Here is a 72,089-nt window from a genome sequence, read left to right as displayed (position 1 = left end):
AAGTCTACGGGATGACAACGCCGACCATCCAACCCGAGAGTACAATAAACAATGATGAGTAAGGGCTTTTGAATTTGTGATTAACCTTAATGCTCCATGATAAACTGAATCCAACGCCTGTAAACAATGCTTAGATGCCTGCATATATATGATATCACAGTAATCCAAGACTTGCTGCAAGAGAAAGATAATACTTGACTCTAAAAAAATGCCCAGTTTCAACTTAAATTTTCTCACAAGGTACTGAATATGAGGCCCAAAAGAAATAGAATCATCAATTAAAAAACCCAGGTATTTATACTTAGATACTACTTCAATCTCCAAACCCTGAAGAGTAGTAATTGAGCATGAGTTTGATTTCTCTGCATTTATAACAAGTTTTAAATCGCTCAGTGTATGCTGAACTGCATCAAAAGCAGATTGAAGATGACTCACAGCCTGATCCAACGCCGATGCAGAAGAGTAAATCACCATATCATCAGCGTATAAGTGAAAACTTGAATGTGCAAGGTTATTCCCAATATTATTAATATAAAAAATAAATAATAATGGCCCAAGGACCGATCCCTGTGGTACCTTTACATTCCGAGTACTAGAAGTGAGTCCCTCTATATTTATACATTGTGATCTATCCGATAAATAATTAACAAACCATCCAACAGTATTTACTGATAAACCTACTCTAAGTAGCCTCTGCTTCAAAATTTCATAATCTACAAAATCAAAAGCCTTAAATTCTTTTAAAGATAAATCGATAAAAAGAGCAGCACTATGGTTTTTATTATCCAATGAAACCATTAAATCATTTAATACTTTTATAATTGCTGTGGATGTACTGTGTTTTTTCCTAAAACCGGATTGGAAATCTGATAAGGCATTTTTAGAAGATAGAAACTCTTTTAATTGATCATTAACAATAATAATATATACAGTATTATTAATTCATGTTTTTATAAGATTAAATAATATTCATTTAAATAATCCCGAAATTAACATTAACCGAGATTAATAAAAAATAATGCAGGAATAGTTCATCCAAAAGTTTGTCAGAATTTACTCACCCTCGTGTCATTCCAAACATCTCTAAGTTTCTTTCTTATGTTGAACACAAAAGAAGATATTCTGATGAATTTTGAAGAACCAAACAGTTGTTGGTTCCCATTGACTTCCATAGGGGAAAAAATACTTTGGAAGTCAATAGGGACCATCAACTTTTTGATTACCAGAATTCTTCAAAATATCTTCTTTTATGTTCAGCATAAAATAGAAACTCATACAGGTTTGGAATGACATGAGGGTGAGTTAACGATGACAATATTTTCATTTTTGGGAGAACTATCCGTTTAACTAACGCCAACACACTTAACTGTAAAGTGTCACCTGGGATTCAAACAATCAGACATTTAGTCAGATCACAGACTCACATTTTGCCCCGGTTCCATGTGTTTAGTCTTTAACACCCCAGTGTGGTATGTGTTTATAAAAACAGATGGATTTTTACCACGCAACAAAATCTCTTCCAACTTGTAGGGAGTTTCACAAGTCACCACATGAATTATTAAACACCACCTGCAGCAAATTCTGTTCTTTTGTCCAACTGTCCGAGAGTCACAAGTACTGCTCTTCAAGCTTTATTTATGCCCATAATGAAGTTGTATGCAGCGCAGGGCTATTCTCTGAAGGCATCATATCCCACTGGACAAACACGACAACAGTTGTTATACCCAATTGAGTCCTTGGCCAGTGAAGCATATGCCTGACAGTTTGTGGGAGCTGTGAGCATGATCTTCAGGCCAGACGGATGATTTACTATTCAGTAGCCTGACTTGAGAACAGATTCTGTATGTGTTCACTCAAAAGTGTCATATTATCAACAAAGACATGATTCTTTCATTTAAAAATACTTAAAGTGTCGCTTACTCTATCTACTACCAAACTGGGGCTCTGTAATATTTCAGTTAGAGTATTAAAAATGGAAAGTTTTGAGTAAAAATGAGTAAAACGGTAAATGTTGTCTCAAATTGCCAGAAACCTTCCGGCTTGCCTGGTGGGTGTGCTTCGTTTTACATTAGAATTTCATTTCAGGAAATCAGAACAAAGTAACAGTGGTGTCTACAAAATTAAAGAAAAGAAAAGAGATGCTCTAGCATATGTCACACTCAGTCATTCACATTCGGGTTGGTAAAAAAGCAAAACAACAACATGCGATCCATCAGAAATGCATTCAGCACTTCATCATGCAGACAAACTGCTCAGGGACAAAACCAGTGAAATAGAGCTGCAGAAATCATCAGAATCATGACAGGCTGCCATTAGCCGAGACGACTCTGTCTGTTCTGTCATTATGAGTCAGGTTTGCCGCCAGCCACCTTTTGTTCCCAGGCTGCCCAGCTCTGCTGCATCAAAGGACGATGAATGACCTCATTACACACAGACTGCAATATCAGTATCACCAAACAAAGGTTGCCTCCAACATCCCGGCTTCTTACATCACCGGTAATTTATGGATGATACAGGTAAGTGGGGCTTCTGGTTTGTTTGATTTTTAAAAGCAAATGTAGGACAGGATTTGGAAATGTTGATCCAGAGGCCAAAATTTACATTTCAATGAAGACGTGTTGCTAGATATCGCTGTTTTCCTCTGGCCTAGATCCAACTGCCCCCCAAAGCAGCCCTCAGTAGATCTCTCAGTCTCTTGAAAAGCCTAGAAGTCTACATTAAAGACAGCTAAATGTGGCGGAACATTAATATTTTTAACCGCACATACACTGTGGATTTGAGAAACATGTCAGGGGAAAACAAGACTAGACTAACATAAAAGCAATGCGGGTTACCTTAGGCAAAACTTAGTCATTTTCTCCTGAACAGATTTTAAGCGCACTAATAGAATAAAATAAAGACATGTTGATATAACTAGAGATAAATGCCCATGGCAGAGCACAATGGAAACAGTTTTAAAGTTGGCCAATTGGTATGTTTAAGACTGAGATGGTTTGTAACTTTGTGTGAGACCCAAGGGGCATATGAAAACTAGAGCTCCGCTGTCACAGATGCTGTGTGTTTAGGGCACTATTAAACCTGCGGGGGAATAGATTTGCATAGATGGAAAGATAAATAATAAAATATAGCCTATTACCTGTCCTTTTTGGGGGAGATTGTAAATGTTAGTACATACAATAGTAGCATTTGGCTTTTGTAAATATTTATTACACAGCTCTCCAGAAAACTTGCATTTAGCATTCAGATATTTCCTAATATTCACTGTCAGTGCAACTCTGTATTAGACCACTCATTTTGGTAACGAAAACCGGCACTACTTTCATGTCTCTCTTATCACATCACAGACTTGCTCTATCATTTCAAATACTAGAGCATTCAAAGTGTCTATCTTGTATCTCAGCAGTGAAAATGACCTTGGAGGATTTCAGTTATAATATTACTCCAAGTGTTCATCTTGTTGCTAGGCCAGTTGTTTTCTACACTGTAGTGGTGTATTTTTTTCTGATAGGAAGATAATGAGGCAAAATTTTAAGATCAGTAATGCATTTCAACTTATTTGGTGAGCAGCCACGTAACAAGCAGGACAATGTACAGTTAGCAGGTCATTACTGCAAAATAAAACTGTTCAGGCTGATATCAGACCCTTAAACTCCACGCTGGGTTCCTGACCATGTTACAGTTTATTTTGGAAGAATACTTGACAGAGTGTACCGTACATACTCTATACTGCAGGAACATCTGCATTGTTGCTTTTCTAATGGTTTATGATTAAGGGTTAAGGTCAGATCCATTTCGTGTCACCTCATTTAGCTGTACAGAGTCACAATTTACAACTAATGACCTCTATGACACTTTAAGTACTGAATCAAATTCAGCTACTAAACTAAATTTCTTCCTTTTATTGACTGAGTTGCAACAGAATTAACCTCAATAGAAAGGACCCATGACAAGGTATATAGCCTTTTACTGACAAAGCAGTCATATTAACTGGCAACGTGCAACTTAGTGTGACCCACACAAGACCGCAAATATACAAAGGCCTCAATGTTCGTAGTCTCTCTTCACTGTGAGAGAACACAGCAAGCCATCAAAGCTCAATGCAAACCTCAGGAGGAAAGGACTAATATGTGTCAAGCAGCAGCAGCCACTCACCCATGCCCTCCTCCAGAAGTAAACAGCATGATGCCAAATAGCATGGCAAGCTGGAAGACAGCACTGAATGAGTCAAAACAAATGAGGTGTTTCACTCCATGAGACCATGGGAGGATGAAGATAAGCCTAGGCAATTCAAATATAGCCATCTGGAAAGCGTTTCTTGTCATTTGAGTATTTTGGCTGTAATAAATTACTCATTAGTGCTTTAATCCGTCACCTTGTTTCACTGAATGCAAATTGATGGTTTATTTCCAGGAGCCATCAAGCTCTGTATTGTGAAGAATCCAAATTGTTAAAATCTTCGCAACAGAAGGAAACCAAGCAAAGGTGAAACCGCAACTAATAACAGTTGTGCTTATTACATGCAATATCATGTAAGGTACTTCATCTTACTACTGCTAGCTCAGACAGCAGGGCCATTTGTAGCTTTTCATCATTACTGGGGTACAAGCCCTTGATCAAAAATGTATGCCTATATTTTCATACTCTTTATCTGATACTGTTATGGATATAAATTGTCATTGGCTGCAGTAGAGTCATTCACAAGCTGCATGTGCAATAAAGAGCTGCTTCATCTTTTACAACCAATTTTGTTTCCTGGATTGTGGTCCACCTCATTCTGCGCTGTTTTTGTATCCTGTTACCATTTTGGTGTGAGAAACCTCTGCAAATGATTCAGTGCATGAGTAAACTGCCTGAATGCATCAACTGGAAAAGTGAACCATTTTAGACCTTTTAGCAAACCTGTTTGACCAATTACATCAGTAATGTTGTCATAATACCAACATTTCTGGAGAAATGTATTAACTACTTACTTAAGCACAATTTTAAGTAAATAATTTGCACATTAGTATATAGCTTTCAAGTATTTTTCAATTAAGTAAGCATTGGTATAAAAGAGTCAGTAATAAAATGATAGAACAACAAGTTTTTATAGTATTATTACTGTAGAGGTTTTGCGGTTTCACTTCCATTTGAATGCATTTGTCAATCCCAACACTTTTCAGTGTGTATGTGGCCGTTGGTCATCTTAGCAACATACAAAACTATTACATATGGAATATATACATAATATATTATACTGTATACATAATATTAAAAATATTACATACGGAAAGTGATCAAAATAGTGCTCTCTTAAGGAAAATGACTCTCAGGTCAGTAAACAGTAATCTCTTCATCAAGTTTTTATCAGTAATTTTTTACTGGGGAACTTCACAGGGGATCTTGCCCCAGTAAAAGGGTCAAGTGGCATCCCTGTCAGACAGTAAGTACTTTCGAGAACGTCAACCTATAAATCAACAACTTCGAGAAATCATTAGTGTTTCTAAGGAATTTTCTCCATTCGCACTGTCAGTCCTGTCTCTGACATATCAGCACTGCACAACATGATTGTTCGCCAGGAGATTCAGCTTATTGAGGCATCTCAATGGATATGTCCATCCTCAGATCTGACTGCCTCAGCAAAGGCAGAGGAACAATAAAGGAAAACACAATCTCATTCAGAGCTGTCTGACAGCGCTGGGAACCATTATACATCACACTTAGAATGGGCACATTTACAGGAAGAGCCTGAAGAGGGGGAAATGGGGAGTCGGGCCTGATGCACAGGGCCATTTGTCAAATCCCTGTGATGCTGGCAGAAATCTGATTACCCGAGATAATAATGGAGGTATCATGCTTGGACCCAAGTGCACAGAACAGAGAAAGGTCTCGGACTGTAAGTTGCTAAATGTGTGTTGTGAATGACGCTTGCCCAGAGGCATCGCTGCTCTGCTGGACTTCTGTTCTCGCACCTTGCCGAGCCGTCGAACAGGTCTTGTATCTGTAGTCAGAGGTCTCCAGTCTGAAGAATTGACACAGCACAGGGGACCTGAGGGGAGTCTGATTTGCCAAGTGGACACGGAATGGAGACAAGCAGCGGAAAATCACCACAGGAACTCTCAGCTTGAAAGGAGAATGAGACACAGGATGTGTCATTGAAAGGTCCGAATAAATTGAAATCTCCTCTGAAATCGCCCACCTCTGATGGTTTTGCAACCGGGCGATTGAGAAACAGTTTTGAGGATACCTTTGCTGTTGTTTTTAATGAAAACCTGATTTTGATCTTAGAAGGGTCCTTCTTGTTAATTGCAGACTTTAACGATAACCTTTCCTTTTTCCACATGCCTCATTGATACAAGTGGTTGTCTCTCTTTTAAAGGATTATGCCCTTACGATAAAATCAGATTTTTCTTTGCGCAATTTACAGATCTCGAGAGATTGTTAATGGAGCTTCAAAAGACACGCTGACAGAGTCTGAAATGGAGATCAAGATGTGACAACCATATGTATGGGTCATCACCACAGCTGACCTCCACTACGTTAAATGGATATTAAGCAGAACGACTACTTGCATTTGCATTAATCTGTCGTTTCTGATCATCATGCAATTTCTGATGCCCCCACGGGCATATGTCACGCTGAGGGTAAAGTCGCAATGAGACAGAGAAACGTATGAGCTGCTGAAATCACATTACCATATGTAGAATATTGCCTACATATTGCAGCATTGCAAAAGCAATCCGAGTAAATGCTTTAGAAATACTTCAAAGCTGTTTTCTTCACATCGTGCTACAATATTTAGTCAATACATAAAAGGAAGTGGTCACAATGGCAAAAATTACAGAGAACCAGAGTTACTGGACTGTTGCAAAGCATCTGTTGTGTGGCCATACATAATTTATGCACCATTCAGTAAATCTACTCTGTCATCTTTATTTTCATGCAGTCTTTCATTTATGTATTCACTTTACGCCTGCAGCCTTTCAAATTGCCTTACTTTCACATAATGTTCACATGTAACACCTGCAACCTCTGCCTAAACGGTGTTAATGTGTGTTGCTGTTATATTTCACCTATTTTGATACAGTCACACAAGAGAGGATTTTCGAGGCTTATAATGCTTCATTTTTATGGAGTATCATGCCCAATTTAAGATCTATCACAAGGAGTCATCATGAAGGGCAATAAAGTAATTGACATGGGAGATTCATTGCTATAGATGTCTGTGGATTATGTTCATGTTTTAATGAATTTTGTCAAGAAAGAGGAAGTACAGACACAAATAACTGACAATATACAGAAAAAAACACAAATGCATAACAATAGAACACTATATGGCAAATCATGCACAATTTAAGATCTATCAAAGCATCAAAGCATTATGTTAAAACTGCACTAAATTGCACTGAAGGCACTGAAGTCTAGATGTATTTGTGTTATTAGATATGCTGCCTATACACTGACAACAATAAAAATAGCTTCCAATTTCTTTGGAACTTATATACTTCCCAGCTGAAGTATATAACCTGCCCACCCTTAGACCAAGCAGTTTGCATAGTGGCCAATCAGTTAAGAAATAATTGGAATATTTGACAGCACATGTCTTTTTTGTGTGCAATACTAATCAGACAACCCTTTAAAGAATATTCAAAACATTAGTTGCTTTTATTTAGAACCACCCTGTTATGGGAATCAGGTCAATATCGTTCCTGGACAAATAGTGAATTGCATCCAATAAGCATGATGCCATAACACTTTCAAGTCCACAACAGGGCCTTTGCCAGTTCATTCAAGTGTTCATTCAAGATGAGCCAGCATCCATCCCTCACACTGCTTGGCTTAACGTAATCAAGACATTTTGTTTCCCTCAACCAGAGAAAGCTGTGGAGCACCTCTGCTTTACATTTTTATGTGCAATATGTACCTCGCCATTGCATCTACTCAATATGGCCAACATCTATTCAACAAGAGGCAGAGGTCAGAGGCAGGCTGAAACAAACATTATATACATTCATAATAAAAAAAAACAATAACAAAAAACCCCACAACAATACATCTAAATTAGAAGGCTTTTTGCTTCCAGGAAGCAGTGAGTATTGTGGCTCACTAATTACCTCTGAATATACAAGGTCAATGGTCCCCTACAGACCACAGAATTACTTCATTACAAACTTCTAGAATAGTGGATTGGGACTTGTCCCAAATAAATCTGTGTCAGTCTCACCTAGAGCCTCAGTGAACTGACCTCTCAGAATCAACATCTCATTAGATAAACCATCTTTTGTCCCCTTAAAAGCAGAGCTGAAGTAATGTGTGAAAATAATTACAGCAGTTTTAATTTTTTCAAGAGTAAAAATCCACAATGACTGTGTGTAATCGCGCCACTGCTTCTAAATAACCCTGACTACAATCTGCTGAAGATAGTTTACCAAAAATCAAAATAGTGTTTTGGCAATTTACATTTGACACATTTGTTTAACATTTTGTGTATACATGGAATTTTGGGAGGCTGAGGTAATAACAAAATGCTAAAGGTTTGGAAGAAATATTTCTTCAAGGTGATGGAAAAAGGTCTATAGACTGACAGTTTCCTATATTTCCATATAAGTGAAGTGTCTAGAAGATCCTCTCAAAAGTGAGATGATAAGCCAGCGACTCTTCTTGGTTGAAAACATTGCTAGGGCAAGATCAAACCCAACTCAATGGAGTGTTCTACTGACATCCCATCTGATGCTTTCCCTAATGGCCATGATATCATTCCTCCATCTGCCAGTCTTCTAAATTTGCCTCAGTGATCGTTTTTTCATCTCTGTAAATAGAGTTAAAATTTTAAAACACAATAGTTAAATTCTCAATGTCTAAAAACATGTTTTAATAATAACAGCTTCTTGAGGGTGCAAATGTCACTTCTGGAGCAGAATGTTTCTTTCACAGTCAGCAACTGTTGTCTTTGGTGCTCTGGAACAGCACCAACACTCACATGCCAACAACTGTTTCTGCACCAGACTGGCCACTATAACTGGCTTCACTTGCTTGCCCTAGAAACTTCCACAATGCCATATTGCACTCACTGCTGAAACCACTCAGCTCACCACTAATTAAAAATGACAATGCATTTTGGTACCCCTGTTTTTTTGTTGTTGTGTTTTTTTTAGGATGAAGCATTTGTGATTTTAGACCCTCTTTAAACCAAACTGTAAAGATGACACAAGGAAGGGCCAAGACAACAAAATCAACAACAACAACAACAAAGGCAACACCAAGCAAAAGAACTAGAAATAATATGGTAACTAATAATGATAAATATAGCAGCAATTACCAATGTCATTGTAAGTATATTCGTTCATTTCGTTGGTCATAGCATAGACTTTATTACACTTCATTTACTAAAATGAAAAGGTGGCACTATTGCCACAGTGATATGATAAAGTAACGACACATTAGTGACACTTAAAGTCACTATGAAATAAAAATGGACCTTTATTTTTTTTGATGGAATATTGCAGTATCCATGCACAAGTATTTGTTTTAAATGTATGTTCCCTGTACGTTGATCAAAAACATTAACTTCCTAACCCCTCTCCCGAGTAAATGTCATCTTTACTCACGACAATATTCTCTTCCCTCCAACAACCTGTCAGTCACAGAAATTCAACAATTCAATCTATTCCAGATGGACAAAAAGTCCTGTCTTACATTTGTAGTCATTCATAAAAGATAGTCGCAATTTCCGCTTTGTGCCCATTTTAAGTTCTCTGTAAATAAGCCAAACTATTGCGAAAATACATACTCACATACATTCAGTTTGGCAAATTATTACCATAGACTCTAAGCCAGACAAGAAATAAAAAAAGAAATACACACCACATGCTGGTGCCTACACATGGTGCTTGGCCTCAAAATAATGTGACAGTGAGCCTACCATAAGTAAATAAAAATACAATAGTACATTCACATAACCCACTAGATCAGGGGTCACCAAGTTTGGTCCTGGATGGCCGGTGTCCTGCAGAGTTCAGCTCCAACCCTAATCAAACACATCTGAAGCAGCTAATCAAGGTCTTACTAGGTATACTTCAAACTTCCAGGCAGGTGTGTTGAGGCAAGTTGGAGCTAAACTCTGCAGGACACCGGCCCTCCAGGATCAAGTTTGATGACCCCTGCACTAGATACGCCACGCATAATATATGAGTGTCTGGTGCAATAATATAAATATTTCTTAAAAGGAAATTTGACTTATTCCAAAGTAGCATTTTTTTTTACAGAGCATTTATTATGTGTAATTAGTCAAATTAATGTAATTAATAAACACTGTTGACGTCTAATCTACTTTGCAGTTTATGCTGGACCAGATCCTCTTACTTAGAAAGAGACCCAAGCAACCATCCACAGATTGTTTTGTATTTTATGTAGTATTATATTTCATCAAAATGAAATTTTACCTTCACAAGGCTCACAAAGCCATCCACACACACTACACACTCTGAAATTATTATTTTTTTTCATAATAAAAAGTGTTAAAATATTGCTTAAAAATATTACTCATAAAAATGCAGCATGAGAGAAAAAAAAGACTGTATAAGAATGTGACATCTCAGTTATCCCGAATCAGCATTTTGTCTGTGCCACATTAGAGAATCTCATCTACACCACAGTAAATGTGACAGCACTGTATCTACAGCAGTGGCAGAATGTAGCCCCTCTAGGCCTTATAAACTTCAGCAAGACTCCAATGTAGCATTCTTCTGAACAACTTCTATTACTTGCAAAATTATTTCCTGCTCATTCAGATTTCTGTCATATATCTTGCAATCTTACACAGAGAAGGACATGGTCAACTAGCACAAATCTCATCAGAGACAAAATGTTCTCATTGCCTTTCCTACTGCTCACCCGCCTCCTCTCCCTTGAGCATATTTTCCATTGTTTGTGTAATTCCAAGTACTCACCTGTGACACGAGATCTTGAGGTTCTGACTGGTGTGTGAAAAATTGAGCTTTTCTGGCGTTCCCATGGTGAGAATTGTGATGGCGTGATGATTAATGCATGCTAGAGCTTTCTACAATAGTACATGGTGTAACATGCTGAATGTGTAATTATAATTGTAATACAAATTGAAAAAGCCTTGCAGTTTGACTTAATCAGGAATAGTGTTTATAGTTTTGAGAAATTAGTCCTGGTGTTAGAAAATGAAATTATGGTTTGCTTGGCTAACAGAATGACTTTAGAGTGTGTGAGCAATTGAGAAAAACTGCCAGAGCTGATTGTGAACAAGTATAAATTTGGACCTACTGCACCAGTTGAAAATGCCCCTTTGTGAAAATCATTGTTGTTGATTCAATAACATGGAAGGGAGCTCATTTTATTTACTATGTCCTTAAAGAGAGAGATTAACAACACAGAAATTACTTTGTCTCCCTCTGCTGTTGTGGGTCCCCCCAAACAGCACTGTTCATCACAACTTTATTCTGTCAAAATAAAACACAATGTAAAGATGTCTAGGATATAATAATTGGAGAAATCTATTTGTTGGCACTCATTAATCTCATTACATGCATATAGAGTGAAAACGTAATGAGTATGCAGACGTTGTCACCATTTTCACAACTTTTCAATGATTTCAATGAAATCGCAGAATAAAATCTGAAACGAGCCATCTTTGTTCATGACGGCTCATGGGCTCATAGCAGATGCCAGGTTGTTCTGAGTCAATCACCTTGAGCCATAAATGCCATGTGACTAATTACATTGGAGCCACATGAAGCCATGATGGGACCACAAAAATGTGCACAGTCCCAAAACCTTCACAAGTAACTATTCTGAGAATTGGAAACCATAGTAAAACATCTACTATAATATCATAATTTATTTAAAAAAAAAATTTCAGATGTTGCAGAACACTGGTAATTTTGAATAGCCATCGATGTTAAAAATGCTTCTGGGTCCAGATGGTGTAGTTGTGTCATCTTCGAACCTGAGCTGAGAGAATCATGCTAACCAGGCAAATCTTTGACCCCTTGGTTTAATTCAGCAAGTTGCATCCATTTTTCAGCAATAAAAATGTTTGTATTGGATTTTTATGGCCTAATTTATGTAAAAATGTCTTCACATTTAGCAGACAGATCAAATGATGAATCGAAGAATACATTTAAAATGACTTCTGGCTCATCCATCATGAAAAAGGAAAATCAAGTCAAGCGGATTGTATTGTTGTATACAGTGCTCCATGCATACAGACAAACTGCATAATGTTACTATTACTATTATATACTAAATATACTATTTACTGTAGCAATAGTAAGTATGGTAGTATGCTATTCCAAATAGAGCATTGTATTTCTCAATGTCTGCTGTATTGTTTACACTGATCAGTCATAACACTAAAACCACCTGCCTAATATCATGCAGGTCCCCCTCATGCTGCCAAAACAGCTCTGATGTATTGAGACATGGCCTTCACAAGACCTTTAAACATTTCCTGTGGTGTCACACCAAGACAGCAGATCGTTTGAGTCCTGCAGATGGGGCCTCAGTGGATTGGATTTGGAAGATGGGGCCTCAGTGGATTGGATTTGGAAGATGGGGCCTCAGTGGATTGGATTTGTTGGTCCAGCACATCCATAGTTGCTCAATTGGATTGGGATCTTGTGAATGTTTACAGGCCAAGTCAACAACTTGACTTGTTTGTCAAGTTCCTTAAACCATTTCTGAGCAATTTGCTGTGTGGCAGGGTGCATTATCTGGTTAAAGGAACCACTGCCATCCAGGAACAACATGAAGGGGTTTATATGGTCTGAAACAATCTTTACGTAGGTGGTACTGTACATGTCAAAGAATCATCCACATGAATGCCAGGACCAAATGTGTCCCAGCAGAACACTGTCTCCGCAGGCCTGATTTCTTCCCTTAGTGAATCCTACTGCCATCACTTCCCCAGGTAAACGCCGCACATGGACCCAGACATCCACCAGATTTAAAAGAAAATGTGATTCATCAGACTAGATAACCTCCTTCCATTGCTCTGTGGTCCAGTTCTGACACTCACATGCCTATTTAGATGCTTTTGGCAGTGGAAAGTTGTCTAAAAGGGCACTCTAATCAGTCTGCGGCTACACAGCCCAATACGCAGCAAACTGCAATGCACTGCATTGCTGTTCTAACACCTTTTTATCATGGCCAGCATTATGTTTTTTCAGCAATTTGAGCTACATTAGTTCTTCTGTGTGATTGAAAAAGGCTAGTCCAGGGGTGCAACTGCACATGTGCTATGGGGTATGCATGATCAGTCATTTTTTCAATTAAAACATGTACATATTGCTTTAATTTTAGTTAAGCAGTTTTGGAGGAATTTATGGTATTTTTAAATTTTGTTTGCCTTATGCATATTTTTGTAAAATTCACTACAAAGAAGATAATTCATGCAAAATTTGCCGAGTTTAAGAGGAAGATTTCTGCCACCTGGTGGAAAACAAACACTTATAACAATGACATGATACCACTCAATGTCACCTTTGGTTTCTGTTTAGTTCCTGTTTGTCCTTATTTGGTCAGTTTCCTGTCATTAGTTAATCATCTTTTATTCCTTTCATCTGTCTTGTATTAATCATCTTGTTTCCTCATTAGTTTGTGTTCTTTATAAGCCTCAAGTTCAGCAATCCTCTTCGTCGTGTCTCAAAGTAATGTTATGTTTATGCTGTTTATCCAGTTGTTAATACGTTTACTCAATTAAAGTACCTGATTATTCTGCATCCCTCGTCGTCCTGCCTCCTACTTCAGCAACGCGTAACACTCATTGGCTCATTTGCCATTTATATTATAATATTGTTTTGCTTTTGGATTTATATTTAGAGATTAGAAAATCACTTTTATAACATTTTAAAAAAATCACATTTTGTCAAAGTTTAGCACTGTTTTCAAAAACTCATTGCATCTACAAGAATCACACAAATTACCCATTTTGAATTCAAAATGGCGATGGTGAGATGTGACTAGTTTGCACCCTTTTATTTATTTTCAACGAATAATATTTTGTTTAGTTAAATTATAATGTTTTATTAAAAAAGATTTTCACAGAATGATTTTAGCGAAATGGCCCTGTGCGGCCCCCATATACACTGTACTGCATACCCCGTTTTTGCACCCTTCCCATGTACATCAGTGAGCCTTGGGCACCCATGACCCTGAGGTTGGTTCACTAATTGTCCTTCCTTGCATCATGTAAGGAAGCACAGTGCCTTTTGTTTTTGGTAAGTCCTAACCACTGCATACCTGGAACACCCCACAAGACTTACAGTTTTGGAGATTCTCTTACCCATCTAGCCATCACTATGTGGGCCTCATCAAAATCACTTGCACATTTTTCCTGCTCCCAACATGTTTTTTTTTTTTTAAATCTTTTAGAAACCATGGACCCCCAAATAGATTATCCTTGTGCGTAGATTCTTGTACAAAAAATACCCAATTTATACTGTGATAAATTGTTATATTAAATTATAAATTAATATCATAAATGTCTAAAATATTATGTGGAAAATACTTTAGAGTGTTTATTTAATGGTTTGATTAATCATTTTTAATTTATGTTTGTTTATTTATACATTTTTACACTTTTTCTCTAAATGTTTCTAAAGACTCCTAACACTACATTGCTTGAAAACCCCTGATTTATAAGAGCCTGAGATTGTTGACCATTTATAAAATAAAACTAAACCACTTCATTTTTGTTATGCGTTTCTGAAGCCCTAGTTCTACTACTAGCTAGGATTTCGCAATGAATTCCAATAAACTGATATTTTTAATTCACAGACGTCTTTCCCATTTGTTTGTCTGTTATGGAGGATTTCATTGACTGGACATAGTGAATGAATACGCCCACTTCACTGAACGAGTCTGAAAGAGACTCAGAGCAGAACAGAAGAGATGTGACATTCATTCTGATCGACATGTGAAAATTCTTGTTTACAAAAAGTCCAATAAACTGACGGGAATTTGTAAAAATGTGGTAAGGGCATTGTTTTAACTCTTAATTTAGCCATTTAAAATCATTATAACAGACAGTTGACAAAATGACCAAGGCTGATGACACACGGGGCAACTTTTTGAGCAATTTTGCCAGGCAACTTGAATAGGTAACAAATTTCTATCTGGATAATTTAGATCAGTCTTGGGCCCTGTCTCACCTGGTTGCCCGTTGACGGCAACATTTCCCAAAAAGTTGCCCAGTGTATCATCAGCCTAAAAGTCTCTAAGTGAATGATTCAATGACTCACTCTGAACACACAGAAGACTTCTTGTCGGAACTCCTGTCGGACAACTTCTCCAGGACACTACGCTCCATCTGACTAGTAAGCCAACTCTCAAATAACTGCTATGATGGCTTATGTCCTACCCACTTAAACGATAGAAGTACTTGCATTGTCCAACCTATACAGACTGTGTCTGTTCCCCGAATAGTGAGGTTAAAATATAAATGTAATGCAGGATCTAGAAAAAATCTGATCATGATTAAACCAAATAAATGAACAAAAACAATTTTTAAAGTTTGGGCTCCTAAACATTAGATCAGTGGTTCCCAACATTTTTTTCACGTACACATATAGCCACAATACCATGGTGCAGTTAATTTTACTACAGTAAATCCATGATAAACGATGGCGATTTGTAGATTGAAAAGCCTTCAGACTGTGTTGTTGCACGCAGTGTTTTTCTGCTGTTTGTCAGCACTGTTTTATCTGGGTTTAAACTAGTTTATATTAGTTGACCAATATCGACTGATACTAGTTTATACCAGTCATTTGTGTTCTTCGCTGAATTCAAGCACTTCTCACTGGATCTCACTGCGCTGTTTAGTGGTTTCGTGATCGGTGAGTAAACACATCTGCTCTAGTCAGCTCGCTTTGCGCTGTGCCGCTGTTTGAACCGAGCGGATATGGTCCTTGTAGCGCGGTTCAAACGAGTAGTGCTGTTTTGTTCTGCTTTTGCCGCATTAAAATTAAATTGAATATTTATAGAACTTATTTTATCGAGGAAATTATATCACTATAGTTATAATTATCATTTTATCGCCCAGCCCTACCTCAAAGTATATCTGCTCCCGTTGTGAACTCTGACGGGGGGCGCGCCCCCTAGGTTGGGAACCACTGCATTACACTCACACTCACTGTACACTCACACCCAAAGCAGTTATTGTAAATTAAATGATCACAGATAATAGTTTTGATGTACTTTGCTTGACTGAAACCTGGCTTTAACCAAATTAATATATTGGTCTAAATGAGTCTACTCCACCAACCCAGACAGCAAGCAGTGTCAGCCCAGATCCGGCCCACATTTGGCCCGCATGGATTTCACATGGGCCAGATGTGGGCCGGATCTGGGCCAACACTATGTTGCTGTCTGGGAAGCTACTGTTATAAACATGAGCCCCGTCAGACTGTTCGTGGCAGCGGTGTTACAACAATATATAGTGATATTCTCAATGTTACTCAGAAAACAGGATACAAGAGGTTTAACTCATTTGAAATACTTCTGCTTAATGTTACACTGTCAGATATGCAAAAGAAATCTCTCCTATCTCTTGCTCTGGCTACTGTGTAGACCGCCAGGACCGTATACAGATTTCCTAAAAGAATTAGCAGATTTCCTCTCAGACCTATTGGTTAATGTTGATAAAACACTAATTGTCTGAGATTTTAACATTTACGTTGATAATACAAATGATACATTAGGACTTGCGTTTACTGACCTAATAAACTCTTTTGGAGTCAAGCAAAACGTCACTGGGCATACTCATCGTTTTAATCATACGCTAGATTTAATTATACGGAGTGTCTATTTAGACTAAGTGCAAATAGCCCGTCTTGTTGGCAAAGGCTATTTACACTAACTCCGCCCACTAACGTGTGATTGAGTTTGTTAAGGACTTCATTCACCAACTGCCCCATCTGGGCTTTCAAGTAGTAGCATGGAGAATGTGGGTTCAGCTGCAACTGATATAGAGAGAGGGGGACAAGTGGTGTTTATTCAACAAACTGAGAAGGTATCAAAGTTTTCAGGGAATTTGGATAGGTCAGATTCTCTCACCATAGAAGAATGGATTGAACTGGTAGAGATCCATATTCAAACAAAACCAACTGAGAAAGAAAAAGGTTTGTTTGTATATAATCATTTGGAGGGTGCTGCCCAAATAGAGGTGATATATCTTCCTAGGGAAGAAAAAGAGTGTGTAAATGGTATAGTTATAGAGTGTTAAGATAAATTTATGGGTGTTCACATTCTTATATTCAGGTGTTTAGTGAGCCCAAAAGTGTTAATCAGTCAGAATATTCAGAACTTAGAGCTCTTATTGAAGCACAACAGAGTCAATTGGAATCTTTGGTGAAGGCTTTGAGCCCTTTGAATACTGGAGCTAATGTTCCTGCTTCACTTCCGACTTTTAGAAGTAAAAAAAAAAGGCAGAAAGTGATTTGAGATGTTTTCGTTGTGATCAGTTGGGACATATTGCATGCTATTGTTTAGCTCCTCCACGTCCCAGACCTGCACAGCCAGAAAAGGAGACTGTAATTCAGTTGGAAAACTAGAACCCGCCAGTGTGCAGAGCCACACACTGGTAGGGGTATCATCACCTAACTCTGTGCCCCCCTCCAGCTCTGCCTCCCTCCCAGACGAGCTCAACCACTTTTATGCTCGTTTTGATCAAAATAATAAGGAGATCTCACTCAAAGCTGAGCATCAACCCAGTGAACTGCCTCTCACACTCTCCACATCAGATGTCTACTCCACTCTGCGTAAGGTGAATGCACGGAAGGCAGCTGGCCCTGACGGAATACCTGGTCGTGTGCTTAAAGCCTGTGCGGAGCAGCTAGCTGAGGTCTTCACGGACATTTTCAATCTGTCCCTGGCCCAAACATCTGTCCCCACTATCTTCAAAACCTCCACCATCGTACCAGTACCGAAACACTCCACTGCCTCGGTCCCTAACGACTTCCGTCCTGTTGCACTCACCCCCATCATTGCCAAGTGTTTTGAAAAAAACTGGTTGCATCCCACTTAAAATCCTGTCTCCCTGCTACACTAGACCCATTCCAATTTGCCTATCGCCACAATAGGTCAACAGAGGACGCCATCTCAACAGCACTTCACTCTGCCCTCACCCACCTGGACAGTCAAAACACACATGTGAGAATGCTGTTCATAGATTTCAGTTCTGCATTTAATACTGTAATCCCCTCCAAGCTGATCTCCAAGCTCAGCCAGCTTGGAATCAGCACACCCATTTGCAATTGGATTCTAGATTTTCTGACTAACAGACCTCAGTCCGTTAAGTTAGATAACCTCTCCTCCTCCATCATCACCCTCAACACCGGCGTGCCACAGGGCTGCGTACTGAGCCCTCTCCTGTACTCCCTCTTCACCCATGACTGTGTTCCTGTTTATGGCTCCAACACCATAATCAAATTTGCAGATGACACCACGGTGGTAGGTCTGATCAAGGATGACGATGAATCAGCCTACAGGGATGAGGTGCAGCACCTGGCTGTGTGGTGTGCCACCAACAATCTAGAACTAAACACCCAGAAGACAAAGGAGATCATTGTGGACTTCAGGCGGACTAGGAGTCATGCACACACACCCATCTACATCAACGGAGCTGTAGTGGAGCGTGTGTCGAGTTTCAAGTTCCTTGGCATCCACATCTCTGATGACCTCACCTGGTCCCATAACACCTCCACTCTGGTCAAAAAGGCACAGCAGCGCCTTTACTTCTTAAGGAGCCTTAAGAAAGTTCACCTGAATCCCAGGATCCTTGTGGAATTCTACCGCTGTACCATTGAGAGCATACTCACGAACTGCATCTCAGTATGGTACAGCAATTGCTCCGCATCTGACCGCAAAGCACTCCAGCGGGTGGTGAAAACTGCTCAACGGATCACCGGCACCCAGTTAACTTCCATTGAGAACATTTATCATAAGCGCTGTCTGGGCAGGGCAAGAAACATCATCAAGGATGCCTCTCACCCTAACCATGGACTTTTCACCCTCCTTCCATCCGGCAGGCGTTACAGGTGCCTACGCTCTCGCACTAGTAGGCTCAGGAAGAGCTTCTTCCCCGAGGCTGTGACACTTCTGAACGCCACACCACTAATCTAACTCCTGCACCTGCTTATTATCACTGCTCTGGTCACAGTACTTTACACACATGCATTTGCTCTACTCATATTTTGCACAGACTGCACATTGTCAAAGTTATTACAATATAAACTGTCTAAAGTTGTTACTGTACAAAGCACAGTAAACTATTTCTATAAAATATTGCACTACTGTTATTTTGCATAGAATACATTGTTCTATCAATACATGCACACACTCATCCAGCTGTATTTATTTATTTATTTATTACCACTGTTCTCACGTCTCTGCTGTTCATAATGTGTATATATAATCCCACATTGCTCTGTTCATAATGTACATACGTCAAGTCAAGTCAAGTCAAGTCAAGTCAAGTCAGCTTTATTGTCAATTCTTCCACATGTACAGCACATACATACAGAGAATTGAAATTGCATTACTCTCAGACCCTTGGTGCATACAGTTAACATTAAACACGTTCAGATACAGATAAATACAGTTTAAACATATGTACATACAACTATACAAATATACAAATGAGGATATTGTAGAAAAAAATAAGAATTAGATCGATAAGTGGCATAAGGCGCATGGCAGATAGAGTGCAAAACCAGTTAAATAAAAACAACACAGTGTAGATATATTTGTAGTGCAAAAGAGCTTATCAGTCTGAGGACATTGTAGAAAATAAAAAAAGAGAGATAGATAAAGTGCATAAGGCACATGGCAGAATAGATGGAGTGCAAACCAGTTGAATGTACAAAAACAAAACTGTGCAGATTTGTTTTGTTTTGTTTTGTTATGAGTGTAGTGCAAGAAGAGCTTATCAGTCTGTTAAAGTGACAAGTTCGGATAGATTTTTGTCAGACTATCCGAAGAGGTAATTTGCAGTCAATGTTGGATAGGTAGTGATCAGCCAATGCTGCACAAGTGACAGGTACCGGTCACAGTTTGTTGGTCGGTGGGGGGTGTCACAGAGTCAGAGTTCCTAGTGTGTTGCTGTGTTAAATGGGGGTGAAAGAGGGGAGGGGGGGCAAGGACGGGAGGGAGTTCAGCTTCCTGACAGCCTGATGTATGAAGCTGTCCTTCAGTCTGCTGGTCCTCGCCTGGAGACTCCGCAGTCTCCTCCCTGATGGCAGCAGACTGAAGAAGCTGTGTGTCGGGTGGGTGGGATCGCCTGCAATGCGGAGGGCTTTGCGGGTGAGACGGGTGCTGTAGATGTCCTGGAGGGAGGGGAGAGAGACACCAACGATCTTCTCAGCTGCTCTCACTATGCATTGAAGTGACTTGCGGCAGGATGCGTTGCAAGCGCCATACCACACAGTGATGCAGCTAGTTAGGATGCTCTCGATGGTGCCTCTGTAGAAGGTGCACATGATGGGGGCCGGGGCTCTGGCTCTTCTGAGTTTGCGGAGGAAGTAGAGACGCTGCTGTGCTTTCTTGGCCAGTGCTACAGTGTTGTTAGTCCAGGAGAGGTCCTCAGTGATGTGCACACCCAGGAACTTGGTGCTGCTCACTCTCTCCACAGTCGCACCGTTGATGGTCAGAGGGGCATGCTGAGTGTGTACTCTCCTGAAGTCAACAACAATCTCCTTCGTCTTCTTCACATTCAGAGAGAGATTGTTGTCACTGCACCACCCGGCCAGGCGGCTCACCTCGCTCCTGTAGTTTGTCTCATCTCTGTTGCTGATGAGACCCACCACAGTCGTGTCATCCGCAAACTTAATGAAAATGTTGGAGTTGTGTGATGGTGTGCAGTCGTGGGTCAGCAGAGTGAAGAGGAGGGGGCTCAGCACACATCCTTGGGGGGCCCCAGTGTTCAGTGTGATGGTGCTGGATGTGTTACTGCCGACCCATACTGCTTGAGGTCTCCCAGTCAGGAAGTCCAACAGCCAGTTGCACAGAGAGGTATTGAGCCCCAGCTGGGCCAGTTTGTGAGTGAGCTGTTGAGGGATGATTGTGTTGAATGCTGAACTGAAGTCTATGAACAGCATCCTGACATATGAGTCTTTTTTCTCCAGATGTGTGAGGGCTGGGTGGAGGGCAGTGGTGATGGCATCATCGGTCGAGCGGTTGGACCTGTATGCAAACTGGAAGGGGTCCAGGGAGGGGGGGAGGACAGACTTGATGTGGTGCAAGACTAGCCGTTCAAAGCACTTCATGAGGATGGGAGTGAGTGCTATTGGACGGTAGTCATTGAAGCAGGATGGAGATGACTTCTTAGGGACTGGAATGATGGTGGTAGCTTTGAAGCATGTGGGGACAACAGCCTGATTTAGTGAGATGTTGAAGATGTCTGTGAAGACCTCAGTGAGTTCCACTGCACAGTCTCTCAGTACACGCCCAGGAATGTTGTCAGGACCCGGAGCTTTGCGTGCATTGATCCTGCTGAGGGATCTCCTCACACTGTCTGGGGACAGCGTCATCACCTGGTCACTGGGAGGAGGTGGAGTCTTCTGTGCAGTGGTGCTGTTTTGTGCCTCAAAGCGAGCAAAGAAGGCATTCAGCTCGTTCAGCAGGGGGATGGTGTTGTCACAGGTCTGTGGTGGGGGCTTGTAATCCGTAATGGTCTGTATCCCCTGCCACAGGCTCCGCGTGTCTCTGCTGTCGCTGAAACGATGGGCTATCCTCCTGGAGTACTGTCTCTTGGCCTCTTTGATGCCGCGGGATAGGTTGGCCCTAGCTGTCTTCAGGCCCTCCTCATCTCCAGCTCTAAAGGCAGCGTTCCGAGCCTTCAGAAGTCTGTAGACCTCCCCTGTCATCCACGGCTTCTGGTTGGCCCAGACAGTGATGGACTTTGTGACCGTTACATCATCAATGCACTTGGAGATGTAGGTAGTAACAGTCTCTGAGTACTCTTGGAGGTCTGTAGTATTGTTGTATGTGGCAGCCTGTTTAAACATATTCCAGTCAGTGGTGTCAAAGCAGTCTTGAAGTGCCTCTGACGATCCTTCCGACCACACTTGAATCTGTTTGTGAACTGGTTTGGTGACTTTAACGAGCGGTCTGTATACAGGCATTAGCATGACAGTGATGTGGTCTGAGGCTCCGAGGTGGGGGAGGGGGAGGGCCTTGTAAGCTCCTCTCTGGGTGGTGTAAACAAAGTCCAGAGTGTTTTTTCCCCTTGTTGGAAAGTCTATGTGTTGGTGAATTTTTGGGAACACACTCTTTAAGTCTGCGTGATTGAAATCCCCAGCCAAGATAAGAAAGGCATCTGGGTGGGCTGTCTGCTGCTCACTGGTGTGCTGGTACAGATCATTTAGTGCCTCACTCCTGTTGTTGTTCCTGGAGCTGGGGGGGATGTATACAGCAACGAGCAGTATGGCTGTATATTCCCTCGGTAGATAGAACGGCCGGCACTTAATAATCATAAACTCCACCAGGGGTGAGCAGTGTTTGCAGACCACAACAGCGTCGCGGCACCATGCATCATTGATGTAAACATAAAGCCCGCCGCCGCGGATCTTACCTCCCTCGACGAGAGCTCTGTCAGCTCGATAGCATGTTAGCTGGTCGAGCTGTATGGCGCAGTCCGGTACGCTGTTGTTAAGCCATGTTTCCGTAAACACAAAAACACAACAGTCTCTTACAGTCCTCTGAGTAGAGCGGAGTAGTCGGATGTAGTCCAGTTTATTGTCCAAAGAGCGTACGTTCGCCAGTACGATGGTGGGGATAGCTGGCTTGTGTGGGTTGGCCGCTAGCCTAGCTCGGATACCTCCGCGCTTACCCCTCTTCTGCTTCCTCTCACGCCGCTTGTAGCGCCTCCGCTGTGGGCGAGATGCAGTAGTGGGGGTCGGTGATGGAGAAGGCCTTCGGAGCAGACCGAGGTCCCGCAGCTCATCAGCGTGCGCGGAGTTTAACTCTAAAAATGTGGTTCTGCCGACATCGAGCAGAATCTCACGACTGTATGCACGCTTAAAGACAGGTAGACGAGACGAAGATGTGCAAAAACATTGCGACTTACAAGACAAAAAACATCTTGTCGGGAGAGAGAGAAGCTGCTGCGACTGCGCGCGCCGCCATCTAAAAAGGGCAATCCCTACATTGCAATCCCTACATTGCATTCCTATTTATATTCTGTATATACTCTGCTCAATACTGTATATAGCAATTCCACTGTACATTCTGTAAATCATATCTTCATTTACTCTGCACTTATATGTATATAAAACACTATATTCTTGCACTTCTGGTTAGATGCTAACTGCATTTCATTAGCTCTGTACTTGTACTCTGCATAAATGACAATAAAGTTGAATCTAATCTAATCTAATCTAATCTAATCTAATCTAATCAGGCTCCAATGCAGGTATGGCATCTACACTCGTGAGCAATTGTCCAGTGATAGAAGTAAAATTTGGAGATGTGGTAATTTCATCACTGTTGGATACTAGTTCAATGGTCACTACTATTACTGAGAGTTGTTATAATAAATATTTTGCTCATCTTGAAAATGTTCCACTGCAGGATTGCTCATGGTTAGATCTTAGAGCAGGAAATGGCCTAGAATTGCCCTATTTGTGCTATTTAGAGCTGGATATTACAGTTCTTGGTAATTGTATGCCATCTATGGGCATCCTGGTAGTGAAAGATCCCAGGGATCCTCAAATGCAGTTAAGAAAAATATAACCCCTGGTGTATTGGGTATGAATGTCATTAAAGGGTTTAATCAAGAGTTGTTTCAACAGCATGGATCCAGTCTGTTTGATATTCCTTCTGTGCAGGATTCAGCTCCAGGATGGAGACAAGCCTTGAGACATTGTCAGGTTGAGGAAGCCATATTGAATTCCCTGGAAGTCTATAAGGTAAAAGTACGGGGTGGGGCTCCAGTATGTGTGAACGCAGGTGCTTTAACCTTTGTTCCAGTTACCTGTCCTAAGGTTCCTTCACAAGAACAATTCCAATTTTTAGTTGAACCATTACATTTTGAAGAAGGCAGCTTGCCAGAGGGGTTGTTGGTATCTCCGGCTTTTATCTCATCTGAGAGGGGAGTTGCTTATGTACCTGTAACCAATATCAGTTATTCTGATGTTTGGTTGGCCCCACGTAGGGTCATAGCAACTGTTTGTGTTGCGAAGGTAGTCGCTGAACAGGACCCACAAGCTGAATTTTCGGTGAAGTTTAGTGGCAATGAACACATGGCTTATGTTACTACTCAGCAAGTGGAGCATGTGGGGGAAGAGGGCATACAATTTCCATCTTTTGAGGGTGAACAGTTGAAAGCCAAAGGTTTATTAATATCATTCCTTGTTCGCTAAGACTGATTTGGATGTTGGGTGTACTAATTTGATAACTCATGAGATTCCTCTTTTGGATGAAACTCCAGTCCATCAGCCCTATCGTCGTATTCCCCCTTCACAATATGAAGTAGCGAGAGCTCACATTAAACAACTTTTGGATAGTAAAATAATTAGGGAAAGTAGTATACCCTATTCATCTCCAATTGTACTAGTACAGAAAAAGGATGGGGGACGTTGAATGTGTGTGGATTATCGGCAGTTAAATTCAAAAACTAGAAAAGATGCTTTTCCATTGCCTCAGATCGAAGAATCCCTGGATGGTCTTGCTGGGGCAAAATAGTTTTCAGCACTTGATTTAGCCAGTGGTTATAGTCTGGTTGAGGTTGCTGAAAAGGATAGGGCTAAGACCTCTTTTTGCACCCCATTTGGGTTATTTGAATTTAATAGGATGCCATTTGGATTGTGCAATGCTTCTAGTATTTTTCAGCGCCTCATGGAGCGTATGTTTGGAGATTGCCGGTACCAGTCAGTTTTGTTGTACTTGGATGATTTAATCGTCTTTTCTTCTTCTGTTCAACAGCATTTAGAAAGGTTGGAGGAAGTGTTTGTCCATCCTCAAAAACAGAGGTTGAAGATTAAAATGTCTAAGTGTAATTTTTTTCAGACTCAGGTTAAGTACCTTGGTCATGTTGTCTCAACGGAAGGGGTTACTACATACCCATATAAGGTGGCAGCAGTACGAGATTGGAGAACTCCAAGTAATTTGGCGGAGTTAAGATCTTTTCTTGGATTTGCCAGTTATTATTGCAGGTTTTGCACAAATGGAAGCATCAATGCATCAGGTGGTGACTCAGTTAAATGTAGTAGGAAAAAAAGGTAAGACTCCAAGGAAGCCTCTTGCCTCATATTGGAATGAGGAGTGTGGTGATTCTTTTCTTCAGTTGAAACAAGCTTTGATTTCGGCTCCAGTTTTGGCCTATGCTGATTTCCAGAAGTCGTTTGTTTTAGAAATAGATGCCAGCCATTCAGGCCTTGGAGCAGTGCTGTCACAAGAGCATGAGGGCAAGTTGCGACCAGTTGCTTTTGCTAGTAGGGGACTTAGGCCATCTGAGAAAAACATGCAGAATTATATCTCTATGAAATTGGAGTTCCTTGCCCTTAAGTGGGCGGTCTCCGAAAAGTTTAGGGAATATTTGTTGGGAACATCTTGTACTGTGTATACTGACAATAACCCATTGCGATATCTGGATACAGCCAAACTTGGTGCAGTGGAGCAGAGGTGGGCGGCCCAGTTGGCTGCATTTGATTTGACTTTGAAGTACCACCCAGGGTCTCGTAATGGGAACACAGATGCGTTGTCCCGTCAGTATATGGAGCCGCAGTTGGCTGAAGCTTCCAGGGGAGGAAGTATTGTGGGGAGCATACCTTTGTGTGTTCAGTCTTATATTGTTACTCTTCCAGGTTGTTCAGGGGTGGATCTTGCATTATTGCAGAAACAGGATCCAGTTATTGGGCCTTTCTTGGTTCATTGGAAGGAAGGTCAATTTCCAGGCCCAAAGGATCGCACTAAGTTTGGGGTAGGCACTAAGGAGCTTGTTCAACAGTGGGAGAGGCTTAAGGAGAAATATGCTGTATTGTATCGCTGCATTTATGCTCCAGACGGGGGTAAGGAGATCTTTCAGTTGGTTCTGCCTCAGTGTTTACAGCGGAATGTGCTTTCCAGTCTTCATGACAATCACGGACATCAAGGCGTGGAACGTACTTTATATTTGGTACGATCGCGCTGTTATTGGCTGTGTATGGCAAACGATATAGAGAAGTGGTGTCATGAGTGTGGAAGGTGCATTCTGGCTAAGGCCGTACAACCTAAGGTCAGGCCCTTTATGGGAAGCATTCAGGCTAGTCGTCCACATGAGGTGGTGGCAATAGATTTTACCGTGTTGGAGCCAGCCTCGGATGGCAGAGAAAATGTATTGGTATTAACAGATGTTTTCTCTAAATACACTCAAGCTATCCCCACAAAGGGCCAGAGAGCTAGTACAGTAGCAGAGGTGTTAGCGAAACATTGGTTTAATTTGTTTGGTCCCCCTAATAGGATTCATTCAGATCAGGGGAGAAATTTTGAGAGTAGCCTGATACAGCAGCTTTGTAAGCTTTGTAATATACAGAAGAGTCGTACAACACCATACCATCCACAGGGCAATGATCAGTGTGAACGGTTTAACCGTACACTGCATGACTTGTTGCGTACTCTATCCCCTGATCAGAAGAGGCGTTGGCCACGGTACCTTTCCCAGTTAGTTTATGCATATAATATGATAGTTCATCAGTCAACTGGTAGGACTCCTTATTATTTAATGTTTGGACGAAAGCCTCATTTACCTATTGATTTTGTGTTGGGTGTGAATGAGGCAAGGGAGGAAGGAGAGAGTTCTGTAGAAGAATGGGTGAAAGAGCACCAGGAGTTATTGGAGGGGGTTTATGATCATGTGAGGCGGCGGTTGGAGTCTAGGAGGCAACTCCGAGATCAGAATCATGAGTCTAAAGTTACAGATACAGGTATTGAGGAAGGTGTTCTAGTTTATACCCGTGATCATGCGGTGAAAGGTCGTAATAAGATTCAGGATACGTGGGATTCTACTCTGCATAGAGTAGTGCAGCAGCCTAAGGAGTGGGGGGCTCCTTATTCTATTGTTACAGTGAATAAGGATGGCCCAGTACGGCAGGTGCATAGAACTGAACTTAGAAGTGTACCGATGGCCACATGTGGAGTTGATGAGGTACCTGGGGCTGATGTACAGGGTGAAGTTGCAGAAGGAGATGAGGTAGAATTTTATCGTTTGGGGTCATTATGTGTGGAGTCCCCTGAGGATATTGCTCCTGCCTCTGAAAATTTGGGATCCTCAGTGGAGGAGGATTAAGATGAGGTGACTGAAACCAATTGGGGTTCTCAGTTAGTAGAGGAAGGTCCTCGGAGATCCTCTAGAAGGACAGCCGGTCAACAATCTAATCCCTACCATTTGCCAAGATCAGTAGTGGAAGATGACCTTGTAAGAACTTAAGTTATTTTATTTTACATCATCGGGTCGCCGATGCATTTGTAGGGCGTGGAATGTGGCAGGTGACATCTAGGGAGTGAAGTTATGAATTAAGGGGGTGTGGTTGGCTATGTATAAAGACCAGCAGTAGGAACGAGAACGGTAGGTGCGTTTGTTTCTGGCCGGCAGAAATAGATCGACACTTCTATGGTTTGTTTGCGAGAGGTTCGCAGTTGGATTTTCTTGGATCTTGGAGATGGGTATGAGCTTATTTGAACTTTTAAAGTGTTTAAATATGTAGCGTGTGTTTTAGGAAGAATAATAAAGGTTGTTTAATGCATGTATTTCAGCTCTATGAAGCCTATTGTGTCATAGGCGAGAGGATCGCATATGTCGTCTTTTAGATCTTTGACATAGGTAGGAGTTTGTTTGAAGCACTAAAATGTTTTAATAGGTTTTTGTCATACAAATAAAACCTAAGGGTAAAATGTCATTTTTACATTCTACAGTCAAATAAACAAAATAACAGAATGTGCTATTTTCAAGTGGTGTCATGTTTTTTCAGAAAACAGATGGCTTTCAAAAAAGTACAGTTTGTAAACAGAATTTAAATAGACAAAAAAACAATAGTAATACATTTTCTGTTTGTTATTTATAAAAACAAATGAAAAAATTATGATCGAAATAATCCAACACTTCTCACTTCAAAATTCAACTATATTACATATATACAAGTATTTTGGGGACACTGGGTTGCACAGTTTTCATTCAGGAGGATTTTTTGTTCATACACGCACACATTTACACATACATGCATATGCATACACCCATTCATTTACACGCACAGACTCATTATGGACGCAGCTGAGCCCAGAATATATATGCAAACATGCTAAACAACATGTTAAGCATTTTACTCCCATAGAAAACCGTATAATGAAAATTTAAAGTGTCTTAATGCATTAAGAAATTATTTTAAAAAGCTAAACTCAGTACACACCTTATAGTGACAATGTATAAAAAGGACAAAATCGGTATACAGGTATAATATGCACTATGGGAAGGATTTCCTTCCTCCCCTTTTCATTTGTTTTGTAGCACGGAGCCGCTGAGTCACGTGATGGCATGACAACCAAACACAGTGTAGCAGGGGAGGAGCAGCAATGTTTGCATACAAGATGTGAAAAGAGCGGCATATATACCCACAGACATGTCTACACTTTGTTGTATGTATTAAGCGATGTTATTAAGTGTATAGGAGAAAAAAATTAACCTAAAGTATTGATCTTATCAGGCAGTATCGATCCGATACATACCAACGTTGGTATCGATACTATCCATATTAGGATCGATACGCCCACCCCTATTTTAAAGGGTTAATAAAGTCTGGGAATGTGTCGTCACAGCAGCAATGCATTCTGGGATAACCAAATAATAACCACAACAATCCAAGGTTTTTATTTATCACAGTGGCTAGATTAACAAATAAACAGACGACACCCGATCTAAATATTCCCTCACAGTTTAATAGTAATGACTTTATGAATTTCTTCACTGATAAAATAGATAACATCAGAAATACAATATCAAATGTAGATTCTACAGCATCTAGTGCTTCAGCTTCATTTATCGCACCCAAAGAAAAACTGCAGTGCTTTACAACTATAGGACAGGAAGAGCTAAATAAACTTATCCGTGCATCTAAACCAACAACATGTTTATTAGATCCTGTACCCACTAAACCACTGAAAGAGTTGTTACCTGTAGCAGAAGAACCGCTTCTCAATATTATTAACTCATCGTTATCTTTAGGTCACGTCCCAAAACCATTCAAGCTGGCGGTTATTAAGCCTCTTATTAAGAAACCACAACTAGATCCTAGTGAACTGGCAAATTACAGACCAATTTCAAATCTGCCGTTTATGTCTAAAATGAGAGAAAGTTGTGTCTGCTCAATTGTGCTTATTCTTGAAAAAAAAGATCTCTATGAAGAATTTCAGAAGTTTCAGGCCTCACCATAGCTCAGAAACTGCACTTGTTAAAATTACAAATGACTCGTTTCTTGCTTCAGACCAAGGCTGCATGCTAGTTTTACTTGATCTTAGTGCTGCGTTCCACACTATAGACCAGGGGTGCCCAACCCTGTTCCTGGCGATCAACTGTCCTGCAAAGTTTAACTTCAACACTAATCACATCTTCCTTTAATTTTCACGAGATCCTGAAGACCTTAATTAGTTGCTTCAGGTGTGTTTGATTAGAGTTGGAGCTAAACTTTGCAGGACAGTCGATCGCCAGGAACAGGGTTGGGCACCCCTGCTATAGACCATAGGGATGGGACAAAAAAAATCGATTCACTTAACTATCGCGATTTTTTTATTTAAGATTTTAAAATCAATTTTTTTATTAATACACATGATATTAATTCATATTAAATGCATTGCTTTATTTTAGTCCTTGCTTATATACTAGGCGGAGGAAAGTTAGCCTACCTCTTTTATTTCAGCAGATGGCGATGTGTTTCTCAACTGGTGAAAAAATGGGTCGTGGGGTGTAACTTACGGTCAAAGAAACGACATCAACAACAAAAATGTAGGCTAATTCTTTATGTTTTTTTGAAGCGAGACTTTTATTTTAAAAGACGTGGATGAAAGCAGTTGACACTTCTTTTCAGATGCAGTTTAAAGGGCATATTCCAGGTTAGAGACTCCAGTGAGTCGATGTATAGAAAAATAATGTAGGAACTATATTTTATTTAAAATATACTTTAAAATACGCTATTAAGGTTTCTGGAGTCGTTTTTGTGAGATAATTTTACTTCCGCATTTGAAAACCACCAAAACCGGAAGTGACGTAACGAGAGGGAGAGCGGCCCATTTAAACCACAGGAAAACAATGCATCGTAATGACAGTTCGGACTCTGAGGAAATTTTAAATGTTTATTTACACTCGTATGACGGACCACAGATAAAATTATGAGCCTACAATGCAGCCAAGAGAGCAGGACAGGCCAGGATTAGACAGAACAGCGGTCAGAGGAGACAAATTGAGTTGATGTGTGAGGAGAACAGGGTAGGTGTCTTGGTGAGAGACCTAGCTTACAGATATACACAATAGCAGGCAATAGCACAGTATTGGTCATCTATGAGTATTTATACTTACCAGTAACAGAAACTAATATCCGACACTAACGTTACGTGATATAACGTCAGCGGTTGCTCATCACCGCAGGAGAGAGAGATAAAAACATTTTTGTTTCATTAAGTGTTTGTGTGGTAAATGCGAGGCCATGGTCACAGCTGAGGAAAGTCAGTACTGCAGGGAGTTGGATGCATACCGGCCCCATTTTGTTGACAATCAATAAAAAAATAACCACAATCACAAATTGTCTTACTGTATAAAAACTTGTTTATGAAGTTTACAATAGATATATCAAGCAGATCTGCATTTATGGTTAAATTCAATTCAGTTTTATTTATACAGCACTAAATCATAACAAATAGTATTTCATACCACTGTTAATACCCAACTCAAAACACAACATTGCAAATGTTAACTAATTTCAGATAGATATAGATGCACCAAACGTATACTACCGAAAGAAAAATCCGGCCGTATCGTTTACCTAAACACAAAAAAAAGGTAGTTCAGGCAGAATTAGAAGCGATGCTAGAGATGGGAGTAATAGAGGAATCCCATAGCGATTGGGCAAGCCCGATAGTTTTAGTACCTAAAACGGACGGCTCTGTACGATTCTGTGTGGATTATCGTGGATTATAAAATTAGCTCTCCTAATTTTTCTCTCCCCTTCTTGCTGCAGACAGATGCATTGGACAGGGGGCTTAGAGCCGTCCTGGCCCAGGAGATAGAGGGTGAAGAGCGGCCGGTGCTGTACATCAGTCGCAAGCTCTCAAAGAGAGAGACTATGTACAGCACCATTGAAAAGGAGTGTCTGGCGATCCGGTGGGCCGTTCTCACTCTCCGCTATTATCTCCTGGGACGGGAGTTCACTCTCTGTTTGGACCACGCGCCCCTGCAGTGGCGCCACCGCACGAAAGATAACAACGAGCGGATCACCCGTTGGTATCTGGCCCTCCAGCCCTTTAAGTTCAAGGTGATCCATAGGCCAGGGGCACAGATGGCTGTGGCGGACTTCCTCTCCAGGAATGGGGGTGGGTCTGCAGGCCGGAGGGCTTCCCAGCCTTAGTCGGGCCGTGGGGGTATGTGGTAAGGGGGGCGTGGTTAGCAGAGTCTGCAGCGGGAGCGAGAGGTTGGAGACGATCGGTGAGTAATGGGTCAAGTGCAAGATGACATTCACCTGCTTCTCGTTTTCAGTAATTGGCGTGGAGAGAGCGTAAAAGCCACAGAGAGACAGGAAGTGGCAGAGAGAGACAGACTGAGGACTCGAGGAAGACAACTGTGGAATCGCCAAAGTGCTGTGAACTTATGTTTATTGGAAGTGCCGGAGAGCACGAGTGTTTTCTTTTTGAAAGTATTGAATAAATTAACCGAGCCTCAGTCGTGCCGACTCCGACTTCTTCCTTCCTTCCCTCGAACTTTGTTACAGTGTTATATTAGTCAGCAACTTCATATTTTCCATGTTACAAAAACAGCATTCTTCCATCTTAGAAACATTGCCAAGCTTCGAAACATGCTACCTGTTTCGGATGCAGAAAAGCTAGTTCATGCATTCATGACCTCTAGACTGGACTATTGTAATGCACTGCTAGGTGGTTGTCCTGCATCTTCAATAAACAAGCTACAGATAGTCCAAAATGCAGCGGCTAGAGTTCTTACCAGGTCAAGAAAATATGATCATATTATTACCCCAATTTTACAGTCTCTGCACTGGCTACCTATTAAGTTCCGTATCAGTTCCAAAATATTATTACTTGCCTATAAGGCCCTAAATGGTTTAGCTCCTGCATACCTAACTCGTCTTCTACCACGCTATAATCCAACCCGCTCTCTAAGGTCGCAAAACTCTGGACTTTTGGTAGTACCTAGGATAGCAAAGTCCACTAAAGGAGGTAGAGCTTTTTCACATTTGGCTCCCAAACTCTGGAACAGCCTTCCTGATAACGTTCGGGGTTTAGACACACTCTCTCTGTTTAAGTCTAGATTAAAGACACATCTCTTTAGCCAAGCATACACATAATGCATCTTATAATCTTGTACTGCAGTTATATCTGATCAAATGTACATTTATTATTATTCTTTAGCTTGGGTTGAACAAATCATTTTTGCTTAGATGGAACAGCAGCTACGCTAATTATGTCTCTATTTGTTTCTCTGTTTCTGATGTTAATCTCGTGCTAACTAGGAATTACTGAAGTGTCAGTCTGGATCCAACCCTTAAATGATCTGAGATGACCAAACACCTGAGAAGAGATGATGCCAACCCCTCCGAGGACCTGCCAATGCTCAGACAACATACAGAATTACCAGATGTGAAGAGCTATTTAACAGGTCACCCATCTGACTTCTCGGCCCTTGTTGAAGTATGATGTTAAGTTTTTAAATCACTGAACGTATTTCTTGCATACTACATGGCAGTATTGGGAAGGTTACTTTGGAAATGTAATGGGTTACAGATTACAAGTTATCCTATTTCAAATGTTATAAGTAGTGCAACTATTTTAATTACTTTATTAAAGTAATTTTATTATATTTCTAAAGTTCTAATGAATGTTTTCAACTGTTAATCATTTTGAAACATTTAAACCAGGCAGGGTTAACCTTACAGTAGTACTCAACACTGAGTTACTGTCAGACTTTCAAAATCCTTCATGACTTTAATTAAGATTATTTAATTTTAAAGCACAGACACCACGCACTGTCTTTGTAATAGTTAACATTTTCATATGTAACTGTAATTTAATTAAAAAAAATTCTCAGAAACAGTAACAGATAATAGTTACATTGATATTGTAATTAAATTCCGTGATTCCGTAACATATAACTAGTTACTCCAAAACACTGCTACATAGTAGTGAAGAATGCAGTTGCAAGGAACCATAACCACTGTAACCTGCAAAAGAAATCACTGAATGTATCAGCCAGCAGATCAGTATGAATCTTTAGTGAACGGATTCAAAAGAATCGAGTCCCTAAAATGAATCAAATCCTCCATTACTATTCCTTTTGTCAGAGGAGGCGGGAGGATAAATCCTGCAGAAACCTGATATATTCGAATTTCACCGGCGCTCCACCAATCGCTGTTCTCGGTTGGAGTTTGTTGGTACCGCCTCCTCCAAGACCACGCCCCCGATAAGAGAGGATCCTCCTGCTGAGGTTGTTTTCCCATGTTAGCCAATTAGCAACCTAGCATGCAATTTGAGGTCTGGCGCCTTTGACTGAATGGTGCTTACGTGTATTTTAATTTGCCATTGAAATCCGAACCTTACACGATTCAACGTTTGAGAGCGCTGTTACCAGGCTTCATAGGCTTTGATTTCTCGGCGGAGCAGAAAGAAGTGATCCGGTGTCTGTTGCGGGGTGAGTTGGCTCTGGGTGCTAGCGGACGCTCGCTAGCTGTCGTCGTCGCAGTGCTTCATTCAGGCTAAAAGTAGCTAACTCTCACAGATAATGACACTTAAACCGCTATCCTCTCCAAATGGCCAGTAATTCACCCGAGTGACGAGAAATGCAAAATTAGCGACATTAAATCATGTTTTTTTGAAGTGATGCATGTCAAGCTAGTGATTATATAAGAGTATTTGTCGAGGCGCTAGCTAGCTGCACTTAGCCTGAATGGCTACACAAGGTTTTTAAGCTCTGCTCTGATGATCAGCTGCTCATCCTGAAGGTCTAACTATAATTCACTGCCTTTGACCTGTCAGAAATCACTACTGGCTTAATGGTGTCTTCTGAACTACCGTATAACAGTGCTGCTTTGATCACTGAGCAGTTGTGTGTTTACCGATAGAAACCATTCAGTAGGACTTCCTGATTTGTAGCTAGAAACAGTTGGCAACATTGAGCGCTAACCAAACTGCCTTCTCGCATGTTCTCGTTGTTTGGTGGGTTATTGGATGTTATTTGCCGTTTTTGATCGATTAGGGAAGCGATAGTGTTTTATTTTGGTGTGATGATCAGTTTGTGTTGATCTGAACTCTGCATCGGACAGAGGCGGTTACTGCTCGCCGCCTCTTTTTACGCCTCGTAGAGGTTCAAGAAGGTTTACTGGTTTGATCAAGCGCGTTTTGATATCCAGGACACTAGTAAACATGCATACGTACATATTTAAATGCATAATGACTTGCCTGTATCCGAGCATGTTTTACGATGCATTACAGTTTGTTGTGAAGTGTGTGGGTCATATAGTCTCAGGCCTGACACACACACATTCAGATGATGCGAAGCTGTCCGTTTGGATAAAACAGGCTTTCGCCATTCAAATAAACGTGAGACAGCACACATGCCCTAGCATGTTTTCTTACAGTGTAACTGTCTACACACCACTCTCCGCCTACACAGGGTCATAGAAAACTTAACATTGTTTAAAGTTTGTCGCAGTCTCACGTGAGTAATGGCAACGCTCATAACATCGCGGTATCTGTTATCAGATCTGCGCTAAATATGGGGAAAAAAATAATGGACAGTTTAAAACCAAGTCGATCAGACCTCGAGAGAGCGTCATTATTTGGCAGTCGAGTGCATCTGACAGGTGTCACTATAACTTTACACGAAGCTATAAAGTGGAGCTCCTTGAAAAACGTTGCGTTTTTCAAGACAATGTGGGGCTTAAACGCTTTCTGGTTATTATGCATCAATAAACGGTACTAAAAAATTATTTGTAGACAACAAATGATAAAAAAGTTTTTGGACACGCCTGTAGTTGTAAGGAATGAAAAAGCCTTATTCATCAAAAAAAAAAAAAAAGTATATCCATTATTTATGCATTCATTGTTGACACATTTTGGAATATTAGTGAAGTCATTGAAATGAATGAAATTGCACACATGGAAGTTTGAAAATCGTCCAGTGACAAAATAGTGAACACATTAAAACTATCCTGTTTTAGAGTCTGCATAGTAACACTCTGGGCTTTTCTCAACCAAACTTCATGAAGTGCCACCTGACACTTTGTTTGATTTCACGGTCCAGTCCAATTCACATATTAAAATACTTCTTATTAGTTTTGTCGATTTATATGTGACTACATGTATTTGTCTACAAAACTAATTCCTTTAGATAATGTTTTTGTTTTTTAAAGGAATAGTTAACCCAGACTTTGGTATTTTGTTGTTCCAAACTGTTTAAGATCATTAGAAACATGAATTCAGTCAAGTGTGTCTAACTTTTTGTCTGGTAGTGAATGTATATTTAGCGGTAACTTTCATATGAATATTTGCTGTTTGTTTGTTGTAGATTCCGCCGCAGTGAGGAGCATGAGTACACAATGAAGCGGCGCTTGGAGGATCAGGACACGGTGATCGGCTCTCAGCGGCGGCTCCCCGGGGGTGTGGACAGCTTTCAGCACCGCGTCCTCAACTCTGCCTCCTCCCTTTACGAGACTGCACCAGACAACATGCAGCCATCGTCCAGCATGCAGTACTCTGTCTCACAGACCTATCAGGTACAAAAGTCATCAACAGTTTTGCATTATTTTGGTAAATATATCTTCATGTTTTTATGTATTAAATATTATAAAAAAACATAAATATAAAATAATAGAGCGTTAACTTTATTTACAGAATATGAATGTACTATATACACAGAATATATATAATACATACTATATACACCCATTTTTATATATTATATATACTATTATATATACTCACTTTATCTGATATGTGTTGTGCTCAGAGCAAACATCTGCATGTTTCATGAACATTATGAAAATAAATCATGTTTTGTAGGCAAAAAAGGTTGATATTATGTCAGGTGTTCTAACAATTTTGGCCACCGCTGTATGTGTGTGTTTTCGAGTTACACTGTGCTTTTTAAAGATTTAACTGGCAAGACATTGTGGCGTATGAGTGCAGCTTCTGTAAAGAAATAGAAAAATCACTTATCCAGTAATTATGAATGACTGGAAACCTTGCTATGAGTGTGTGTGTGGTTTTTTGTTGTTGTTGTTTTTTTCTTTCATAAAGTGTTCCTTTGGCCCAAAAGCTGACAAATTAGGCAAAACTATGTGCATTTCATTTATTTAAAGCACATTCTAGGATATCTTGAAATTTGTAAGAATGAGAATTCATCAGTGTTAAAAGGAAATGACATTTCATTTTATGTAAGCAGGCCTGATAAATAACCATTTCTCCTTCTGCTCTAACAGTTGTCAATGGCCCAGAGTTCTGGTGGACATGGACATACCAGCAATTCAGCTGTGCACAGTGGGCCTTATCACCATGGGCCAGCTGTCCAGCCTGTGGGCCAGGGTCACTCTCATCCTACCCCTGCCCCTGCCCCAACACTGGGTCAGCAGCAGTTTCAAAGACTCAAGGTAAGAGATCTGTTTAGAAGAGCGTGGGAATTATGTGTTAGTTGAGATGGATTGCTGGAGAGCTAAGATGTATGTAATTTCAGGTTGAAGATGCTCTTTCCTATTTGGATCAAGTTAAGCTTCAGTTTGGCAATCAGCCGCAGGTCTACAATGACTTCCTGGATATCATGAAGGAGTTCAAGTCTCAAAGGTCAGTTTGAGAATATTTTTTTGTTCTTGGGGCTTGTTTTGTTTCTGCTCCTTCTAGTTCGGTCTAGCTCCACATCTCGAATGGGTTGGTCTAGTTTTGGTGAGCGCCCTTGGGACTTTATCTCCTCGACCAAGGAGGCTGAGAGACACTTAACCTGTCTTTGTATGTGCTTGTGGCTGCTTTTGTGCTCTGACCCCTCTTTTAGTGACCGTGAAAGAGGAGATGAATTGTTTGTGCCAGTAGGCCAAGCACTGAATAGAGTAATTCTATTTCTATTTATTTTGAAAGAACAGTTATCATACCTGTGTACAGTATTATATTTATTTTCTTTTCAAATTCATTTTTGATTCACCTTGAGTGTGAGAACCAACAAAGCACAACAGTTTTTGAGACAGTGATGAGAAACTGTGTAGAGCTGTGGCCCTCCAGGAATTGAGTACGGCACAACTGCGCCATGCACTTCTCATCCGTGCTTGTTTACATCAGAGTGTGCACATGTCTTTCACGCAGCATACCGCAGTGTTCTAGATTGTGACCAGTTGATGGGAAAAATATTCTTAAAATGCATTCAAAAAATCTGAATGATTTGTAATAAATAATTATTCATGGTATTTTGAATTGCCCACGATAACAATATTGTGCATATTCATTACCATGATATATCACATTACCAAATATTGGCACATGTCTACTGAAGACATGTTATAAAGACTGTGAGCTATGTAGTACTAAATTGTGGAGTTAGACCATTAAACCGTTTTTCACAATTTTTTTTTTTTGGGAGGGCCTGAAATCACGTCTCGATGACACAATGGAGCCACTGAGCATGGCCCCTCCTCTAATACTATAATTAACTGGAGCGTATTAGCACCAGTGGTTCGCCCGCTCAGTTGCGAGTTACTGTTATTACTGTTAGTTACTACAGCCTACAGTTTGCTAGCTAGCTGTGCCTTCATCATATAAATGTTTATTATAAACGTATGGCTGTGTAAATCCAGTTGCGCTACTAGAGGGAGTCTGCATTCAGGTTGTAGCGGTTTTTGAAATTTGAGAGAGGTGGCAACTTTCCCGCAAGTGGGTGTGGTTTCCGTGCAGACAGTGGACATAATGCGGAATGTCACGGAATTTGTCAAAGCTTGGATGAATTAATCAAAAGTAGGTCATTTCACAACCCTCTACATCGCATAAGCGACTAAATCTTCACTCTAGGCGACTAAATGACTAATATTAGCCACTGGCTAATATATGAAGGTAAAATGACGTCAAAAAGATTTGCATGTGCAGGGTAAGATTTGTGAAAGTGCACATAAGATAGCAAGCGTAAATTAATTTTGCATGCGCAAGAAAAGATTTGTAAAAGCGTAAATCGCATTTCAAGCGTAATAAAAAAAGATTTGCAGAATTTTACTGATTTTTGTAAGTGCAATTCATGTATTGTGAAACTGCAACTTCATGCTAAGGCAAAATAAATATGATCTGTATTCTTCTGACTTCCATTTTTCCGCACTTACACTTTTGGCTCTGTTGTTTCGCCCAAATACAGCCAAAAGTATTGCAAGCCTATGCGCAGCGTTTTGCAAGCGAAAACAACCGTATCAAGAGCTGCAATACAGATTGACCGCGTAAAACCAATATGTGTGTGGAGAAAAAATCATTGCAACTGTCTAAATGATTTCTTGTGTGTAGGGCAAAATGTTCCCCAAATAACCCGCTATTTACATCTGCGTCTTTGCGCTTGCAGTTTTGGCACGATTCTCTCATTGATTTCAGATTTGCAAGCGAGAGTGGAAGGCGGGACCTTCTTCTCGCAGCCAATCAAATGAGGCTCTCCCTGACTCTCAATTTACTCTTATCTGATTGGTTCAGTAAAAACTCCATATGTGAGAACACATCTTTATCTTTATTTGACTCAGCGTCATTCTTATTGTGGGGATGGTATTTTTAATGCACAGATACATATTAAAAAAATAAATTAATACAATAAAATAATAAAACAAAAAAGCATTTGCAATAAAACAAAAAAGCATTTGCCTCATTTGATTTGCTGCGAGAAGGTCCCGCCTTCAACTCGTGCTTCAACTCGATTACATTTTTTAATCGATTGACAGCACTAATATAACACCTTTATACTACTACTACAAAAAGTAAAACTTTTATTTAAAGGGCACCTATTATGCAAAATCCACTTTTACATGGTGTTTGGACATAAATGTGTGTTGGCACTGTGTGAACACAACCACCCTACAATGATTCAAAACCCACCTGCTCCTCAGTTTTTGATCCCCTTTAAACCAAATCAGTCTCACTAGGCCTGCCGTTTTGATTCTCTATGCAATGTGACATCACCTTGCGTAGGGCCAGGCCACGGGCCAGGGTTTGATTGACAGCCCTGCATTGCTATAGTTTGTAAACTGTGGTTGTAAACTGTTCTTCATTTTCTCCGTGCTCGAGCAGCTGTAATGTCAACAATGTTTTGTAAGCAATCCTGGTGCTCTGTTTGGATATAAGACTGAACATAACAGTCTTCATTTTCTCCCAACATCTGAGACACTGTGGACGTAGTGGCTTACTTCTATTTTTCAAGGTAATGCGCCTCAAAATCTACCTAAAATACGTTTATTGCTCCAGACTCCTTTGTGAATCATGTCGTTATAGTGCTTAGCATTTTAACCGTGTTTGTGCGCGTACATTATCAAAGTATTTTAATTGATCAGCACCGCACTTGTGAGATTATTTAGCGCGTGCTGTTCGTTCAGTAGTACGGTCACGCGGCGTGAGCTCTGTAACATCGTCCAATGTTCGTCCAACACTTTGTGTTTTTGGCTTCCCATATGTTCGGTAGAACTCCAGTTCTCTCACTCCGTCATGTTGCTTCTACCGACTTTATTGCAGTCGGTATGCAATGCAGAGAGACGTATACGCGACGCCCTTTTCTGCAGATGGGGCAGGAACATGCTGCTCATTTGCATTTAAAGTACACTCCAAAACAGCTTTTAGCTTTTTTTTTTTTTTAGACACACCCCAAAAATGACATTTTCTAGTTGTTATAATAAATGATCCGTGAGGTATTTGGGGCTGAAACTTCATAGACACATTCTGGGGACACCAAAGACCAATATTACATCTTGATAACATAATAGTTGCCCTTTAAAAGACTAATCGCACAATAGGCCATTTCGTCCATGTTTTAATTTTAATGGTAAACCCAGGGATCAACACTAAGGATTTTTTCTACTGGCCCGGTCGAGCCAGTGGTTCAAATTTTTACTTGCCCTGCCAACATTTTCACTGGCCCTGACACACAAAAAAAAAAAATATTGGTTGTTGTCATTGTTTTTGATCTCTATTATAATAAATAAGCTTATGGCACCCAATATTTTAGATACCAAATAAATTTTACAATTCTCTTTCATTTTTGATACCACAGCAAAAATCACTAGCCAGAAATAAACATAAATATAAAGTTTAAACATTATTAAAAGTATATAGCACAAGCAATAGCACAAATTAACATAGGCCTATAGCACAAATATAGAAATGAAATGATGCTTGAGGTTATGTTTGTAGATGTTCGGGTACAGAAATGGAAAAATCACATATTAAATAACATTTGCACATTCTTCACTCTTTGTTGCACCTTGATTTTCATAGCCATTTGAAATTAAGAGACAGCCACTGCATTTTAATCATATGCAAAAAAACAAAAAAAAAAACACATGCAGGGTTTGATTTATATTAGACTGTATAATTTCAAAATCTGAAGCAAAAACAGAATGACCTGATTTTAGCTTTGTGAAATTATGCCACAAAACATCTGCATGCATGACTCAGAAACATCAGGCGGGCTGAATGAGACGCTATTTCACTCTCTGCCAGCAGGTGGCGCTTATACAACAACTCCTTGGTTACCACTGTAAACAGCAGCACTGCGCATATTAACACTAATTTAAATGCATTATACGGAGACAAAATGAAAAGAAAACGCCATGTAAACTCAGAAACACATTCATATAAAATTCAATATTTGGATTTTCTTCCTATATTTCGCGCATCGTGTGAACAGTGATCTTGATCTGACTGCTACTATTTGTTTCCTCTTTGCGTTCGTCTCCGGCGTCTCTGTTAACGGCCGTTTACAGACTAATTATAATAATAACGTAACATTTCTACACAAATGGCATTTGGAAAATGATTGCAGTGCAATTTGTGTGCAAGCACGGGACAGAAATAGTCTGAAATGAAACAAAATATGTCCGGTCGATCGGTGCATATGTACTCCAGTGTATAAATTAGACTAATCATTGTTAAAGCTACAAAAGCCATATTCGCACGGGATTAGTATTACCTGGTGACCTCTAGTCATTTGTAATAATTGCGGAGGTTGTCTGTGATTTTAATCCCGTGCGAATCGGTCATGTCTGTAATTTGTAAAGTAAAAATTCCCCCGCAAAAGACCTACCATATTTCGCCGAACACCGAGGCCCTGTGATAATATTAGTCCTGTGTGAATCGGCATCTCTGTGATTTGGCCAGCATTTGGCGGGTCGTATATAATTTTTCAAGGTTTTTGTTTCCTGTGCGCCTTTTTATCCATCTTTGGCAAAGAATGGAGCTGCGTTGGAGTGTTTGATAGTATTTTGGGTGCTGTCATATCGCTACACCATACAATTTGCAGAAAGAGAAAGCTGAAACGGTTTAATGACACAGCCCTATCACCCTGCAGCCCAAGACTGGTTGCCCACTGAAGCTAAGCAGGGTTGAGCCTGGTCAGTACCTGGATGGGAGACCTCCGGTGAAAACAAGGTTGCTGTTGGAAGAGGTGTCAGTGAGGCCAGCAGGGGGTGCTCACCCTGTGGTCTGTGTGGGTCCTAATGCCCCGGTATAGTGACGGGGACACTATACTGTCAAAAAGCACCGTCTTTCGGATGAGACGTTAAACCGAGGTCTTGACTCTCTGTGGTCATTAAAAATCCCATGGCACTTCTCGTAAAAGAGTAGGGGTGTAACCCCGGTGTCCTGGCCAAATTCCCTCTACTGGCCTCTATCATGGCCTCCTAATAATCCCCATACACTTGATTGGCTCTATGACTCTCTCTCCTCTCCACCTGTAGCTGGTGTGTGGTGAGCGCACTGGCGCCGTTGTCCTGTGGCTGCCGTCGCATCATCCAAGTGGATGCTGCACACTGGTGGTGGTTGAGGAGAGACCCCCACATGATTGTAAAGTGCTTTGGGTGTACAGCAATACACAATAAAGCGCTATATAAATGCATCATTCATTCATTTAATGTGTTACAAATAAATCAAGCATAAAGCTTGAGATATTATTTTAACCTGGTGAACTGTAAATGACACGGGGCACAAAACTATATTTGTTTCTTTTTTTTTTTATCCATCTGGACCATAGAACGGGACTCTCAAAGTCTTGACATCCGGGTATCCGGAGATAAGTCAGTAATTTTGAGTAAAATCACAGGCTTCGCTTATCCCGTGCGAATGCACCACACGAAATTCAGATGTGGGGGAGTAATTTCAAAATCACGCATGGTCCCCAGATAATACTAATCCCGTGCGAATAGGGTTAAAGTTACTTGCCGAGATGGGGTGTTTTGACATGCTTTTGTATGTATTTGCCCGTTCGGGCGGCTCGCGCGTGTCAGAGATGCGGCTGTCGGTGCGCGCGCTGTTTATACAGAACAGAACACGGTGAGCGAGTACAACTGAATGGAGTTGTCTTCACGCAGAAATGCTTTTTAATCGCTTGATTTTTAAATTAACAAGGCTTTAATTAACACATGCAAATGATAAAATTTCGTGACGACACGGCAGTGGCCCGATCGGGCAAGTGAGTGACAAATACGTCTACTGTCCCGACCGTCTTTCACACTGGCCCCGGGCCATCGGGCAGTCCTTATTGTCAAGCCCTGAGTAAACCCCTTTGTCACCAAAAAAATAAAGAATTTGTTTAATTTTCATTTGATTAAAAGATAAATTAAATAACTGTATTATGCCTTCATTTGATAACCAGAGAAATGTAAATATACAAAAAAAAAAAAAAAAACTTTAATAGGGCTATTGTAAAAATATTTTTTTTTATAAATTCAGTTGTTTTTATGCATTCAAATAATGCTTAAACAGATTTTGGTAACAAATAACGTGAGAAAAAATAAATAATTTCATAGGCCTCTAAAAATTATATTTTTGTTAAACTTTCAATAAATTGATGTGAAATTGTATAAGTTTCTTGATTTTTAATTGATTAGGTATGCTTTTTGATTAATAAAATGTAATTTAACCATTAAAAACAAGTCCAGAAATTCAAACGGGGGAAAAAAAAAGAACAGAATTTGTAAAAAATAAAACTGAATTTGGGAAAAAAATAAAACAGATTTCATAGGGCCTTAAAATAAGCACTATGCACTATCACTATGATAAATAATCACTATATCTAATCAATATGCACATAGATGTAAGAGTCACAAAGCACCATGCATGCCATCGCCGCTGTTGGTTAGATTTTGAATGGCCAGTGAATGGTTCTGTGTTAGTAAATGGAATATTTTGTAATTTTCTGCAATAAATTTCTATTGTATAAAGTATACAAAAACTAAACATAATTATCATGTTAAAATTAAATAATAACATGATTACAAATGTTTTAATGGAGTGGTTTTAATTGCAGATCTTTAATGTTTGGTGTTAAGAATTTAGGAGAAAGGAATATCCATACATTGCTTTTCTTGCAAGCACTTTTATGATCATGTGTTCTTGGACTCAAGGATACTGCAAATCAAATACCATAAACGCACTGTCCTTGTGTTGACAGCATTGATACACCAGGTGTGATCAGCAGAGTCTCTCAGCTCTTCAAGGGCCATCCAGACCTCATCATGGGCTTCAACACCTTCCTGCCTCCTGGCTACAAGATTGAAGTTCAGACCAATGATCTGGTTAATGTGACCACTCCCGGCCAGATCCACCACATCACCCCGCATGGTATTTCTGTTCAAAACCTTCCCATAACACAGCCAGCTCAGCACCAGACCCAAACAGCAGCTCCCACCAGCACTGCAGCCTTGGTCATCCCTAGCCAGCCAACCCCTGCCAAGATCAGCAAGGTAAAACGGAGTTGTTTTGCCCTCTGCACATACTTGGGTTGTACATTTGCAAAGTTGTCTAAATTAATTTTATTTTCCACAGCCAATGCAGTCTCCTGCACTTACCCCTACCAGCCAGCCTAATCCGTCCATTCCCTCGTACGCCTCCCCGCGCTCGCCCTCGGTCCAATCCCACACTCCCATCAGCAGCAGCACTGCCGGCTCAACCCCGCTGCAGAACAACCAGCCTGTGGAGTTCAACCACGCTATCAACTACGTGAACAAAATCAAGAACCGGTTTCAGGGCCAGCCAGAGGTCTACAAATCCTTCTTGGAAATTCTGCACACATACCAGGTGAGAGCTGAGGCACTGAGGACAATATCTGTATGTCAGAATGCTCTGTACCGCTGTGTAGTACAACCAACCTTTTTATTCACCCAAGTACGCTATCAAAAGTTTGGGTCAGTAAGACTAATACCATTACTTTTTATACTGTATTTTAGTTCAGAAACATTTAATAAATCTTACCGACTTCAAATTTTGGAACAGTAGTGTGTAGGGATGCACCGAAATTACAATTCTTGGCCGAAGCCGAAGAAAATGAAACCCTGGTGCCGAAGGCCGAAGTCCAAATACCGAGCATGGTTTTTTCGCGTTTTTTCACCAACATATTTTGCCAGTTTTTTTCACCACTGCATAAATTAAATAGCCAAAATATGCTTTTTACTGTTTTGTCTTGCTTTTCAAAGAAAAAAATCAATAACAAAACAACAATTTAAATATTTACTTAACACAAAACATTTTTTATTCTAGTAGACATTATACCAACAAAGCACAATTTAACTTAAAATTCTACACTAGTAAAATAATATTTTTTAGCCATTTTTGAGACCCCCTTCTTGAATCCGGCTTGTATTTTTTACTGGACAAATAAATGCAGCCTTGAGGAGAAGATACTTCTCTTTGAACATTAGAAAATATTACAGATCCCAATTTGAACATTATGTGTGAATGTTATAATAAATGTATTAGAGCTGTTGTAATTATTATTAGGGCTTTACGATAAATCAAAATGAAATTGCAATCGCGATTAAGCAAAAGCTGCGATGCGCATTTTGTCAGTGAAGCAAGGTTCTGTGATCAACAATAAATCTCCATCCGAAGGCCAGAGGACGCTCTCGTACAGAAACTCCAAATACGCCCCGCAGAATAAATCTATAATGCTAGCTAAATAAACAGAAGATTTAACTGCTTTCATTTGGTGCTTTTCCACTAAATGGTACAGCACGGTACGGTTCAGTACGGCTCACTTTTGGGGGGTTTTCCACTGGGTACAGTACCTGGCACTTTTTTTTAGTACCACCTCGGCCGAGGTTTCCAAGCGAGCCGTACCATTACCAAAACATGATGTGTAAACTCTGCTGATCACTGATTGGCCAGAGAAAATCGTCACTGCCTGTGTCATTGAACTTGCGGCACGAGACACAACAGACCTGCTAGATTCAAATCAGCACAGCCAGCGAAGGATCGAACGCAACTGTTTTGAATGAGTGCACCTTACTTTTAACAACCAAAAAATGTTTCGTTGTCTGTTGAGGAAGTGTAGACTGTCCTCTTGTTGATAGCCAAGGAGCGGATCCAGCGAGAGCTTGTTGGAGCGATGAGGAATGAAAAAGATTTTCAGGAGTCACGGCAGTAGAGGCGCCGCAACTATAACGACACGTGAATAATCCTGCCCACTCTAAAACGATACTAAACTGCAGTGTAGACGCAAACCGAGCCGAACTGTGCCATGCTGAACCGTGCCGAGTCGCCAATTGATTCAACGTGAATAATAACCACACAACGACGACAATATATGGCTTATCTTACTGGTTCTTCATTTTATAATTTTCCTAATAATAATGTATATAATCATTTATCACTGCTTGGAATACTATGAAATATGTTGCATGTCTTATTCTGTGTAAGAAGCCACATCATCTAACAGAAGGATTTATTTCAAACACTCGACTGACGTTTCACAGAGAAGCTACGCAAACAGCTGTCATGATCGCAGAACATCTGCGATAATGAATGCGATATTGTGTAGCTTGTCAGTGAATTATGGCTCTGTGTAGTAAATGCTGCTCAATCTGAAAGCACGTGCTGGAGAGTTACTACTGATTACAGAACCGGCTTTACTGACAAAATGCACATGACGATCGTCTTTGATTAATCATGCAGCCCTTATTATTATTATCATTATTATTGTCTTTTTTATTTTATTTTACAGAACAGCATTAAAATGACAATACTAACATTTATGAATGTTGATGGAGTTCTTGCTTTTTCTCAGCGTTTATTTTGGCAGAAACCCACAGGAAAAGTGCTTCTTTTTGTTGACAACCGTAGATTTATAAATGATGTTTGTCGCACGTATCACATAGTCGCATGCCTTTTAAAAAAACTCCTAAAAATGTTACTGAGCAACTGACTTTGCGTCTTTCTCAGACAGTTTTAAATGCTTCCACACTGCCGATGTGGTTGCTGCATTAGTGTGCACGTCTTTGATTGCGTCACATTATTATTCGGTACGATTTATTCAGCTTTTTTGCTATTTTCAGCCAAACAATTTCAGTTACCAAACATTCGGTGCATCCCTAGTAGTGTGTGTTTACAGCCCTTAATGCTGCATGCTTACTGTAAACTCCTGTTTTGTTTGTTGTATAGAAGGAGCAGCGTAATGCTAAGGAGGCAGGGGGAAACTACACACCCACTCTCACAGAGCAGCAGGTGTATGCTCAGGTGGCCCAGCTCTTTAAGAACCAAGAGGACCTTCTTTCAGAATTCGGCCAGTTCCTGCCAGATGCTAACAGTTCAGTGGTAGGTTTTGAGATCTGTTCTGTTTGAGATCTGTGGTAATATCTAAAAATCATGGAGCTGAACTCACTTTGCTTTTTTCTCTTGTCTTCAGTTATTGAGTAAGACTACAGCTGAGAAGGCTGAATCTGTGCGTATTGATCATGGGGTGACCGTAAAGAGACCCCAACTGAACAGTAAGCAGAGGTTTAATCAGAATGGCTGTCAAATCCGCAGACACCCGGGGCCACCCACTACGCCCCCTGTCAAGGTAATTTTGAGTAAAACTTTAAATAAAAAAAATTGCTAGGTTTTTTTTTTTTTTTTTTTTTTTTTTTTTTTTTTTACAACCAGCATTATTCATCCTCTTTTAACTCTTCAACAGAAAAAGCTAAAATTTATGGGAAAAGACCATTCTATGGCTGAAGCCAGCAAACTTGGAATTGGTGCTGAATCTCTCTTTTTTGAAAAGGTGATTGTTTTTAATATAGACTTGCAGTAATTACAATGGAATGCAAAAATAACTGCATGAAGTTGGCACAGTAAATATTACAAGGATTATAGTGAGTTATGTGGCTTATACACTGTGTTCCCTTTTCAGGTGCGGAAAGCTCTGCGGAGTTCAGAGGCTTACGACAATTTCTTACGCTGTTTGGTCATCTTCAATCAAGAAGTAATCTCACGGGCTGAACTTGTGCAGCTGGTCTTACCATTTTTGGGGTGAGTGGAATTCAATTTAATTTCATATTGACATACTTTCAGTCTGATTTAAAGACTTTTATGTAGCCATTATTTCATTTAATTATAAATCAGGAATCAATAAAACTATTAGTTACATTAGTTCTGACATTTTTGCTATTGCTTTTTGTGATTATCAGGAAATTCCCTGAGCTTTTTACATGGTTCAAGAACTTCCTCGGCTATAGAGAGTGTGCCCATATTGAGAGCTTTCCCAAAGAGCGAGCCACTGAAGGCATTGCAATGGAAATTGATTATGCGTCCTGCAAAAGATTGGGCTCAAGTTACAGAGCCCTTCCCAAGAGCTTCCAGCAGCCTCGATGTACAGGCAGGACTCCACTGTGCAAGGAGGTGAGTTCACCATCCTTTCACACCTAGTACAACTTTAATTGATTTATTTTGCACACTTAACACTCAAGCTAAAGATTTTGCAGTTGCTGATGGTTGATGGTATAGTGGTACTATGGGGTACACATTTTATTAGGGTGTGATGTTTTTACACAATTTCAGCTCTTTGAATTTAGTTTTCAGTTGTTAGGAATTATGTTGTAGAGAGAGTTTTGTTTCTGTTTTTCATTGATTAATATAGTGTTATTAAAGAATGACTGATGACTCATTTGGCACTGATATTAATTCTGTTACAAGAAGACACCATGCTAAAGCAGATTAATGAAATCAAATAGGGAATAGTAGCAAAGGTACTAATGTACTGGTATACTAATATACTGGCTTTGATGATAATTGTGATATTTAAAAAATGAAATATTTATATAATGTTAAAGGGATAGTTGACCCAAAAAAGAAAATCATGTCATCATTGAATCATCCTGTAGTTGTTCCACACCTGTATGATTTTCTTTCTTCTGTTGAACACAAAAGAAGAGATTTTGAAGAATGTTGATAACCAAACATTTGCTGACAGCCATTGACTTCCATAGTATCCATAGTACCTCAATGGTTTTGGGTCAACTATCCCTTTAATGCTATGCATACAATAATACTGTACGTAATCCATCAGGTTGACAGTCCAACATAGTATTGTACTTTCCGTCACAAAACAGAAAAAAAATATGCAATTGTAGCTGCTTTTTCTGCAAAAAAAAGCATGTTGGATTTTTCTCAACCAAAAAAAAAAAATTAGTTTGGCTCACAATAATCATGTAGTGAAAATCTAATGTTGTGTCAGACCTATGCTAATGTTTAATAATTTTTCAGGTGTTAAATGATACATGGGTGTCATTTCCATCCTGGTCTGAGGACTCAACCTTCGTCAGCTCCAAAAAGACCCAGTATGAAGAGCATATATATAGATGTGAAGATGAGCGCTTTGAGGTAAGCAAAAAAGAGATCACATGTTTCTATTATTTTAGTTTACCAAAGCTTCATTGTCGTCTGTAAAATAGGATATTCAGTTCAGTGTTTGATCAAACATGTCATGTCTTGCAGCTTGATGTAGTTCTGGAGACAAACCTCGCCACTATCCGTGTTCTGGAGGCTGTTCAAAAGAGGCTCTCACGCATGTCTGCTGAGGAACAGGCCAAGTTCCGGCTGGACAACACCATTGGAGGCTCCTCTGAGGTCATCCACCGTAAAGCTATTGAGAGGATATATGGTGATAAAGCTCCAGACATCATAGATGGACTTAAGACGAACCCTGCTGTCTCTGTACCGATTGTACTCAAAAGGTCAGCATAAATGTTATTGTCTGAAGGTGACTCCTTCCTAGCAAACATAAAACTGTAAAAATGTCATGCACTGTGGTGAGAAAAGGCTCTTTCTTTGAAAGAGGACAGATTGGCCAGTTTTTAAAACTTTTTTTTTTTTTTTATTCTTTGTAGTACAATTTAAATTGCATAGAACATTATGGAAATTATTCAAAAGCATATAGGGCTGCACAGTTTTTTAAATTAATATCAAAATTGTTATTTGGCCTAATGCAATTTTTAAAATATAAACTTCTCCAGGTTCACTTTCAGGGTTTCTGTGGGTCCTTAAGTCTTAAAGTTAGTTGGGCCACAAAAAGTCTCATGGTACAAGAAAGTCTTAATTATGATTTCAAGATTTCTTAAAGATTCGGTGACGGAAAGAAAATTTCAGAACTTCAAAATACTTTTTGAGGACCCGCAGATAATAAATGTGCATTTTCAGTCAGCTGTCTGCTGTTTTTGTTCAGACCATTGTGAAAATCGACCCATATTTTTACGCAGCGAACACTGGATCGACAAGAAACGAATACATTATACAAATCTAAACCATCGAGACACTAAGCTATATATTTATATGTTAGGCTATTTGATTAATATAATGATTGATAATTGTTTAAATTAATATAGTAATTGATACTAGGGCTCCACGATTAATTGTCATGCACATCTCGTCAGTAAAGCCGGTTCTGTGATTAGTAGTAAATCTCCATCACCTGTTTTCAGATGGAGCAGCATTTACTACACAGAGCCATAGTTCTCTTGACAAGCTATCGCAGACGATATAATCGTACGATTATGAATTCGAAGAAATGGTTTGCGATAAAGACAGCTGTTTGTGTAGCTTCTCTGTGAACTATGGCTCTGTGTAGTAAATGCTGCTCCATCTGAAAGCACGTGAAAGCACCACATTTAATAACATGTTTTTACTCCAAACTCACTTCATAACGTCAACCGAGTGTTTGAAATAAATCATTCTGTGAGATGATGCGGCTTCTTGCACAGAATAAGGAACGCAACATATTTCACAGTATTCCAAGCAGTGATAAAGGCAATGTCGATTAGCATTGCATTATAGATATACTTATTATAATGAAAATTATAATAATAAGAAACCATATATTGCCGTAGTCGTGTGTTTATTAGCCACGTTGAATCAATGAAAGCGTTTAAATCTGATTATTCAGCTGCAGCCATTTCCTGGATTTCTTCTGCGGAGAGTATTTTGAGTTTTCATGCGAGAGCGCCCTCTGGCCTTTACTGATTTACTGCTGATCGCAGAACCGTGCTTCAATGAAAAATTAGTCTCCGCCTCAGATGACACGCCCACAGAACGCTGGCTAAACGTCTAATGTATATGGAACACAAAAGTGGAAAAACTTCAGGAGTTTCAAAGTCATCCTCTGATTTGTTTAATTATGAAGGATTTCCGGGAGATGTGTGTTGCATTCTTTAACGTTCCACCTGGAAACAAAGATGCTGTTACACCAAACCCCCTCACGTGTTTTCAACTGTGATGACAAATGCTTATCAGGATCAACTAAACGCTGGATTTAAAAAAAATAAGTGAAATATTTAAATTTTGCGGCATAGAATCTTTAAAATATGTGCAAGAGTTTTACACACCGGCCCGTTATTGTGGCGACATTTCCACGCCCCGAAACGTGACGCTGAATGAAATGAATTATGATTGGTTGTTTGACAAGTCGGTCAAACATGGGTGGTCCTTGGCCATTGAAAGCTGCCACAGATTCCAGCCGTCAGTCTGAAGGTCTGGCTACGCGAGACTAATGAAAGATACGCATGACAATCTCAGTTTCTGTCTAATCCCAATTTCATTTCGATTTATCGTGCAGCCCTAATTGATACTTTTGACATTTTAAAGGTTGAATTGTGAAGTTTATCATTTTTTTTTTTACTTTTGTTTTTGTGAAAACCTGTATCTGAACTGTAAATCATGCTTTTTATGGTCATCCTACCATGTATTTTATGGTATGTTACCGTAAATATTGTCCTACCATGCTCATATGGAAATAATTTTATTTGTGCAGGTCCTAAAAAGGTCTTAAATTTGATTTGTAAAAGTCTGCAGATACCCTGACTTTATTTGAAGGAAGAACTGATGGCTACAACAATATTTTAGTTTCTGACCACAGTAAAAACTAGAGACTTTAATGTGAATGCAAAGAGAACCATATTATGTCTCGTATTTGGGTCAACTAAAGGACATCTGAAAGGACATCTGAAACATGTTTTCACACCTTGTTAAACATTGAATGTGTGATTTCGATGTGATTTTTATGGCTCTTTTTATTTAATCACTAATATCTAAACACCCTATGTTAAATTACAAAAAAACAAATGCAGTCCTAGTAGCCAAGTAATTTACCATATTATTGCTATCCAGTAGCATCATTGTGTTTTCTAATAATCTCGAATACTTTTTTTCGGAAAGAGAGAGAGCTCTATCTTAAACGGTTCTCATTTCAGGTTTTCTTCACAGAATTCATTATGTTTGTCTTCTTAGGCTGAAAACTAAAGAAGAAGAGTGGCGAGAGGCTCAGCGTGGCTTCAATAAGATCTGGAGGGAACAGAATGAGAAGTATTACCTGAAGTCTTTAGATCACCAAGGTATTAACTTCAAACAGAACGACACAAAGGTGTTTCGCTCCAAGATGCTTCTCAATGAAATTGAGACTCTTTATGATGAGGTATGAAACGTTCAAAAAGTGCTTTTTGTATCCAAAAATGAGAGAGATTTTAAATGTTGTCTGGTTGCACATAATGGCCTTTTCATCCACTTAGCGGCAAGAGCAGGCTTCAGAAGACAATGCCGCCCCTCCCTCAGGCCCTCACATGACCCTCATGTACGAGGACAGCCAGTTCCTGGAAGACGCGGCCTCTCTCATCATCCACCACGTCAGGAGGCAGTCCGGCATCCACAAAGACGACAAGTACAAAATCAAACAGATCATATACCATTTCATCCCCGACATGCTGTTTGCCCGACGTGGTGAGCTTTCTGATGTGGAGGAGGAGGAGGAAGAAGAGGAGACTGAACCAGATGAAGACAGGATTAAAAAGCACAATGGGACGACGTCAACAAAGTCTAAGCTTCTCTTCAGCCATACAGCCGCTACCCAGCAGAAGCTGAGTAACTGTGACGATGCCTACAACCTCTTCTATGTCAACAATAACTGGTACATCTTTCTACGGCTGCATCAGATCCTGTGCTCCCGACTGCTACGGATCTACGCACAGGCGGAAAAACAGATAGAGGAAGATTCCAGAGAGAGAGAGTGGGAAAGAAACGTGTTGGGACTGAAAAGAGAGAAGAACGACAGCCCGGCCATCCAGCTGCGTTTGAAGGAACCCAGTAAGTTTCAGATTTCACACTCTTAAGCAGGTAGTCGTTGTGTCTGCACAGTTCACACCAAAGATGAGAACTTGAGTGTGAGACGTCCTGAATTTGTGAAGACAAGTGGATGTTTTATCACCAGTCGCTCTCAAGAGTCTTAACGCATGTTAGAGCTAATGTTATTACTCTCAGATTTAGCTGCAACTCTCAGGGCGCTGTTACCATGGAAACTACTTTAGCAACTCGTAGATTAAGGCTGTAATTTGTTTATTTATAATGCTGTTGTTGGAGATTGATGAATTAAAAATGCCCTGTTTGTTTTTACAGTGGACATCGATGTTGAAGACTACTACTCTGCCTCCTTAGAGATGGTGCGAAACCTCCTGGATGGCAACATGGAGACATCCCAATATGAGGACCAGCTGAGGGAAATGTTTACCATCCATGCCTACATTGCCTTCACCATGGACAAACTCATCCAGAGTATAGTGAGACAGGTAGGGATTTTTTTTTATTTAGATTCAGCGAGCATATTCAGTGTTTCAGAAACTCATCTTACAATTTGATCTTTTTTTTTTCCCACAGCTGCAGCATATAGTAAGCGATGAGATCTGTGTACAGGTGACTGATCTTTACCTTAGCGAGTTTGCCAACAAAGCAACCGGTGGGTCCCTGTCCACCCAAGCTTCTAGAGGAAGTGCCGAATCAGCCTACCACCGCAAAGCTGAGCAGCTGATGTCCGACGAGAACTGTTTTAAGGTATGGCTATCTCTTTTAATTTCCAAAGACACGCTTGCTACTTCTGAAATCGCATACTGACTGAGTAGGTACTACATTTTAATTTGAGCTTATTTTGCGATCGTTTAAAAAATGAAGGTTCTATACACTATGAATATGGGAAGTATGAAATTTGGACATACTACATCCGCCATATTACTGTCAAGTGACTTAATAGCGTTGCTTCACTGCCATTCATAATCCTCTCTCGTGTCCTTGTGGGATAGTAAAGTTTCCATCAAATGCACACTTCAAATTTTCACTGGAAGTAGAAGGTCATCTTGGTACTTTACACCTACTGTTTTTCAAATCCCCTTAATTTGGACATACTACTATTTTGGCGTACTATTTTTCACATACTATAGTGGGGAAGTATTTGATTTCAGATCCAGCAACTGTGTACTTCTCTCTTTATAATGGAATAGGTATGGTATAGATGAAACTACTAAAGATGTCAATTTAAAGCTCAATACTGTAGTTTTTATGCATATTTTAGATGCATATCGTCATCAACTTGTATTGTACACATGTAGCCTGATTTTTTTTTACATGTGCAAACTGAATGTACATGCGCCTTAAGTTTTTTTCACAAGGTGGCAACACTAGCCTAGACCACTGTTTCAAGTCAAAAAAGAAATGGAGGAGACAGAACAACAACTAGAGGGTACTAGAAGTACTAGAGACGGCGGCAACAGGACAACATTAGACAAGGACAAAACTTTGTAGTGTGCATTAAACTTTAATATTTAGTTAGTATGCTTTGAGGTTTCGCATTTGTTTGGATGGATACACTAAACATTTGTGTCAAAACAGAAGCATACTTTGAGCTTAAAGTTTTACACATTTCCTTAAAGACACAATATGTAAGTTTTCGCCGCTAGAGGTTGCATGTTTGAAACAATAATAAAGCCGAATTCATGAATCATGTTCACGGATGAGGTAATGAATTACCTGTACCTTCCACAGTTATTCAAACAGCGAATAAATTATACAGAGAATGCGAGCAAAGAACATTTACATTGTTAAAGCAATTTACAAAAGTGTTGAGGTAGTATCAGTGGTATAACATGGTTCTGTATATATTGTGCCATTCCTGTCAGGTGTGTATCTTTCAATAAAAGTCTGTTTGCAAAGCTTGCAAACAAATAATTCTGTTTGGAGACATTTACATAGTTGAACATAAATAGCTGTTTTCCTAATATTAGGATCCTTTAGTTTTAGTCCAGTGATCCTGTTGTAGTATTTCTTCTGTCTGTATAGCAAATGAGTGGGTGGGGCTTAATAGGCATTGATGAAGTAGTAGGTGTTGATCTGTCTGTGCAGATAGTCTTGAGCTGATGTTTTCATCTCTTATGTAATAAAAACCTGGAAGCAGAAAACAAGTCATTTTGCCGCCTTGGATTCAATATACTTGTGTATGTTCAGTTGTACACACATGCTAAGTGTTCACAACAAAACTGAAGTATACTTTTGGACTTTTATGCTGTGAGTTTTGAGAAAAGCAAAAATAATTAGTTGTATCAGTAGTGTAGTAGAGAGATTATGGTGTGTTAAAAGAAATAAAGTGCTTTTTTTGTACTACAACTGCATTCACAGTTACAAAGTTGAAGTCACAGTAAAGGATGGTTGTATAGGAAATGCTGATTAGACTTCTCTGTTGGTTTTTCAAGCAAACCAATTGACCATTCATCAAGCTATCAGTCAAAGTGGCTTAATCGGCCAAAATCACTGCTTTTTGTTTTAATGACCACATTTTTCAATGTCACACTGTTATCTGCTGCCTCTTTTCACCTTCTCCTCTTTATCTAACTACTTTGTTTAACCACAGTTTCATCTGTGTAGATAGATAACGTATCTATAGTGTCTTTTTTTTCTCAACATTAGGTTACATCCTGTGAATTTATAAGGGAAAATGTACAGCTTAGATTGTATACCTACCTTGCATGTCTCCTTAACTGCTTTTTACAAATGAAAATGTAGTTCAGATTCCATTTAGTCTCTCTATTTATATGAGACCATAGAAGCTGAATGGATAATTATTATAGTTAGTAAAATGCAGTCTACAAATAATTTTAGAGTATGGGTCTGCTACCCATGCATATTTAAACAGGACTTTTTTGTTCTTTTCTTTGCAGTTATTGTTCCAGAAGTCTAAAGGGACTGTGCAGCTGGCCGTGGAGCTGTTGGACACAGAGGAGGAGAACTCCGATGGACCTGTGGATACTGAGGTACATGCCTGAGACTTCGCTAAAGATTTTTGAGTGTTAACCTTTTAATCCAACCTGCACTGCTGGCGAAGTGTTGCGGCAAGATCTTTTGACTCAAGAGATGTTTTGACTTTGTGAGTGGGTTCTTGGGCTGAATAAGCCCAGTGTCAGAATGCTGCGTCACAGTGAAAATTGTTCATCTACGCATAGACCAACAATTACAAAAAAATAGCACAGCAAAATGCAAGAACGCATCCCGTTTCAATCCAAAATCAACTGAAGGCAAAGTAAGTTATTTTAAAGCTCTGATTTAAAATTGTGATGTTAATGCTAATCCTACTTTTTTGTGGGAGAGGCATGGGCCACATAGAATATGACACCAAAACCAGAGTCATTAAACCCACCTGCAATGCACAGCCCAGTTATGCTAACTTCATTATAGCTGTCTCTGCAAATTTAGTACTTGCGCTATTCCGTTGCGTTACTTTCTGTGCTGTGCAATAGGCCTTCTGCTGACTCGTTTCTTGAAGGCTGAGATCCATCCTTCAGAGGAACAGATTTTGTCATTCTGCTGCATCGCTGTTTCCAACAACATCTGCGACATCTGTGCCACCTGATACTGCAAGACTTGTTGAGGGGAAATTACGAAAATGGTGTCGTTTCCTTATTGCTCTTTCCTGTAGCACCTCAGAAGAGAGGTGACAATGTTCATTAACCAGATATTAAGCCACCAGATGTTTCTGACCTGTAAGAACAGCTGGGAACACACTAATGTCTAAATGGCTCAAATATCAGAAAGAAACAATGTGCCATGGCAAGACTTTGCATTGAGCCAGTTCTGCTCAACAGACTATTGTAGGAAGTCTCTTATAAGTCTCTTACTCCTTTCTGGTTTTGATATGGTCTATATATCAGTATTCTGAATATGGACTCCATGATGCTTGCAAGACGACTTCATGCTGTACAGATTATTGCTGTTGATGAATGAATGGTCGAGAGCTGTACTTCTACCAGCATCTGAAAAAAAACCCCACGAAGGTGAACAAAAAACATTTGTCCTGGCAGACTCTATTTGTGCTTGGGATTTTGGAAGGAACGTCTCTTTGAGCATAGTCCATTTTGAGTTATTACTCTGTTACAGCCCTTGTGGATGAAAAATTGTTGGACACTGACTACAAGCTTTTGTTGACGACTCTTACACCAGTTCTTCACTCCTCAGGGACTTCCTTCATAAATTGATTCAGGCTTGTGGCACTGTTCGGGATGCAGGATAAGTGTGTCCCGAACAGCTGAACATATTACCAAGGAACACTCGCTGCGGCAATGTCCACTGGATCAAAAATAGCAAGGTGCCGTTTGATGAATGGAGGAATATGTGGGAAATACTAGCCCCTTTCGCACCGCTTTAGTTCCAGAACTAAAAGTACAGTACTAAAGTACTGGTCTGATTTTGCACGAACTATTTCCCAGTACCATTTAAAGGGTTGCATTCGCACCGACAGTGGATACTAGGAAGTTACGTAAGCCAGTCGACAGCGAAAACAGAGAGCAACAACAACAACAAAAAGAACAACGACGTTATTAACAGGAGGATGGAGGACTATGTGATCGGAGCTGTGTTTTTGTTGTGTGTCGAGGGCGTTTTCGTACGCATTTAGCCAATCAGCGTACACTTACTTCCTATGGAACTGTTTTAGACCCTACTCTGAAGTAGGAGCTAATTTAGTTCCTCCAAACGGAGTTCCTGGAACTAAAACCGTTCCTAGTTCCCGCGGTGTGAATACGCTAAAAAGTGGGTAGTTCCACAATTAGTTTGGGTACTATGAAAAGGTTCCTGCGGTGCGAAAGGGCCTAATGATTCTTCCATAAAGCCTACAGAGATGGTGACAGACAGTGGACCCTTATGGATTGGATGCTGTGAAGTTCTACATGAAATCAGACTTGAATAGACAGAATAAAGCAGACTTGACAGACTCATTGCCATTATGGATGCCACAGTATTCTAAGGGATACTGGTTGTGGGTCCTGCAGAAAGGTGTTGTCAAAGTACATCCGCTTCTGCATCAGCTCCCACAGTTCCTCAGGACTTTTCTATATTCTGAAGCCCATCAGTCAGTAGCACCACTGGAAGGCAGAGGTGCAGTCTCTCAGCCACCAGAAAAAAATAATTGTGTGTGTGAGATGTTGCAGTGTGCTCTCAACCAAAATAGCACAGTGTAATGTTGAAAAAAGACGTTTGACTGTAAAAAATTGTATTGTAAAAAAAAAAAAGTTGAAATTTTTAGTTTCTGCGATTTATATTGCTTTTTCAAATATGTAAAATAATTATAAACACCTATTCTGGCCTATTATTGCGTGTTTATTATTATATTTTTTTAGTTATATTTAATGTTTTATTATTTTTGCGATTGTTGTTTAAAATATTTTTGTGTAATATTAATTTGCTTAATACATCACAATAATCATTTAATATTAAAACTCTTTTTGTAGGACTATAATTTAATTCCGTTCTTTATTCTGCTCATTTTACATTTGACTGTCAGTTTTGGTCTTGTGCTCCAAAAAGAGACCAATTTTCAAGAGGTAAAATAAAAGAACAGAGCTTTTGCATTATATATGAGATTCATATAAAGAAATGAGTCTTTCTAAAACAACACACAACTGCCACGCAGAGCATATCCTGGAGGTGATATTCCATGTATTCAGCAATATTCAGTAGTTCCAGACAGTAATGCTATTAACGGTGACTCTTAATTCTGTAAAAGTAACCTTGAATGTCTGCCTGTGTGTTTCAGCGCTGGCCCGACTACGTGGAGCGATATCTGAACACCAGCTCGGCCTCTCCAGAGCTGCGAGAGCATCTCTCCCAGAAGCCTGTGTTTCTACCCAGGTGAGGCTCAGCCAAGTACACCCATCTTTAGAGCCGTGAGTCCTTTAAACTTCCCATGAAGCATCAGCTCAAGACAGGAACATCCCAGGAATGCTTTCGGTAGTCTTTGGAAATGTCTGGGAGTCACACTGTACAAGTGCTGCCTGTTTGTAATCACCTGTTTTTTATTTCTACCCAAACACACAAGCTCTCTGCTTGCTTGCATTTGCACTTTATTGAGAATTTATTTAATGAAAACTCAATGTTAGGCTGTTTATCTTTGCTCAGATGTGGCCACAGTACAGGCATATTGGTTCTTTTACGCTTATTTATAAATTGTAAGTATGGTGTGTTTGTGGGGAATGTGTGCAGAGGTGTTATCTAAAATTATGTGCACCATTTTTGTTTTTAGGGACAAATCACAGTTCAGACTTATAACACGTTTAATGAGGTGGAAATTTCATTTCATTTTTAATATTTGTTTTTCATCTGAGAATATGGAAGATGTTTTTATATGCCTGCTCTGTCCTTTGGAAGGGCAACTTTCTAAAGAGGCTGAAGACTGTGCATTTAGATAAGATGAGCCTGTTTTCAAAAAAAAAAAAAAAAAAAAAAGGCAGAGTGCTTTTTTCAGATCTGTACTTTCCTTTGAATAGATTTTCATAATCTTTTTAAAGTAGCCCACTTTTGGGTTTCTTTGCTTTCTCACATAAAGTGTGCTGTGGTCTGTTTGTGTAATTCTATTCACAGATAAATCTCTGTATATGACTTTATTTCATTATTGTGTATAAATGCTTTTATAGTCTGTAAGATTTGAGTGAGTAGACCTTGTATGCTGAGATCTCGGAGACAATGTGTCCTCCCATTGCTGACTCTCTCTTGAGTTCAATTGGGGATGTCAGTTTACAAAGTGGTGTTATGACTCGAACTAGAACTTAAACTCACCATGGTCTGACAGCTGTATTTCAGAGAGGGGCTTTTCAATAAAACTCTGGTCTGAATTTTATCCTCAAATGTGCGTGTATTTCTTTCCAACAGATGTTTGAGCTCTAGCATGGGAGGATGATTGATTTGCTTGTTCTTTCAGTTTTCGTAATGCATGTTTTATGTGCAGTGCTGGAGAGATGCTCTTGATGTCTCCATGTTCATCCACAAACTGACAGTGAAATTTTTGTTTCTTTTTGGATTGATTCATTTCTGTTTATGTGCAGTGTGAGGTTGAGTAGCTGACATTTGCACCACTGTTTCTGCTAAGAAAATTAATGCAACAAACACTTTTAGTGCATGGTCATGTAATGCACAATGTCAACCCATATCCTGGCCATTTAACCTTATTCCCTACCTGGTTTCTTTTTTTGTGACGATTGGCTAGTTTCTTTAAGTGAAGTCCTGAATTCAAAATAAGAGTCATGGTTTCTATGCCCATTCACATCTGTAACCTTTGGTAAGTACACCTCTAATTTTAGTCTTTAATTGAAGCAGGGAAATTACCTGTTTGTTTTTGTTTTTTTCCATCCAGTACCTTGATTTGGCACTTGATCAATACGGTTTTGCCATGGATATGAGTTTTCAGTGGAGATTATAATTTTTGTTGATAATTTATCATATCTGTTGAGACCCAGGTGCACTGTAGACAGTTGCATTGGTGCATAATTTTTCTTTTTGATTAGGATGTTCCTCTCCTTAGGCTGTCAGATGCTGAGCCTTAACATGTTTGATAGCATTTGTACTAAATTTAAGAAAGGTTATAAGTTTTTTTTTTTTTTTTTTTTTTAAATTAAACAATGTGCATTTTTCTTTTGAAGGAACCTAAGGCGAATCAGGAAGTGCCAGAGAGGTCAGGAGATGCAGGTGAGAGAGGCCAAAGAAACAACCAAGAAATCCTCAGAGGGCGGCGAGGACTCAAAAATGGAGTGCATGTTTAAGCTCAACTCCTACAAGATGGTGTACGTCTTCAAGTCGGAGGACTACATGTACCGACGCACTGCACAGCTGAGTGCGCATCAGGTATATAGACGATAGATCAATGGTTCTCAAACATTTTGATTCAAGATTCCGACACAATATTTGAAGCCCCACCCTCACATATTGACATTTCTGATATTTCTACTGTAATTATTATGGTTTAAATTAAATAATAATTGTTTTATGAACAGAAACTGGGAGTGTTGATATACTGAAGGGATAGTTCACTCAAAAATGAAAATGATTTCAGTATTTATTCATACTCTAGTCATTCCAAACCTGTATGTCCTGGAAGTTCAACTGAATAAACGAAGATATTTTGAAGAATATCGATAATAATACAGTTTTGGTTTTTTGACTTTCCTTGTATGGACAAAAAATAGAAAATGTGAATTGAAACTTTTTTATTATTTGTTTTTATTACCAGTATTCTTCAAAACATCATCTTTTATGTTCCACAGTAGAAATTAAAATAGTTTGAAGAATACTGGTAATAAAACGGTTTCAGTCCCCATTGACTTTCCTTGTATGGACACGTTAAACCAAATGGCAACTGGAAATGTTTGGTTACCAATATTCTTCAAAATATCATTTTATGTTCCACTGAAGAATGGAAGTCATACAGGTTTGGAAATAACAGGAGGGTGAGTAAATGATGACAGATCCACAATTGATTTTGTGAACCAGAATATGTATGGTTCTTTTCTTCAGTAACAGTTTTTTTTAAGGGGAAAGTATGATTTCATCTTGTTTTATTTTTGCATGTATTAGAATTTGAATTATTTACCCCACTTATTAACTTACTAAATTATTTCACCACTGTGATAGAGGAATATGTTTTGAGGTCAAGATGCTGCACAATTGATTGATTTGTGTTTATCTTGATGATTTTCAGTCTCACCAGCGAGTAAGCACTCGTCTGCATCAGCGCTTTCAGTTGTGGCTAGACAGGTGGCGGAAAGAGCACGTGACCAGCGACATGGCAGCCACCACTTACAAGTGGCTGATGGGAGAGGACCTGGAGGGGCTACTGCCCTGCAGAACCATCTGTGAGCCCAAGATCCTCCACTTCCAGAACATCAACAAATACAAAGTTACCTACAGCACTACGTTGTAAAGTTCACGTTTTCAAGAGAAGGGAGGGCTTTTCCCTTCATTTTATGTTGTTTTTACGATGACTGAAGTAGCGCTGAAATTAAAATCTGACCGCCATTGAGTTCTTTAAAGATTACTCACTTTCTTTTTTAATTTTTACCTTTTTTAAAGTTTTAGATTGGAGTCTTTTTTTCCCCCTGGACTTCATACTCAGTTGGTTAGTGAACTTCAATCATGAGGGCAAGAAAACATTTCTTGCAAATGCTGCAGCTCTAGTCAAGACTTTTATTCGATTTTCAAGACGATAAGAATGGGTCTTTTTGTCAAAAGGATGGTTTACCAATACAGGTCAACTTCATGCCCATTTGTATATCGTTTTTTTTTATTTTTCATCTCTTCAAGATGAATAGTAGTTTATTAGCAATATGTGTTTTGTGGTTCACTTCAACCACATACGTGTTCAGAAAATGAGAGTCGAATCGGTTTTTAAAAAAGCCTCCATGTGTGGGCTATGCAGCTAAACCAGGACTGGGGATGTGAATTTCCCAAGTGTATTGTTCGCAATATACATGAAATGTAATCAAGTTCTCTTTTCACAGGTTAATTACAGCACCATTAATGAAGGTATTACCGTTAATTAATAGACATCTAAGATACCAGCCACAATGTGTCAATCAGGAGCACCAGAATAAGTACAGTCACAAAAGCTCTTATAATGTAAATACTATGTATATATGCCAGACTGTTTATATTCTGAAAACCGTCACTGTTACGTAGTTCAGTTCTTAGGCTTCCTTATCAGCATAGTGGAGGAGGCTAATGCTGGGATGTTTAAGGAAACACTTTGACTATTCTTACCAAAGGGAGTACTTGTTTAAAGTGTTTTGTCTGGTCACTCTGTCTCCTCTCGTTATGTAGTCATGAAAATGTACATTTTTGACAGCTTCAAGTTTGTCCAGAACCTGAGATGTTGAATAGGATGGTTTTTCATGGCGCTATATTTGGCCCTTATCTGAACTTGTATTCAAATTTGTGATATCACTGCCTGTGTTCTGAGTAGAACTTAGAAACAATCCTGTTTGGTCCCATTTTGCCCTCTTGTACCGAGAAGTCTGTAACTTGGGGCACATTTGTAGGTGCTTTAAGGCTTTGGTTTATGCTGACAAATATGTAAAACATATTTAAAGAAGGCAATGACAGCATGTTTCTATGTTCTCATGTACAGCCCTTTTATATTATTCATTATTGTTTTAAAGATTGAAATAAAACAGAATTGTAGTAGATTACCCTGCTGTGTGTCGAGCTGCCTGGAACTATAAGGATTAATAATGCATGCGTGTTTTTGCACTGAATTACACTCATGTACTCTGAATATTGAGAATGCATAATTCATGTGCACTGAAACCCACTGTGTAGTTTTTCTACACTGGCAGCAGAGGGAGTGTTTGGACATTCTCCTGGGGCGTAGCGTAATGTTTTACACTCAAATGTGACTATAGAGTTAACTTAAAACATTAGGCAAACTCTCATGATCACATTGAGGCATGCAGTTATTTATTTGCAATGCTGGAGGTCTTGCACTAATTCTCTACACTTTTTATTAGGAAATGCAATTAACTCTTTTAACGGTCTTTAGAGTTTAAATACTTTGTGTACTTTTTTTTTTTTTTTTAGACATATATATTTTTTTAATTCTATGAACAAAGTTTTCTAGTTTTTTACCCAAAAAAGACAAGAGCGTTTAAACACCAATGAGAGAAATAAAAGTCTACAGTGACATTTCACTTACCAGGAGAAAAAAGGTGTTGGTTCGATATGGCTCATTATTTAATTAGGATTTGGCTCCATGTTACAGTTAAGCAGTCCCTGGAGAAATGGGTCATTAAAAGGCTCTCCAAGTCCATAACTCACAGAGCATAAAATGGAGATGGATGACAGATGGAGAGAAGAATGCCAGCACTTTCTTTTGACCCTGTTGATTCTTTTACAAGTTGTTAGCTATGCCAGATATTTGTCTTTTGCATAATGGCTGCTTAAAATTCAGTTTTGCCACTACAGGAATAAATTACATTTTAAAATGTATACAAATAGAAAACAGTTTTAAATTGTTTTAATTCATAAATTCATTTTTTTTATTAATTTATTTTTATTAATTTTTTTTGACCAAATAAAAGCAGCCTTGGTGAGCAAAAAAAAAAAAAACCTTACTGACCCTCAAACATTTGTCTTCTGGAAAACATGTATACATATATTATTTGGTACTGCCCAGAAGATAGAAAAAATACTTGCATGTTTTCCAGAAGACAAATGTTTGAGGGTTGGTAATGTTTATATATTTATATTTAGTTCTGTCAAACGATTAATCGCGATTAATCACATCCAAAATAAAAGTTTGTATTTACATAATATATGTCTGTGTACTGTGTATATTTATGTTTATATAAATACACACACATGCATGTATATATTTAAGAAAAAAAATGTTTATATAATATATTTATATATAATAGTATAAATGTATATACATGTAAGTTTTTTTTTCAAAATATATACTATGCGTGTGTATTTATATATACATTATAAATATACACAGACATATATTGTGTAAACAAAAACTTTTATTTTGGATGCGATTAATCGTGATTAATCATTTGACAGCACTAATATATATATATATATATAGAGAGATATAGATATACATACACACACATGCATACATACGATTATATATATATACACACACACACACACACACATACATACATACATACGGTCATTAAACAAAATAAAAACTTTCAATACATTGTGTTGCTTTTTTAAGCAACAGATAATGTTTTCATGATGGATTTCAAAATCATAGTCACTGCAGGACCTGCAGAACTTTTCTGAAGAACAGTAATCAATTGAACTATTCTGTGGTGTGTTTCTCAAAAGCATCGTTAGTTAACTGTGGTTGCAAGCTCCACTGAACTCTGTTGGTAACAACGGAACTTGCGACCATAGATGCTTTTAGGAAACGCACCCCAGGACAAACATGACCACCTCGTGAGCAACCATCACAAAATATAAAAACAGAGTAACACTTTAATATAGGGACCAGTTCTCACTATTAACTAGTTGCTTATTAGCATGCCTGTTATTAATAGGCTGTTTATTAGTACTTATAAAGCACATATTCTGTATGACCATATTCTACATCCCTAAGCCTACCCAATATATTACTATTTATAATCAGCAAATTAAGAGTTTACTGAGGCAAAAGTCATAGTTAATGGTTTGTTAATGGCAAAAATTGAACCTTGAAATAAAGTGTGACCAAAAACAGTTGTGGAACATTCAACAACATACAATATTAAGATTCAAGGGCATATAAACTTATGAATGGGATCAACGGGAGGTTCCAGTGAAACATTCTGGTTAAAGAGATTTGAAAATGTACAATCATATCATTGTCTTTATTATTTCATGCACAGTCAGTGACTACAAAAAAAAAAAAAAAAAGTTAATAAAGATCATTAGACATGGCTGCAGTAAACCATTACAAGTGTTCTAAGAATGTTTGTGAATATAACTAACACCAGGCCTGCTCAATTCCTCAACTGTCCAGCCCACCCTGCGGCCCACCTTAAATCATCTTAAAGCTTGAGCCAGACCTGACTAACACTGTACATTAAAAACATTATAAAAAATGAATCTAATGATTAAATTGAATAAACATATACGGTGATGAAGTCAGAACAGAAGAACGTATCAACTAACACACAACAGTGCAAGTTAATCACAAACAAAATGTTATTCCTCCAAAGCTGCAAGTGCTGGAATATCCCTCCATCCAGTGTTCATTCCCGTACATAAATCCGTGTGCACACCACATCATCGGCCCCAAAGGTCTGCGCAGTGAAAATAAATAAAGAGAGAACGCCATTAACTCATTCATTCTTTCAGTGTTATCCACAGTTCATTGCGTTCACCATGCTTTATTTGCAGTCATAGATCGGTTATATGTGACACCCCTAAAATGAAGACATTTTGCTCTGATGTAAACAATTTGTTTGTAGTTTCTTGGAATTGTTTATCACTGAAGTGCTTTGACTGGTGTATTGATTGGATTGAGAGGAAGTGCCTCTGACTTCTCAATGCTAAGTTTGGAAATCACATCAAAACAGAACTAGAGCAGCTGACAACACCATAGACCATCTGCGCTCCAGAGCAGGACCACCTCACACACTCTTTTAAAAAATGGTATTAGGATGGGCCATCTGCTGCGAGCGCCAGTGCCGTGGGACACATTAGAGAGAGGAGTGTCAGGCCCTTACACACCACCAGCATTCCTACATGTAACATGATCAATTAGACCCATTTGCAAAGTGTTTTCTGGGTCACTGCCAGTAACTTTGCTCTATGATGCCAGCTTTATGGAAATGTGGCCATTTTTTTACAAAAAGCAACACACATTAATCACTAAAATGAAAAAAAAAAAAACTGGTAAAAATGAAGTAAACTTTATGTAAACCATTTATAATGAAGAGTGCTGCAAAGCACAAGACAGATGGTTTCAAGTGGTTCATAAGAATAATACGTTAATTTCAATAAACAAAAAGACAGAAAGCAGTTGCCATTATATTCATATGCAACGAGGCAATTTTTTTAATTAACTGCAGTTGGTCATGATTATTCAGCTCATGACAAAACAGCTGGTCATGAATGGAAAGACATGCATCACCATCATGCATTCAGAAATCTCTCCTCCTCATGAGCCTGAAGGAGTTTTGATGTGAGTCAGCTGCATTACAGTTCACTGTGAGGCATCACATTTTCTGCTGTGCCTAATAAGACACAGATGTAACTTCAGCATGTCTTGCCCGGCGTGCTGTAATGCCACAAACTGTGTCAAGGTCCATGAACACATTAATGTGGACCAAAAATACGAATGCATGCAAGTTGTGCTGTGTTAATAGTTCAGCGTATTTCCCTGTTGAGCTCATTTATTTAGCAATAACTTTCCATGAATAGAGCACATAAGGTCTGAAATGGCCTCATAAATAGCTTTTTCAATGCAACATAAAAGAAGAAATAAATAATGAAAAACATAAAATCATGGAAAAATATGTAAAAGAACTGCAAATTTTGCCTATAGCTATCACTCAGTAGCAGCTAATGCTAATTTGAAACCAAATGTTGGTGTGTTGTCATCGATATAGTTATATTTCCCAAAAAAGGAAGATGAATATTTGTTTGGGCAAAAACTTGAGTAACAAGGTTTAATGTTTGATCACGATGGATGCCATCAGTACTTAAAATTATATATATATATAAAATTTTATTTTTTTTATTTAATCAAGTATTTCAGTTCGATAGATTATATCAAATTAATGTTATTTGTTGTATATAGATGTACAGTACATAGTACAAGTAACATCATCTCATTTTAATTAAGACTTCTCTAGAGGGACAGTCCAAAAGCTAATTTTAAGGGAGTCAATGCATTTGCTATATTTTTGAACTAATGACTTTTCATGCTAGGCCAGTTTTATGCAAGATAACACTTAGTTCATAATCTCAGTTATGGTGTTTGTGCTTCCAATGCTTTAAAAGAAAAAGTGAAATTTGCACAAGTTACTGAATACTGCAAAGCAAGCAATTTCAGAATTGGGCCTTGGTTTTAACTTGTGTTATATAGAGCCTCTATAAACATTTAAGTATGGCCTACACATCATGCTATTTATAAATAGCATGAACTTTATCGGGATGCATGTGATCCACAAATGAGTGTCACACAAGGTTAGATGCTACTGTAGGTTGTATTCGCTTGTTATGCACCAGTTACCTTTACTGAATGCTCATGAACTGCTTTTTATGGCATATATTTTCAGTGACCCATGTGAAGAATCATTTCACAGCGTGAGTGTTTCACCATCACAAGTCTTTTCCAAATCCGCTTTAAAGTTTACAACAGATACTTGAATGTGAGAGGAAGACATTTGATGTCCCTCAGGGGCAGCAAAGCCAGTAATAAAACCTCCTCAGTTATAAGGCCAGTTTACTGTTGTCCATCTGGCCTATAAAATGGAGCAGGCCAGATGTTTACCCAATCCTGCAATTTTTGTAAAAATTCCAAACAAATCCAAGCAATCAGTTTCTCATGGGTGTTAGCAATCACAAAGCAGACTGAAATATGTCACACTCAGAGAAATTCAGCACAAAACACACAATGGCAGACACAGAATGCATGATTGTTTTAGAAGGAACTATCAAGTGATGGAAAAGCTGCTCACCAGAATGAGTTCGTTCCCTCTCAGCTCTCGTGTCCAGTATGTCTTAGGGCCGTTACCATCCAGAAGGGTTTGTCTACAGGTCATCTTGTTCTCTGTCTCCCATGTGACCAGGCTCTGTGGACAATTACAGGCAATCTCACAACAGCCTTTTGAAGATGAACATCTGTATCGACATGCACTGCACACTAGAAGAACATTTATACTTTTCTCAGAGGAATTCTTCTGTCCATTTGCACTTGAATTATGATGTCCATTGAATGTTAAAGCTTTTAAGACATTGATTTGAGGGAATAAATCATAAGTAATGGACTGAGGACAGATGACCACCTCAGGTGACCTGCTATACATCATGCTGATGAGCCACAGCTAAATATTTTACCACCCTCTCTGCTAAATCTTTTAAATCAACTGAATGACTAAATATTTCATTTCATGTTCATTTAATGTTGCCTCTGCCAAATAACTAAACAGTAAAATGAAAAATGCTTGGGTGTTCATTTATGTCAAAAACAGATGTTTATTTTTTGCTAGGCTTGTGGTTGCTTTTATTTGCTTGTAAAAAGGCAGCAGTCATAAAGGTTAGCTTGTTAAAAAGGCTTTCTAGCACATGACAGTTTGGCCTGTGGCCGCCCATTGCCCTTTCAGCAGCCTCTCATGGTTTGACAGGCTCATGAAAACGCATCCTGTCATATCAGTGCTCATCAGTTCTTTAGTATGCAGTGCACACATTATCTTCCTCGGTGCTGGATGTGATGAGAGCAGCCGTTTGAGCCGGAATCTCCTCAGATCCATTCAAATCCAGGAGATTAAAGGTGGAAGACATAAGGGCGACTGTAGCTAGTTTAGATAAGCCTGTAGTGTTGCTTTGATGCACTTGTGTGTCGTATAATCTAATTTACCACACTGTCTGTGACCTGTCTTTGAGGTGAAAGAGATTAGCACAGTTTATTTAGAGTTAGTGATATTATTCCATTTTTTATTGTTCTCAAACTCAATTTTATTATCATACGATTTAAGAAAACACATTGATAACATTTTAAAACATCTTGTAAGTAATTTCATTAATTTTGCACACCCCTGTGCTGTTACACACAGCCCCCCGCACCGTGTTTTATGGGGACATTCCACATGATGTACAGATTTTTATACTGTACAAAAAGTATTTATCTCCTAACCCTAAACCTACCCCATGACAGAAAACTTTCAACATTTTTACATTTGCAAAAAAAACATAATTCTGCATGATTTATAAGCTGTTTTTCTCATGGGGGACCAAAAATGTTCCCACAAGGTCAAAAATTACTGGTAATACGATCCTTGTGGGTAGTAAATGTTTCTAAAAGGAGTCTCTAATGCTCAGCATTATTATTCATATATATTTATATTAATATATTCATTTCTGTAACTAACTATATATATATATATATATATATATATATATATATATATACAGTATATATATATATACATACAATTAAATGAATGAGTGAATGGATATATACTGTATATATAAATATATAGATATAAACAGATAAATCTCTGTATTCTGTATTCTCATTTCTAAATAATAAAGATACTGATAAAGAAAAGGGAAACCTTCTAAGCTGTATTACCTTGCACTTCCGCCCATCCACGGTCTCCTCGTTGAACTCTTGTCCTATATGGAAATTAATTTCTGTGGTCCTCACAGTGGTGGAGGTCTTGATGTAGAACTGTTCGCCGTTCTGGCGGATCTCCACGTGGGGCTTAGAGGCTGCAGCACAGGCCACCTTTCTCAGCATAGCGTTCACCCCTACATTACACAAAACATCTAATTACGCCACATGAGTTATGTCAAATTTGCTTTGCTTCTGGAAATGTTTTCAGTTTTATATCACTGAGGCAGAATGGAGCAAACAAAGTCTCCAAATGAGAAGATTATTATATACAGTAAATGATCGAATAACTCAAGCATTCATTGCTCTTGACTGTGCTGTAATTACCCACTTGTATATCTTGCTCTAATTCCCTCAAGATGGCATACTTACATCATTTATTTGAATCTGCTGTAATAGATACTGGGGAAAAGGGAATATCTGAACTGCTTTCACTTGTGTGGCTTTCATGCTTATTAATGTGGCTGGCGTTCATTTTTCCTAGTCATAACTGGGGCAAGTTAAGCATTCATACAGCAGTGGTATGCCATATTTTCTGCATAAATAGTTATCAAGTGACCACAGAGTAGATTGTTATCAGCAGATGCTGCAAATAAGGAGCTGCAATGACAGGGTGTTGACAGGAAGGAATGGCACGGCTCTTAGTCTTGTACAAAAAATACAAGGGCTAGTTGCATATATATATTGTTTTTTTTTTTGTTTTTTTTGGCACAGCATTGTTATTGGGTGAGTAACTGTCTGATCAGTTCTCAGAAATGTCTCTCTTTATGCTTAGCAGTTTTCTGGAGAATTGTAGGTGTCAGTTTCACTCACCACCTTTATTTTTTCCTGATATCAGTAAAAAAAGTTCACTACCGTTTAAAAGTATGGGGTCAGTATAAAAATGCTTTTATATTTGAAATAAATGTTCTTTTGAACTCTCATCAAAGAATACTGAAATCAGGTATCACCGCTTCTACAAAAATATTAAACAACACAGCTGTTTTCAACATTGATAAGAAGTAATGTTTCAAATCAGCATATTAAAATGATTTCTGAAGGATCGTGCGACACTGAAGACTGGAGTAAATTCAGCTTCGCCATTACAGAAATAAATTATAATTCTAAACATATTCAAATAGAAAACTCTTATTTTATATTAGAATATTTCACAGTAGTAAATTTTTTACTGTATTTTGATCAAATAAGTGAAGCCTTCTTTAGAGACTTTTTTCAAAAGAATAGAAAATCTTACCCCAGACATTTGAACCTTAATGTAAAAATAATAATAATCGAATTGTTCAGTTTGATCAAATCATAATTTCTTGGCTGCACAAAAATTTTCATTATTATTATTCTTATGAAACAATTATATTTAATACAAAAAATCAAATCCACTTTGTTGGTGCATTTTGTGCCCTTGCTAAATGTCTGCACTGTCTCTGTAGCTTTGAGAATTTGAATAAGAATCCAAGCAACTCATGCTGCCAAAGAAACAAAAGAGATTGAAGACACAGTCCAACAGCCCGAAAATAATAGTGATTTACTCTTCACACTAGTTAATCCATGAATATGCTATTGAAGACTAAACAGCAGACGAAGGGAGGATTATGGATGGGGCCTAAACAACAGAATAAAACAGTCTATAGCAATCACATACTACACACTTAGTGAAGGATGAAGTGAGTGAATCACTTACCGAGCGCTTTGAGGAGTTCTTCAAAATTTTCACTGCTCTTCATCTTCCAGGTTCCAGCAAAATTAGGCATCTCGACCTGTTCCTTTTTATCACTCTGGCTTTCAAAAACTTGCCTTTTAATTCAGAAACCCAGTAAACAGATCTTTGACCACTTTTTAGATCTAAGAAGCTGTGCAGTTTCTTCTTCTCTTTCTCACCCTGTCTCTTCTAGAGTGCCACCCTCTCTTTCTTTCTGTCTCTGTGTTACGCCTTCTGGACCACTGCTGATAGCAAGCATCTGTGACGTACGTCAGTGGTCCCTCCCTCCCACCCAGATGGATGTAATGGCTTACAGGAGCACCCATTCTTCTAACGCTTCTTATTCATCTCACACCCTTGAATTCATTGCTTTAATACTATCCGGGCTGTCACATTTATTCCCATATAAAGCTCCTAAAGACTTTAAGTAGTCAGTTCATACTCTTCTATGGTCTCTTTTATCACTTTGTCAGTTCTTCATCTTTTGGATTAAAGTGAATGTAAATGATAGTTTTCATTTTCCGCCAGTGCACTTTTTAAATCTATTCAGCAGTGCTGTCACTATGACACTCGATATTAATTATTTTTACAAATACATTCGGTTGATGAAATTGGGAGAATGATTATTGGAGTACATTTTATGGGAAAATACTTTTTCAGTCTTTCTACTTCAAAATTTCATCTTTAATTCAGTGTTGCTTGTCGTTTCTTTGTAATTATTTGTTACATGTAGCAGCAATTTCTGAGTGAAGTGTTTAAAAGTAAATTCCACACCATTTTTTTTCAGTC

The 72,089-nt window shown here is 39.1% G+C and overlaps 2 protein-coding genes across 2 annotated transcripts; one reads left to right on the top strand and one right to left on the bottom strand.

Moving 5' to 3' along the window:
• Positions 1 to 33,675: 33,675 nt before the first annotated feature.
• Positions 33,676 to 62,964, top strand: LOC306877654 (paired amphipathic helix protein Sin3a-like). The gene is made up of 21 exons (XM_079429550.1): positions 33,676 to 33,880; positions 35,756 to 35,963; positions 36,669 to 36,836; positions 36,920 to 37,026; positions 43,850 to 44,141; positions 44,224 to 44,475; positions 46,834 to 46,986; positions 47,078 to 47,233; positions 47,348 to 47,434; positions 47,564 to 47,682; positions 47,841 to 48,051; positions 48,916 to 49,032; positions 49,147 to 49,385; positions 51,931 to 52,114; positions 52,209 to 52,779; positions 53,089 to 53,258; positions 53,347 to 53,520; positions 55,674 to 55,766; positions 58,541 to 58,635; positions 60,420 to 60,621; positions 61,475 to 62,964. The coding sequence occupies exons 2-21, from the start codon at positions 35,787 to 35,789 to the stop codon at positions 61,694 to 61,696; spliced, it is 3,789 nt and encodes a 1,262-aa protein (XP_079285676.1). The 5' UTR covers positions 33,676 to 33,880; positions 35,756 to 35,786; the 3' UTR covers positions 61,697 to 62,964.
• Positions 62,965 to 64,276: 1,312 nt separating this feature from the next.
• On the bottom strand, positions 64,277 to 71,524 carry LOC306880032 (cellular retinoic acid-binding protein 1). Its single transcript, XM_079433300.1, has 4 exons — positions 71,283 to 71,524; positions 69,563 to 69,741; positions 67,950 to 68,063; positions 64,277 to 65,564 (listed from the first exon to the last, which is right to left on the bottom strand). The coding sequence occupies exons 1-4, from the start codon at positions 71,350 to 71,352 to the stop codon at positions 65,514 to 65,516; spliced, it is 414 nt and encodes a 137-aa protein (XP_079289426.1). The 5' UTR covers positions 71,353 to 71,524; the 3' UTR covers positions 64,277 to 65,513.
• Positions 71,525 to 72,089: the final 565 nt, after the last annotated feature.

Source organism: Barbus barbus, assembly GCF_936440315.1.
Source record: "Barbus barbus genome assembly, chromosome: 2".
Classification (NCBI taxonomy): Eukaryota; Metazoa; Chordata; class Actinopteri; order Cypriniformes; family Cyprinidae; genus Barbus; species Barbus barbus.
Note: the sequence above shows the minus strand (reverse complement) of the source record. Positions and strands in the feature narration are given on the sequence as shown.

What these genes read in the sequence shown, in the direction of transcription:
- LOC306877654 (XM_079429550.1), top strand. Translation starts at nt 35,787, where the DNA reads ATGAAGCGGCGCTTGGAGGATCAGGACACGGTGATCGGCTCTCAGCGG. An exon ending in AATCTCTCTTTTTTGAAAAG is followed by an intron (nt 47,435 to 47,563) that starts GTGATTGTTTTT and finishes TTCCCTTTTCAG; the next exon opens with GTGCGGAAAGCTCTGCGGAG. An exon ending in GCTGCGTTTGAAGGAACCCA is followed by an intron (nt 52,780 to 53,088) that starts GTAAGTTTCAGA and finishes TTGTTTTTACAG; the next exon opens with TGGACATCGATGTTGAAGAC.
- LOC306880032 (XM_079433300.1), bottom strand. Translation starts at nt 71,352, where the DNA reads ATGCCTAATTTTGCTGGAACCTGGAAGATGAAGAGCAGTGAAAATTTT. An exon ending in AGAACTCCTCAAAGCGCTCG is followed by an intron (nt 69,742 to 71,282) that starts GTAAGTGATTCA and finishes TGTGTAATGTAG; the next exon opens with GGGTGAACGCTATGCTGAGA. An exon ending in TGGATGGGCGGAAGTGCAAG is followed by an intron (nt 68,064 to 69,562) that starts GTAATACAGCTT and finishes AATTGTCCACAG; the next exon opens with AGCCTGGTCACATGGGAGAC.